The 72089-nt window shown below is 41.5% G+C and overlaps 3 protein-coding genes across 4 annotated transcripts; 2 read left to right on the top strand and 1 right to left on the bottom strand.

Annotated features, from left to right (window-relative positions):
* The first annotated feature begins 28978 nt into the window (after positions 1-28978).
* Positions 28979-32092, top strand: LOC139460218 (acetylcholinesterase-like). The gene is made up of 4 exons (XM_071241727.1): positions 28979-29481; positions 29732-30028; positions 31342-31514; positions 31968-32092. The coding sequence occupies exons 1-4, from the start codon at positions 28979-28981 to the stop codon at positions 32090-32092; spliced, it is 1098 nt and encodes a 365-aa protein (XP_071097828.1).
* Positions 32093-36863: 4771 nt separating this feature from the next.
* LOC139460554 (acetylcholinesterase-like) lies at positions 36864-46830 on the top strand. 2 transcript variants are annotated; one of them, XM_071242020.1, is made up of 4 exons: positions 36864-36985; positions 41772-43259; positions 44175-44362; positions 46531-46830. In XM_071242020.1, the coding sequence occupies exons 2-4, from the start codon at positions 41779-41781 to the stop codon at positions 46641-46643; spliced, it is 1782 nt and encodes a 593-aa protein (XP_071098121.1). In that variant the 5' UTR covers positions 36864-36985; positions 41772-41778; the 3' UTR covers positions 46644-46830. The 2 variants fall into 2 exon arrangements, with proteins under 2 accessions (XP_071098121.1, XP_071098122.1); XM_071242021.1 differs by lacking the exon at positions 36864-36985 and adding an exon at positions 37431-37516.
* A 1529-nt stretch (positions 46831-48359) lies between these two features.
* LOC139460552 (solute carrier family 23 member 1-like) lies at positions 48360-68187 on the bottom strand. The gene is made up of 11 exons (XM_071242019.1): positions 68009-68187; positions 59614-59771; positions 58755-58837; positions 57513-57673; positions 56877-57058; positions 55946-56084; positions 52770-52926; positions 51022-51275; positions 49933-50206; positions 49276-49371; positions 48360-48829 (listed from the first exon to the last, which is right to left on the bottom strand). The coding sequence occupies exons 1-11, from the start codon at positions 68150-68152 to the stop codon at positions 48558-48560; spliced, it is 1920 nt and encodes a 639-aa protein (XP_071098120.1). The 5' UTR covers positions 68153-68187; the 3' UTR covers positions 48360-48557.
* Positions 68188-72089: the final 3902 nt, after the last annotated feature.

Raw genomic sequence — 72089 nt, 5'->3', positions numbered from 1 at the left:
CTCTATAGTAATGATAATACTGAATCGTGTCAGCTCTATGGTAATGATAATACTACATCGTGTCAGCGCTATAGTAATGATAATACTACATCGTGTCAGCTCTATGGTAATGATAATACTACATCGTGTCAGCTCTATAGTAATGATAATACTACATCGTGTCAGCTCTATGGTAATGATAATACTACATCGTGTCAGCTCTATGGTAATGATAATACTACATCGTGTCAGCTCTATGGTAATGATAATACTACATCGTGTCAGCTCTATGGTAATGATAATACTACATCGTGTCAGTTCTATGGTAATGATAATACTGAATCGTGTCAGCTCTATAGTGATCATAATACTACATCGTGTCAGTTCTATAGTAATGATAATACTACATCGTGTCAGTTCTATGGTAATGATAATATTGAATCGTGTCAGCTCTATAGTAATCATAATACTACATCGTGTCAGCTCTATAGTAATGATAATACTGAATCGTGTCAGCTCTATAGTAATGATAATACTGAATCGTGTCAGCTCTATAGTAATGATATTTTTAAATCCTGTCAGCTCTATGGTAATGATAATACTACATCGTGTCAGCTCTATAGTAATGATAATACTACATCGTGTCAGCTCTATAATAATGATATTACTAAATCGTGTCAGCTCTATGGTAATCATAATACTACATCGTGTCAGCTCTATAGTAATGATAATACTACATCGTGTCAGCTCTATGGTAATCATAATACTACATCGTGTCAGCTCTATAGTAATGATATTACTACATCGTGTCAGCTCTATAGTAATCATAATACTACATCGTGTCAGCTCTATAGTAATCAGAATACTCCACGATGTCAGCTCTATAGTAATCATAATACTACATCGTTCCAGCTCAGTAGTAATCATAAGACTACATCTAAAGTTCTAAGTAATGATGAAACTCCATGATGTCAGATCTCTAGTAATCATATATCTCCGTGGTGTCAGCTCTCCAGTAATCATAATACTACAACGTGTCAGATCTATGGTAATCATAATTATATATTTTTGTCAGCTCTCAGTAATCATAATACTACATCATGTCAGCTCTCGAGTAATCATGATAGGCCATTGTGTCAGCTCTTTAGTAATCACAATACTACATCGTGTCAGCTCTATAGTAATCATAATTATATAGTTTTGTCAGCTCTCCAGTAATCATAATACTACAACGTGTCAGCTCTCCAGTAATCATAATACTACAACGTGTCAGCTCTCGAGTAATCATGATAGGCCATTGTGTCAGCTCTTTAGTAATCATAATACTACATCGTGTCAGCTCTATAGTAATCATAATACTATATCGTGCCAGTTCTTTAGTAACCATTATACTACATTGTGTCAGCTCTATAGTAATCATAATATTCGCGTTTGGTTTGTTGTTTTACACCGCACTGAGCAATATTCCATCTATATGACGGCGGTCTGTAAATAATCGAGTCTGGACCAGACAATCTAGTGATTTACATCGTGAACATCGATCCACGCAATTGGGATCGATGACACGCCGCTACCAAGGATCTTCACGGGTCCTGTAATCATAATACTATATTGGGTCACCTCTATAGTCAAGGGATTCTCAGTCAGTGTAGAGCGTACAAGTCATAAGCTAGGTAAATTTAAGCAACCCCTTTCACTGAAGTTGCATGTAGCTGAATGGTCGACCGCATTCGGCACTCTTGCTAGTTTCTAGGGCTTCGTGCCTGCTTCCATCGAAGCATCTGTAACAAATGTGGCGTCTACTAAGGCAAGCGACTTTGTTCGAAATATGCCTGTTAACCCAGCAGTGAATAGGATCATGGATCGCGTACGACAGGGTTAATTGCATGTAAAAGTGTCATAGTCACATGTCATATAAGCTACTGGGTAGTATTGTCCAGGCTTGAATACTTACAGGCCGCAGAAGTATAATTAGAATATTACTTCCGATGTTAAACAACAGAGCAAACCAAATTCGCCTTTGCTGCCGTTTCCATCAATACATCTGTAGATACAAAACGTCACAGCCAGTTTTGATTATCCGCCTAAACAGATCCAATTTGACGTGAAGGGCGAGAGTGAGTGAGTGAGTGAGTATGGTTTTACGTCGCGTTAAGCAATATTCCTGCAATATCACGACGGGGTACACAAGAAATGGGCTCCACACCTTGTACCCTTGTCGGGAATCGAACCCACGTCTTCGGCGAGACGAGCGAACGCTTTTACCGCTAGACTACCCGACCACCCCATAAAGGGCATGAGAGTTTTAAAATTTATGTGAAAGAACAGCGACATTCCGTGAAGACACCAGGTGTTCCTGTGTTCGGGTGACACCAGGTGATGACACCATCATGTCCTGCCCAACCGGTAGCACCCACCATTAACACAATTTAAACCAATTTAAGTAAATATAAAACGTTGTAACTAGTCCCTGTAACAGGACCCGGAAATATGAAGTTTCATTGTACACTTAGAAAGTTTCATAGCCATTAACTTTCAGACTACAGGACCTTTCCCACATTTTCCCACGGTGCTGACGTGGACCGTCCCTTGATTTGTTGTCTTATGTGCAATAGAAAAGAATTAACAACGGCTTAATGTACAAACAAGAATATGCTACATATTTCCTAATACACTTTATACTATACGTTTCTAACCAGCTGAAGCCCCACACTTGCTGTAGACATAAAGATACCGTTTCATTACCGTATTTTAACATGTCATCTATTTCAATACCTTTATCTCATGGATTATGATGAGATATTTATGTTGCCAAAAGCAGTAACACTTACTTGTGTATGCACAACATTTAAGATCAATGCATTCTCCCATTTCACATTGTTATTCTATGTGAAAAATTATTAAAGGATCGGTGTTTGGTCTGAATCATTCAATACAGAAATACATGCAAAATACTATCATGGGTAGATATATTCATATCTGGGAAAATCGATCACTATTTGTACAGGCGTCCAAATTCCTTTTCAAAGAAAGACACTATTGTGGAAATGAATTGTCCCATTTATTACACAAATATCCATGTTCCTCATGAGAGCCAGTGCCTAAGGTAAAATAGCCAATGAGATTGAATATTGCTCAGAGTCACATTTTAACATTTTTCAGTCTCTGCGTGCATAATTAATCATTTGTAGTTCAGGAAGAAAGGATAATGTAATCCACCAGTATTATGTAATGTTGAATTCCTGACCATCTGGTGTCCTTATAACGTATGACTTAAACAATTTATGTACTAGTATGGACTTTTAAGACTGCGTTATAAATGGTGGAGTATACTGACAAACAATGAAGAACGGATGATCATCTACTACCTTGACAAACAAACAAAAGTACTTCGACATTAATGACAAAATAACAATTTTAGCAGTAATCTTTCACCGCACGAAAAGAAAAATGACTTTGGGACAAAATTAGAGCACATGAGATCCTGGTTATGGCAGTTCAAGGAACGGCACAACCTCAAGGTCAAGAGGTCATTATGTGATGTGACCACCATTTGCACGAAGGCTTGTGTGAAGAGTCACAAACTTGGTTAAGGTGGGCCGCTTATATGGTCTTCGATACGTCCTGCAAGGCTAACGTCAAAGACGAGCATCATGAAGTGGTGGTAGTTGACGTCGGAGTATACATCGTCAGAGCTCACCCTGCATGTGTATTTTCGGGTTCGGAGCAGAGGATACTGCACGCTCAAAGAGGCTTCAGTACAGGCCACTGTACATTGTCCACATAATGTTGAGCAGTCGTGAATGACAATGGGTCACTTGTACATTGTGTATCAACTGAGCCACAAACACACTGCCTCCTCCAAATCTCTCTTGTCGTATTCTGTATGTGTGTTCTGTTCCATGAACAAGGGCTACACAGAAGCGGGACTCATCACAAAGGACAATTCTCCGAAGGAATTTATTAAGTCTGCAGCCATACTGATGTCAGAACTGAACTCTCCTCACACGTTGATGTATATGAAATGATGTAGCGCCGATAAGGCGAACAGAAACGCATTCCACGGGTCCCCAAATGCAGAATCGCTGACCTTGCAAAGATGATTTTTCAATGGCCTATAATGCCATTCGCTAGTGTTCTGGCTCCTTGCCTGAGGCGATCATATAGCTAATGACAGCGAAAAAAGGAAAATTTGTCAGTGAAGTGAAGTGAGGTGAGGTGAAATAGGGTTTAACGTGCCATTCAAGATTAATGCACTTATATAGCAATGCCTGAACACGTGTTTGTGTCTGTGTGTGTGTGTGTGTGTGTGTGTGTGTGTGTGTGGCTGCTTGTACTGGTCCAGACTAATGCCGAGTTTATAGTGCGAGCCCACTGAGATACATACCATGCCACAGTTTCACATGAATACCCCACTCAGACACAGTATACTGACTCAAGCCGACCTGTCCTTGTGTTAGCCCCGTAATGCTGAGCGCCAGCCAGGACAACAACAATTACCATCTTTCAACATCTGTTGTTATTTGTGACTGAATTAAGATTTAATGCCACATCGACAATATTTCAACCACATTGTGAAGGGAAAATTATACATTGTTATAGTTTGATTGCATAAAACCCTGTCATCGATGATTTTGGTAATAACTAGATTATCACATTTTCCAATGTAAAGCTAGTGGAGAACATTTTAAAGAAGAAATAATTATTCAACAATTCATTATGACATATAGGCTCTAGATCACCTGCAACCAAAGTAAGCACCATACTAGTCCCTTTGGAGACTTCAGGTTCTTCTGCTTCCTGCAAGGTACCTCTGCAGAAGTCCAACATCTCTCTGGGTACTGGCCAAGACGATTTGGTAGATTTGTTGTTCACTCGGCAATATTCCAGCTATATGACAGCGGTCTGTAAGTAACCGAGTCTGAACCAGACAATTCAGTGATTGATATCATAAGCATCAATCAACGCAATTGGGATTGATGACATGCATCAACCAAGTCAGCGGGCCTGACAACCAATGCTTGCCGTAATAGGCGACTATGCTTGTCGTAAGAGGCAACTAACGGGATCGGGTGGTAAGGTGAGGCTTGGCATATCATCGATATCACAGACCGCCGTCATATAGCTGGAATATTGCTGATGGGGCGTAAAACAACAAACCAACCAATTGTGTGGATCGATGCTCAAGATATTAATCACTGGACTATCTGCTCCAGACTCGTCTAGTTATAGATCGCCGTCATATAGCTGGGATATTGCTGAATGCGGCGTTAAACAGCAATCCAAACCATCCTAAATCAATACTGACACGACTTGACAAGATGGCTAAATATGGTGGGCGTTAAGAAGGCGGAGAGAAATAAGATGTGGTGAATAATTAATGAAATCAGTGTTACTTATATACTTACTTTACACAGCCGCCTTAGTGGAGTACAGGGGATCCTGTCAACATGTTATCAGTTAACGTATGTCAACTTTTACTAATATGTACATGTCACCTACTTGGAGAAACACTGGGCCAAATCCAGGAACACTTTGGCAGGCGTGTTAATCCCAATGACATTGAAAACGATAACTTCATTGATGTTTCTACGGTTTCGAGATTGCACTGTTTCTCTCTGTGTGCAAGGGATTTCAAGTGTCAACATGCGCTCTTCCTTGACAGGAAGATGGAGGCAGCCCTTGAACTCGGACGCGAGAAACAGGATGAAGGGTACCAACTCAAGTGTGGTATGTCAAGATCCGGGGTAGAATAGGTCTTCAGTTTCCCATGCTTGCCGTGAAAGGCGACTATGCTTGTCATAAGAGTGGTTAAAGCGTTCGCTCGTCACGACGAAGACCCGGATTCGATTCCCGACATGGGTACAATGTGTGAAGCTCATTTCTGGTGTCCCCCGCCGTGATATTGCTGGAATATTGCTAAAAGCGGCGTTATTCCATACTCACTCACTCAATCAATCACTGGATTGTCTGGTCCATACTCGTTTATTTACAAACCGCCCAAATATAGCTGGAATATTGTTGTGTGTGGCGTTACACGACAGACACACAAACAATAATTAACCTTGGTGTATAAGTACCTATTTATGTAGTTTATCTTATGTTTCTTCACCGACAATAACATCTATTTTAGAGCCAGGATTTCCATGACTGGCAACACCAATCTTTCGAAACTTTGAAGTAGATCAACCAGCTATGGTTCCAAGAAAAGAACTCAACTCCCATAAACTTGTCAACGTATTTGCTGGTCGACGACGTTCTGTAAATAATTGAGTCTGGACCAGACAATCCAGTGATTGACATCATGAGCATTAACCTACGCACTTGGGCTATGATGATATGCATCAACCAAGTCAGCAAACCTGACCACCCTATCAAGTTAGTCGCCTATTTCGGCAAGCTTAGTCATCTGTTAAGACAGAAGACCAATTCTAACCCGGATATTGCTAACCTGGTGCTTTCTCAGAAGTTCTTAGGTTACAACATTCAAGGCCTAAAAAAAATCAGAAAGTTTATTATTAGACATGTTAAGGACATTTCCAAATTTGTCACATCAGAGAAAAGAGTATCTCCAATGCATTTCCCTATTTGAATTCTACCACATGTCCTGTCGTTGTTTTCACAGATGAACAATGAGGCAGGAAGGCTCACCTGTTCGCTAATGCCTGGTATCATTACTTTTTGAGTTTGTTTGTCATTGTTTAATGCCATACTCAGCGAAATTCCAGCTAGTAATGCACCCGTGAAGATCCAGGTTTGAATAGGTCTCAATCCATTGTCGTCATGACGTTATCGAGAACTGTTGATATCAATGACATACACAGTTTGCTTCAAACGGAGATAGTTTCAAGTGACACGTTTGTCTTAGGTTTGACACATCATGAGTGTGGATGTTCTCAGTAAAACATGGATGTGTTTGGCCCCTTTCAGAGAAATATATGTACATATTGTACGTGAAAACATGTCCTAGATGTGCATGTTAAGAAAATGTTTTTGTCTGGATTATTTATGGCTAACATATCCCAATTCATGCTTTAGGGGACGGAGGAAAAACGTCACGCGCTATATTGTGCCAGAAACATGCAAGACTATTCGCTGACATAGGGAATGTCTCGTCATCTCACAAAGGTAATTGTTGTTCTCGTCAAAATGTATGCTCAACCTAGTAACATCATTTGAATGCGCAGATGCATTCTCATACATTTTTTGGATGATGTTATTTAAAACTGCCAAAAAAGATATATAATTAATGATTATGTCAAAGTTGCAACTAGCAACTGCGCCACCATCCTTGGATCCATCTGTAAATACAGATTTATAAGTGTCGTAAGTGTTTCTTAGTTGATGGTATTCTTGTTGGTAAATTAATTGGTTAGTATCTGATTTTTTTTAGTTTTGTTAATGTCAGGCCTACCTCTGGCTTTACCATTTGCCAAGGAGGAGATGAGAAAAGTTTAGTAGGAGCTATATCTTAGAGTTTAATATTTGAAGCTGATATTGCAGATTTTATTCCAATTCCGAGTGGTGGAGTGTTGAGTTCTTATTGTAAAGATCTTCGTAGAGAGGATTGAATATGCATTCAAAAGCTGGATTCGACTGATTGGAATATAATTTAGCGATGTATTGTAGAGATAATTTTAGACGGCGTTGTTTAAGAGAAGGCTCATCTGCTCTTATATATAGACTGTGAATGCGAGACGTTCTAAAGGCTCCAAGGCAAAGCCTCTGATGATGTATAGTATCTAGATTTTGTAAATTACTTTTGCAGGCTCCACCATAGACGATGGAGCCATAATCAAGTTTTGAACGGATCAGTGACCTGTATAAGTGTAAGAGAGTTGTTTGATCCCCTCCCCACTTTGAATTAGAAACAACTTTCAATAGATCGAGTGCCTTTGGGCATTTACCTTTAAGGTATTTAATATGTGGAAGGAAAGTTAAGTGGTTATCAAAAATAAGTCCCAAGAACTTGGCCTCCTTAACAACTTTGATAGGGGTGCCATTCACAAATAGTTCAGGGTCCTTATGTGGCTTATATTTTCTGCAGAAATGTATGCAACTTGTGAATTTTATTTAGACATAATTGTAATTGCCTTTCTATTGTGTGCATATTTTTACCATGACAAGATATATTCAAATCATCCACAAAAAGTGATCCATCAAATGAATCATTTAAAACGTTTGACAAACTGTTAATTTTTATACTGAATAAAGGGACAGACAAAATACTTCCTTGTGGGACACCCTGATCCTGATTATAATGATCAGACACGGTTGTACCCACTTTGACTTGAAATTGCCTGTCTGTTAAAAACTGTGATATAAAATGAGGCAGACGACGAATTTTAAAATACCATGTTTCCATGTTGTATCGTAAGCTTTTTCTAAGTCGAAAATGATCGATAGTACTTCTGTTTTTCCGGAAACCACATTGTATGTTGGTAAAAAGATCATTTGTTTCCAAGTACCACACTAATCGATTATTTACCTTGCATTCCATAGTTTTACAAACACAGCTAGTTAGAGTTATAGGTCGATAATTTGATGGATCAGAATGATCCCGCCCAGGTTTGGGTATGGGGATAACAATGGCATTATGCCATGAAGGTGGAAACGTCCCTGATGTCCAAATATCATCGAATATTGTCAACATAGTTTCCAGACATGATTCGGGCAAGTGTTTCAGCAGCTGATAATGAATATTATCAGCTCCTGCTGCTGTATCACGAACTTGCCCTAAGGCAGTATGTAGCTCATGTAGTGAAAATACTTCATTGTAATCTTCACCATTATCAGATGTAAAATTTACTTTTTTCTTTTCCTGTTGTTGTTGATATTTTTGAAATTCAGGAACGTAATTTGATGAAGACGAATGTTAAGATAAGGTTGTCCAAAGTCTATTGGCAATAGCAGATTTATCAGTTAGTAAAGTATCAACATCCTTCCGATGGTTAACTGTAGAATGTGATCTCTTGCCTTTGATCTTTATAATCATGTTCCATACCTTGGACATAGGAGTACGAGTGTTTATTTGGGAGAAATAGTTCCTCCATGATTGACGTTTATTTTTCTTAAATAGACGTCTTGCCTTAGCATTTGAAATGTTGACAGTGTTTAAATTATGGACAGTAGGATGTTGACGGAAGTATTTCTCCGCCTTCTTACGAAATTTTCCTAGCTTGTTTGCAAGTGTCATCAAACCATGGTTTACGAATACGTGGGTTGACGGAGGACTTAGGAATTGATTCATCAGCAATTGTATTCAGTTGATCTGAGAACAACTGAATCGGGTCAGTAACATTCTGAAGAGACGTAGGTTGTAATTTATCTTTCCATAAAGATTGAAATAAAAGCCAATCAGCCTTCAAATAATTCCATCGAGGTTAAGGTGGATCATCAGTGGGATTAATGGGTTTAAGTACGGTGGGGAAATGGTCACTTCCACATGGGTCATCGTGGTCTGACCAGGAGAATTCGTTCAACAAAACTGAATCCGTCAGAGACAGATCTAGAGATGAATATGTGCCAGTAGCAGGGTGTAAGTACATGTCGGAGTCATCATTAAAGATGCATAGATCATTATCGGAAACAAAATCCTCGATCACTTTTCCCTTTTGATTAATGATTGCATTTCCCCATAAAGGATTATGCCCATTTAGATCACCCATGATGACACAGGGCTTTTGGGAGTTGGTCGTATAGTTTTTGTAGATCATTTTGCTGAAGATTTGAAGAAGGTGGAATGTATAAGGAGCAAAGTGTGAAGGCAATATGCAGTGTAAGTCTAACTGCAACTGCTAGCAGAGTTGTGTCAAGCGGAGCAGGACTGTGAACAACGCCCCGCCACACCAAAATAGTAGCACCTCCAGTAGCTTTATCCCCCGGATGAGAGAAGGAATGATACGAACTACATGTATCTGAATCATTTGTCTGACTCTCTGATGTTGTAACCAGAGGCACAGGGTGTTCAGAGTGTGCCCATGTCAAGTCAGTTTGACATTCTATAGATCTTGTGGTAGAATATCGAGAGACAGCAGCAGCATAGGTTTGCGCTGATGGAGGTGATCATGACCGTCTGTCAACGACATTTTTAGCCTCCTGAAAAGAAATGATGTTTTGATATTTGACTGTTAAGATTTCCTTTTCATGATTCCAAATAGGACAGGATTTTGAAGACGCAACGTTTACCCATACAATTAGCACATTTGGGGTCAGCTGTACAATCTGAGGCGTAATGATTTCCACCACAACGGTGACAAACATACGGCCGATCGCATGATTTGGAGCCGTGTCCAAACTTCTGACACTGGTAACATCAGAGTGGATTGGGGACATACACCCCCACTCCGATGTTAAAATAGCCTGCCTTAATTGATTGTGGTATGGTCGACAGTGAAAATGTGAACAAATAAGTATTTGTTTTGATAATGTTTTCTCCGTCTTTTCTAGTAAAACGTTTCACTGAAGTGACATGTTGATCTTTGAGTTCGTCAAGAATATCATCTTCTGTCATTTCCGCCAGACAACGGCCTCTGTCGCGGATGATTCCCCGACTCGAGTTCAACGTTCTGTGCGCAGAGACAGCAACTTCAGTGTTTGCAAATGTAGTACATTTCAAAAGATTGACAGCTTGCTGTCTCCGTGCACACTCTACCAAAAGAGAACCGCCCACGAGCCGTGAAACATTCTTAACTTCACCACACATACCTCCAATGGCTTTAGATATGGCAAATGGATTTATTTTTAGTGATAATTCATTTCTTGATTCAACTACCAAAAAACGTGCCCAAGAATTATTTTTTGGTATAACATCGAATCCCCGACCTTCCGCACTCTAGGCGTACGCTGTACCACTAGACCACGGAGGCGGTCTCTCTTGGTATGACGCCATTGAACCTACTGAGGTATACTAGATAAATATCGTACTCAACAGAACATAACACTGGCGGGGGATGTGAGTATTTCATGTTTTTATTACTTTGTACTGCCATATTTCAGATTTATCTAACGAGATGGTAGATGAGTTTGTTCGATGCAAATATACAGTAATCAACCAAACTGGAAATGAGGAAGGCAGTGACACAGATCACTATATTACCCTTCTTCTGACTGGAGAACACTCTTCTCACAAGTTATACCTGTATAACGAAGGTGATGAAATGGAGAAGGGCCAAAATGACACGTTTCTGGTAAGTGGCACATGCAGCCCTGTGTTATCCATATTTATTTCGCCATTACTCATCATTCTATCGTGAATTTAAGAATTACTCGATTTTGATTGACCAGGAATACAGTACCACAACTTCTCGTGACGACGATATCTGCCGCAAGACACGTGTCTTGAAGATAAGCAACCAGTTTTTGTGAGAATCCGTCGGACGCGAACGCGACCTTCGGATTGTTAGCGCGACTGAGCTCCATCCACACTGTAAAACTAAGTAGAAATTTACCTAGTGATGCCTACGCTGTTACGGAACTGAACGAAAAGGGCCGAATAGGTGACGGACACATACGAACTTTACATTTAGACATGGTGTATCGTGACTTAAGTCTACAGACACTTATAATTACGAGTGATCCCGATGCCATTCGGCACACACTTGCCATTCCGTAATCTACAATATACCGAGTGGTGAGGAATGAGCCGATATGGCGAGAATTGAAAACTGGTCTTGGCGTCAGATGGTAGATGTCGAACTTGCGGGTACGCATGGGATTTAATAATTCGTCGGGTGATTTTTGTGACAGAAAAGTGTTATGGGGAAAATTATAAGACTAATGTGGATAATTGTAAGGAACGAGGGAGGCATACGCATGGCTAGTGACGACTCAAGGGTTTGTTTTAAATCAGTACTAGATAAACGTAGCGGTTGAAAGTGGCTTGTGTGAATGTTCCGGGCTAGTTTCATGTAGCCAAAATATTCAACACTAAACTATTTCATCCTTTTTTTCTCGACGTTTTTCCGTGAAGAATATTAGGAGCAGCCAGAATCAATAATAGCCACAAAACGGATACCTAAACCTAACGATCATTAGGGAGTGATTGGTCGTAAGGGGGATCCAAGGGCTAAGGATAGAGTTCGGGGTAACCTTCCCTAACACCGTCGACATTTGGGTGTGTTCAGCGACAATATAATATTACCTAATAAACTGCATTTCTGTGCATAATAATGAAAATTAACGCATCAAAAAAATAATATATGTACATTAGTTCCCATTTATCATCATTTTAGACACTTGAATAGTGAAAAACACAAAATAAAACATTTATTATGTACTTCTGTGTGAAAGACGTTGAGAAAAATGATATTTTCATCGCAGTGAACATTACACTCTGACGGAACTATTGTCATACAAGAATTACCTCCCCTTAAATTGTCTCCCTTTGTCGTAAGTGACTAGCCCGTACCCAAACTGTTGACGTTATTTTTTACGTTAGGTCCACATTGACAATGCAAAATAATGACAGATGGGCGTTTATAGAGATAATATCACTTCTTGCCATTTGTTATTCTCTCGAAAATGGTTCCTAAAAAACTGTAAATTTCACATTTAATCGTCAATCGAGACAGTTCGCTTCGCAAAGCGCCATTTATGTTACTTGACCAGCATGTATTTGTTCGCTTCCAGCAGCGGTTTCCAAGTTTTGAAGAATATTTTTTGTTAAAGCTGATTTTGTATATAATATTATCTAAATTTATGATAAAGAATTTTCGTGACCCTAAATACTTTTTGATACTTTATTATATTTTTAAATTTTGCGAACACGAAACTACTTTTTAAGTCGCAAATACAAAGGATGGTCGGTCGTCCCTGTGTGTAAGGTAGGGGGAATTTATGTTTCAGGGTTTTACATTTGTAATGAAATCATTTAATTTTCTGGTAGACAACTACAGAAAAGTATATAATGAATAGATATTCCAAGCGTCGAGTGAAATATCATGTTCCTCTCGTCTCGTGGCGGGGGAAATTATCTCCTCTATATATAAAAGATAAAAGTGCTTTCATAAACTAGCGCTTGCTCTAAAAGGCGCCGCCGCAGACTATATTTAGTAAACATATATTCAAAACTCTCAACATCGCTGGGCGTTTTCAATGCGTGTAGAGCTGATAGATCACTGGAAGGAGCTTACGCAAACCCGATGACTCCTTACGTCATAGGGTATTGTCACGTGTTTGAAAAGTTTGTGGTACTGTATTTTAAAGGGAGGCCGTCCATCAGAGGTATAAATCACAATTCGTGGTGGCTTTCCAAGTTTATGTGATCCACATCTTCTATGCCTGCCATATACGCGAGTAAAGCTTATTGATGTGAAAAAATAATGTTGAAACACATCAAAAACCATTAATTGTTTATCAGCTTTTATTCCCCTTCCCCAAGAAAATCCGGGTTAGAGTAAGTTAGAACCCATGCTTGTCGTAAGTGGCGACTGACGTGTGGTCAAGCTCGCTTGACGTGGTTGATGCATATGTCATCGAATCAAAGTTGTGTGGATCGATGCTCCAGACGTCAATCACTGGATTGTCTGATCTAGACTCAAATATTTACCGATTGCCGCCATATAGCTGGAACATTGTTGACTGTGTTGGAATGCGGACTGAAAGGGCAGCTACCATTGCACAACGTTTGTTGTACATAAGTCAGTTCATGTGTTGCTATAATGTTAACGCACTTTACATTTCCAGTTTAACTCACCTTGTAGCATTGGCAACATAAAAAGAAGGCAACTGGTAAATTCAGGGTTTACTAAAGATAGTTGGCTTTGTAATGGGGTGAGTAATCATACACTTTGCTGTCAGTGGATAAAACTTGATGGACATTTATCATTCTAATAAGATCAAAGGCGCTGAGTGTACTTTTTCACGTCATAATGGGTTGACGTTATGACGCAGTTCAAATTACGTGTAATAACGTGTACATTTTAAGATATCATTCTGTCATTAATGCCATTCAAGGTGAAGCATCAACATCAATTATACACCAGTGAAATAGTTCATTTAGGCTTGTCGAACAAATTAATAATATCAGCATATCAGAAATATGGCACGATGATGAATAATATTACCATATTAGAAATATGGCACGATGATGTCAACCATCTGTCATGTTATGAAACAATATTTAAACCACTGTGTCTGTTCCACAGTGGCTACAAAGTTGTCCAAGGAAGGAGTTAGCGTTGGAATTATGGATGTGTCGGAAACAGGCATGCACAATCTTTGACGAGTTTCATAACCACATGCACTTCCGTTGATCAGCAACCCATGCTTGTAAGAGGTGACTAACGGGTTTCGGGTGGTCAGGCTCGCTGACTTTGTTGATGCATGTCATCGTATCCCAATTGCGTAGGTCGATGCTCATGATGTCAATCCCTGCATTGTCTCGTGCAGACTCGAATATTAACAGACCGCAATCCCATAGCTGGAATATTGCTGAGTGCGGCGTTAAACAACACACCAGCCAACCAACTGTTGCTCAGCGTAGGGCATTAAGCAACATACTGGAGTCGAACAAAATGACCGTTCTCCTCTACCAGGTTCGTCCTACGGCGACGCCATATCACGCCCCAGGCCATCGATGCACACCGGTTACGCGATGGACATGTAAAGATCCGGGGTAGAATAAGTCTTTAGCCACCAGTTCTGCCGTAAAAGGCGACCATGCTTGTCGTAAGAAGCGACCAACGGGATCGGGTGGTCAGGCTCGCTGACTTTCATATTTTTGGCTGCATATTTGGCTCGGTAGTCTGAGTCACAATTATTCCCTGTTTAGAATCCAGTATTTTCGTCACGCTTCGTAACTTGCTGTAAATGACTTCCTTCCAATTATATAATATCAATCAGTGAGTTATCGGGTCCAAAAACATGTACAGTCATATAGCTGGAATATTATTTGGTGCGTTGTTCAACAACAAACAAAAACAGTACCACATCAAAAGGAGTATCAATTCGTTTAAACGAAATTCATTTTTTTCCAAATCAGAGTGGCACATATTGACAGACATGTTTGATCAAAGACCCTAAACTTCATTATGTTTGTGGCCAGTTCATGCAGATATTAACCGTCAAACCAGACTCGATTATCCACCGAAAGATTCCATGATTTTCTTGATTGCAGATTGAGGTTCGACGAGAACTGGAGTTCACTCGGCACTCAGAGGTTGAAGTATTTTACAGCAATATTAACAAATGGTTTCATGTTTCGTTGTTGAATCAAGTTTGTAAGAAAGTACCGTTTAAACTGATGGAGACATATATGAAAGACTTTTGATATAGTATGTCCATCATGACACGGGCCCACCCCTTCCAAATGATCAATGTACACAAGACTTTATTCGTGTATAATACACACTCGTTTGTTATATGCCCAATTATTTGTGGGCAATTAAATTCTGGGAAAATATATCTGTCGTATATAAACATTTCAGGCTATCAGCATAAACAACGAAATTTATCTTTCAACTCTGATGATCGCCAACAATTGTCAGTGCTAGAAGAAAATAACCTTACACTCGGCAATATTAACAAATGGTTTCATGTTTCGTTTTGGAATAAAACTACTGGGAAAGTACCGTTTAAACTAATGGAGACATATAAGACAGACTTTTGATATAGTATGTCCATCATGACAACACTATGATCGCTAACAATAATTATTGTCAGTGCTAAAAGAAAAAAAGCTGATACTGATAACAATTAATTTCTGTTTAAGACAAAAACCTTTGGTAAACAGTCAATCATCCGACAGTGATAAATCAGAACCAAACATAATCTGTCCCCAGCTGGATGCATGAAGATCAGATCAAACAAAATGATCTGTACCATATTCGTCCTATGGCGACGCCATATCATTCCCCAGGCCACCGATTCACACTGGTTACGCTCTGGGCCTGTGAAGACCTGGGGTAGAACAGGTCTTCAGCAACCCATGCTTGCCGAAAAAGGGGACTATGCTTGTCGTAAGAGGCGACAGAACGGGATCGGGTGGTCAGACTCGTTGACTTGTTTGATGCATGTCATCGATCCCAACTGCGTGAATCGATGCTCATGATATTAATCACTGGATTGTCTGGTCCGTACTCAATTACTTACAGGCCGCCGTTATATGGCTGTACTACTGCGGCGTTAAACAATGTTTTAAGAAGCAGTTTGACAGTGTAATGCCAAAACCCTCGTGTGTTGCTGAACTAGTTGCAAGGAAATAAACCCGTCAACCATCCGTTTTCTTTTTGTTGTAATACTTTTTATTATGGCTGTGGATTAATTTTCAGGTAAGCATTTACATTTAGCGTTCTACCACTAAACCACGGAGGTACCAGACGAATCAGTGATTAATAGTATGAGCAACAATGCTAACTGCAGAAATATGATGACACTCAGCCAATCAGATCGCATATGCAACACTCCAACCTACTTAAGTCTCGAATTCATTCTACAAGCATAGAAGACCTTTTCTACCTTAGATCTTCAGTAGAGTTGACCTTTAATATCAATGACAGGTATTTCAGAAACAAATATATAGAACGACGTTTTCATTTAAATTGGGTTTCATGACTGTCGCCAGTATAGTCGGTTTTTACGGCAAGTATGGGTTGCTGAAGACCTGTTCTTCCTCGGATCTTGCGCAGATTGATGTTCATATCACGGGATTGTCTGGCCCAGACTGAAATACACCTTTGACCTTGAGAGTAAAGGTGACCTTTAATATTATTACAAGTTTTTCAGAAACAGATATACAGAGCGACATTTGCAGGTTGATGGTCACATGAACTGGTGAAACTAGAGCATAATATTCATTATCAGCTCTTTAAACATTTACCTGAATCGGGCGAAGAAACAATGCTCAATATCATTGACAATATTTGGACTTCTGCTATTTTTTCCATGATCATGGTGAAATGCTACTGTCATTCCTATACCTAAGCCTGGCATGGTCGAGATTATACCAATCCCTCTAATTACAGGCCAATATCCCTACTAGCTGCGTCTGTAAGACTATGGAACGTAAGATAAATAATCGTTTAGTTTGGTACTTGGAAACCAACAATCTCTTTACAAACATTCAATGTAGTTTCCGCAAAAATCGTAGTACCATTGATCATTTAGTACGTTTAGAATCTTTTATTAAAAATTCCATAATAAATAAACAACATGCTGTATTAATATTTTTCGATCTCGAAAAGGCATATGATACCACATGGGAGTATGGTATTTTAAAAGATCTACATGATTTTGGTTTAAGGGGCCGTTTGACTCTATTTATATCTCAGTTTTTAAAGATAGACAATTTCAAAGTCGTGTGGGTTCAACCCTGTCTGACCATTACAATAAGGATCAGGGTGTTCCACAAGGCAGTATCTTGTCTGTAACATTGTTTATCATAAAGATTAACAGTTTTAAACGATTCAATTGATTGATCATTATTTGTGGATGATTTTAATATTTCTTGTCTCGGTAAAAACATGCATACCATTGAAAGGCAACTACAATTGTGTTTAAATAAAATCCATAAATGGTCTCTTGAAAATGGCTTTTTCATTTTCAAAAGCCAAGACCAACTGCATTCATTTTTGTAGGAAATATAAGCCGCATAAGGATCCTGATTAAGTTTTGGATGGAGCTCCCATCAAAGTTGTCAAACAGTCCAAGTTTCTTGGTATTACTTTTTGATCATCACTTGACCTTTCTGCCACATATAAATTATTTAAAGACTAAATGCCTGAAGGCTCTTGATATGATAAAAGTAGTTTCAAACGCAAAATGGGGAGGGGATAAGAAAACCCTCCTCCAACTGTACAGAGCCCTCGCCCGCTCTAAACTTGATTATGGCTCCATTGTCTTTGGTGGAGCATGTAAAAGGCAATTTGAAAAAAAAACTCGATTGGAGCACTTTAGAACTTTTCCAATTCATAGTCTGTACGAGCAGCCTGATGAACCTTGACTTAAACAACGTCGCGTTAAATTATCTTTGCAATTTATTTCAAAATTACGTTTCTTGAAATCAAATCCAGCCTATGACTGTGTTGTAGTCCTCTATACCAAAACATCATCACTTATCTCATCACTTATCTCATCACTTATCTCATCACTTATCTCATCACTTCGCCGTAGAATAAAATCTTCAATTGAGGTTGTAAAGATAAATCTTGAAAATATAGCCCCTACCCAACTTTTGACTTCCCCACCACGGCAATTAGTAAAACCAGAGGTAGATCTAACCTTAACTAAATTTTAAAAATCTGAAACAAATCAACTAATTTTTCAACAAGAATGTAATCAATTGCAAAACAAATATGATACTTACAAATCTATATTTACAGACGAATCTAATGATGGTGACGCAGTTGCTAGTACCACCATCATTGGATCCAGGACTATATCATCTAGAATGCCAGATAGCTGTTCCATTTCTACAGCCGAATCAAACGCCATGTTAACAGCACTAAAATACATTCGTAAACAATCAAAGCATCAACAATGTATTATATTTTCTGACTCTCACTCTTGCCTTCAGGCAATTACAAATCAATCTACCAAACATCCACTTTTAATCGAAATCAAAGTGTATAATGAACTTGCTGCTGGTCAATACGACATCGTTTTTTCATGGTTACCAAGCCATGTTGGCACCGTACGTAACACAATGGCCGATGCTGCAGCTAAAGCAGCACTCAACAAATCTGTGACACCACTTCTTGTTCCATACACTGATTACAGGCCTGTGATTGGATCATATATCCGTGATCTGATGCAAAAGAAGTGGGACACCCAAGTAGGTATCAATAAATTACATAACATTAAACCAAATATCGGTTACACCTACTTGGGTTTTTCAGTCCAGATTTGAAGAGGTCATTTTACGACGATGTCGTATTGGCCATTCTCGTTATACCAATGAATATGTATTGAAAGGTGAGGATCCTCCGTTCTGCATCCTTGTGATGAAAGAATCACGCCCAAGCATGTCCTGCTTGACTGTGTTGATTTTTCCATCAGAAGGGATAAATATTTCAAGGTGTGAAGGATCTTTTTAATAATATTAGTTCGTATTTAATTATTGGATTTTTAAAGGAAATAGAGTTGTATCATAAATTTTGTTAAATTGTTTTGTAGAAAATATATGATTTTTTAAACATTAATAGAATAAATTGATATCTGTGAATGTTTGTGGCTGTATCCTCGAAGGGGGTTAAAGTAGTGTAAAAGTATTGTGCCACTGAGAGGGTATCATAAGTCTATAATTTTCAAAATGTTATTCCTATTATAGTTTTAATCGTAGAATATGTGTTCTTTCAATTTGGCTAAATTTGTCAATAATCGCTAACAGCTGAAGGGATGATGTAAATCCGGCTGGGTTCCATGCAGGAAGCTAAAGTACTATGACGACAACCGTGACCTCAGAGTTGCTTTGAATGAGTTTTTCAGGGTGGCTTCAGAATTCTTCTTCCTGACTGGAATTGAAAAGCTACACTATCGATCTGAGAAGTTTGTTGAAAAGTTGAAAAATTAAATTAAAAACATTTGTTTGATTTGTTGCTTAGGTTTAGAACGTTTTGAACAGCGGTCGTATTCCAGCAATATCTCAACAGGCACCAGGAATGAGTTTCACACATTGTACCTATTCAACACGTTGCTATGAAAGTGCAATAATTTCGAACGCAACTTTAAACCTCACCTCGGCTCACCAAACGAATTATTTTAAGGACTCTTCAACCAATTTGCAGACTCAAACGATACACCCAGAAAAGGCACTTCAGCCAAACTAAAACACATTCACTTCAAGACGCATTATCCAACCTGTAATATAAGTCACCACTCTCCCCTCAGCCATTCAATCACTCACACAGTCAACCACACACGCCTCAACCAGACAACCACTCACACAATCACTCAAACAACAACTCATACCTCAACATCTCCCACAATCACTCACACACTCAACCACTAAAACAATCACTCACACAACCACTCACACGATCAGTCAAACAATCACTCACACATCTAACCACTCACACGATCAACCACTCACACAGTCAACACTCACACCTCAACCACTCACACAATCGCTCACACAACCACTAACATAATCACTCCCCCGACCACTCACACAATCACTCACACGACCACTCACACAATCACTTACACAGTCAACCACTCAAACAGACAACCACTCACACAATCACCCCCACAACCACTCACACAGTAAACCGCTCACTCAACCACTCACACAGCCAGTCACACAGTCAACAATCACACCTCAACCATTCACACAATTGCTCACACAGTCAACCATTCATACAATCACTCACACAGTCACTCACACAATCACTCACACAGTCAACCACACACAGCTAACCACTCACACAATCACTCACTCAGTCAATAATCACACCTCAACCAATGACATAATCAACCACTCACACAGTAAACACTCACACCTCAACCATTCACACAATTGCTCACACAGTCAACCATTCATACAATCACTCACACAGTCACTCATACAGTCAACCACTCACACAGCTAACCACTCACACAATCACTCACACAACCGCTCACACAACCACTCACTGCAACCATTTACACAGTCATCCACTGACATAGCCACTCACACGACCACTCACACAAGCATTCACACATTAAACCACTCACGCAACCACTCACATAACCATTCCCACAGTCAACCACTCACATAATAACTCGCACAGTTAACCAATCACACAATCACAAACACAATTATTAACACAGTCAACACTCAAACCTCAACATCTAAAACAATCGCTCACACGACCACAAACATAATCACTCACATGACCACTCACACAATCACTCACACAGTCAACCACTCTCACAGACAACCACTCACACAATCACTTCCACAACCACTCACACAGACAACCACTCACACAATCACTCCCACAACCACTCACACAGTCAACCACTAAAACAATCACTCACACAACCACTCACACAATCAACCACTCACACGATCAGTCAAACAATCACTCACCCAGTAAACCACTCACACAATTAACCACTCACACAGTCAACACTCACACCTCAACCACTCACACAATCGCTCACACAACCACTAACATAATCACTCCCACGACCAGTCACACAATCACTCACACGACCACTCACACAATCACTTACACAGTCAACCGCTCACTCAACCACTCAAACAGCCACTCACACACTCAACAATCACACCTCAACCATTCACAAGATCGCTCACACAGTCAACCATTCATACAATCACTCGCACAGTCACCCACACCCACTCACACAGTCAACCACTCACACAGCCACTCACACACTCAACAATCACACCTCAACCAATCACATAATCAACCACTCACACAATAAACATTCACACCTCAACCATTCACACGATCGCTCACACAGTCAACCATTCATACAATCACTCACACAGTCACCCACACCCATTCACACAGTCAACCACTCACACAGCTAACCACTCACACAATCACTCACACAACCGCTCACACAACCACTCACCGCAACCACTCACACAGTCATCCACTGACATAGCCACTCACACGACCACTCACACAACAACTTACACAACCACTCACACAGTAAACCACTCACACAACCATTCACACAGTCAACCACTCACATAATAACTTGCACAGCTAACCACTCACACAATCTCTCACACAACCGCTCACACAACCACTCACCCAAACCACTCACACCTGCTCTGATTGTACTGACGTATGACAGTTATTGACAGTTGTTATTCTTCATACGTATAGCCTGACACCCGATCCTCTGTCGTGACGTCTCTTGCAGGGAGCAGTGACACACGGGACACATAGCCTGACCCCCGATCCTCTGTCGTGACGTCTCTTGCAGGGAGCAGTGGCACACAGGACACATAACCTGACCCCCCGATCCTCTGTCGTGACGTCTCTTGCAGGGAGCAGTGGCACACAGGACACATAACCTGACCCCCCGATCCTCTGTCGTGACGTCTCTTGCAGGGAGCAGTGGCACACAGGACATATAGCCTGACCCCCGATCCTCTTCGTGAGGTCTCTTGCAGGGAGCAGTGGCACACAGGACACATAACCTGACCCCCCGATCCTCTGTCGTGACGTCTCTTGCAGGGAGCAGTGGCACACAGGACACATAGCCTGACCCCCGATCCTCTTCGTGAGGTCTCTTGCAGGGAGCAGTGGCACACAGGACACATAGCCTGACCCCCGATCCTCTGTCGTGACGTCTCTTGCAGGGAGCAGTGGCACACAGGACACATAGCCTGACCCCCGATCCTCTGTCGTGACGTCTCTTGCAGGGAGCAGTGGCACACAGGACACATAGCCTGACCCCCGATCCTCTGTCGTGACGTCTCTTGCAGGGAGCAGTGGCACACAGGACACATAGCCTGACCCCCGATCCTCTTCGTGACGTCTCTTGCAGGGAGCAGTGGCACACAGGACACATAGCCTGACACCCGATCCTCTTCGTGACGTCTCTTGCAGGGAGCAGTGGCACACAGGACACATAGCCTGACCCCCGATCCTCTGTCGTGACGTCTCCTAAGTGGAGAAGTGACACACGGGACACATAGCCTGACCCCCCGATCCTCACTGTGACAAATCTTCTGGCATGCTTCACGGTATGCATGGTTCCAATATGTTCCCAAGCCGTTCTTTATTATCATACCACTGTTACCAGAAACTAATATGTCTTACTGTCACAAGAGTATGCCCTACTTTATTTTTAAGAGTATGTGCATCCCTGTCAGTCATCAAACCTGAACTTCACAATCCGTACCATATATATCATTCACTATCTGTCACCATATATGTAATACACTATCCGTCACCTTATAAGTGATTCATGATCCGTCACCATGTATGTAATACACTATCCGTCATCATATACGTGATGCACTATCCGTCACATATATGTAATACACTATCCGTACCATATATGTAATACACTATCCGTCACCATATATGTAATACACTATCCGTCACCTTATAAGTGATTCACTATCTGTCACCATATATGTAATACACTATCCATCACCATATATGTAATATACTATCTGTCACCATATATGTGATACACTATGCATCACCATATGTGTGATACACTCTCCATCACCATATATGTGATACACTATCCGTCATCGTATATGTAATACACTATCCGTCACCATATATGTGATATAATATCCGTCACTATATATGTAATACACTACCCATCATCATATTTGTGATACACTATCCGTAACCATATAAGTAATACACTATCCGTCATCATTTTTGTTTCATACACAATCCGTAAGCATATATATGCTGCACTATCCGTCACATATATGTAATACATTATACGTACCATATATGTAATACACTATCCATCACCATATATGTAATACACTATCCATCACCATATATGTAATATACTATCTGTCACCATATATGTGATACACTATCCGTCATCGTATATGTAATACACTATCCGTCACCATATATGTGATACACTCTCCATCACCATATATGTGATACACTATCCGTAACCATATATGTAATACACTATCCGTCATCAAAATTGTTTGATACACAATCCGTAAGCATGTATCTGCTGCACTATCCATCATATATATGTAAAACACTAGTCGTCAAATTATATGTGATACACTATCCGTTACCATATATGTGATACACTATCCGACACCATATATGTTATACTCTATCCGTCATCATATTTGTGATACACTCCCCGTCACCATATATATAATACACTATCCGTAACCATATATGAAATACACTATCCGTCACCAAATAGGCAATACACTATCCGTCACCATATATGAAATACACGATCCGTCACCATAAATGTAATACAATATCAGTCATCACATCCGCATTTCACAATCCGTCACCATATATACAATACACTATCCGTCACAATATATGTAATACACTATCCGTCACCATATATGTAATACACTTTCCATCACCATATATGTGATACGCTATCCGTCACCATATTTATGATACACTATCCGTCACCATATATGTAATACAATATAAGTGATCACACTCACCATTCACCCATCCATCCTCTCACTCACTCAGCCATTCACACATTCACCCAACCACCCACTCACTCACTCGCTCAGCAATCCACACATCCACCCACTCACTCACTCACTCAGCCATCCACACATCCACCCAACCACTCGCTCACTCAGCCATCCACACATCCACCCAGCCACCCACTCACTCACTCACTCAGCCATCCACACATCCACCCAACCACCCACTCACTCACTCACTCAGCCATTCACACATCCACCCTACCACCCACTCACTCGCTCACTCAGCCATCCACACATCCACCCAACCACCCACTCACTCACTCACTCAGCCATCCACACATCCACCCAGCCACCCACTCACTCGCTCACTCAGCCATCCACACACTCACCCAGCCACCCACTCACTCACTCACTCAGCCATCCACACATCCACCCAACCACCCAACCACTCACCATCAATCACTCATACACTCATCCACCCACCCATCCACCCTCTCACTCGCTCACTCAGTCAGTCACCCACCAACTCACTCACTCAAAACGCCACCCACTCACTCACTCACCATCAATCACTCACACACTCATCCACCCACCCACCCACTCACACACTCATCCACCCACCCATCCACCCACTCACTCAAACATCCACCCACACATCCACCCACTCACTCAAAACATAACCACCCACCCACTCATTCACTAGAAAAAACACTCACCTACCTACTCACTCACCCTGATATACTTGTGTTTGTATATAGGTCAAACGTTTAAACATTTATTTCACAAGACTAGTCTCTATCGTGTTGACTCTGCTGTTCTTAAACCAGTTCCCCGTGACACGCGCCTATTCACGCTGTTCAAATACCACGGGCAACACCCCACAACACATAAGGCTGACTTGTGCAAGGTCAGTCCACGTTCTAGTCTCACTTGTGTACTGGCGGCAATGTAGATCACCTCTCCAAGTGTTTACTTAATTTAACGACAGACTCCATTCCGTAGGTCAGCGGGTAATCCTAACATAGATGGCGGAATATATGAAGCCAACTTGAGCTGGTAACGTCATACGCTGATCCATTCGTTGATCCATTGAGCGCATTGAGCATACGCTGTGCATAAAAATGACATTGCAAAACGAAGGAGTGAGTGAGTGAGTAGGGTTTTACGCCGCTTTTAGCAATATTTCAGCAATATCACGGCGGGGGACACCAGAAATGGGCTTTACACATTGTACCCATGTCGGGAATCGAACCAGGGTCTTCGGCGTGACGAGCGAACGCTTTAACCACTAGGCCACCCGACCGCCCCTCAAAACGAAGGATCAGATAAAGGGGAATTGTGAATTCTGGATTCAAGCACTGGATTAAGGTCTTCTGACGCAGCTCTGCGCGGCGAATAGAGACACTGGACTATTTGTGTCGCTGACGAAGGCTCGGTAATAGCGCTCTGATATAACCAACATTCACAATCGTCACTCACTGTCCGAAAAATGAATAATATATAGTTTATACACAATATATAGTTATATTGATGTGAGCATTATCTTTTACAGGCACCACTCACTCACTCACTCACTCACTCACTCACTGTAGTATTTAATATTCATGACAACAACGGAGAAGTAGCATTCAATTAGTTATATTATGACTGATCATTATGGACAGACATAGCATCCTAGTATGAATAGAGCAATAAATGCATATGAAACCTTGTCCCGTGTGAACTTGACTTCATTCCGCCGTCAATCTCTCAAAAGACACACACCGAGATGATGCTTCATCACTTCTACTTTATTCAATGTTTAACTCCAGCGTGTAGGAGATATATATTTCGACATACCTGTAGCCCAGGGTACATTATACTCCAGACGGTATGTTTACCTTAACGTGTGCAAATATCGAAGAGGCAACACTCCAGATACGTAGTTGGTCGGTCTTCGTTCAAATAGATTATACATCACGTCTCCGGGTGGCGTTCGTTTTCTCCAGTGTGCGTGTCTGTGGGCGAGAATATACAGTTAACCATTGGTCGCATATGGCCGTATAAAACAGATAATATAAGGTAAGCCGTTCTCAGGTATAAGGCAGACACCGAACACTATTTCCCACCCCAGCAATTGGTACCCAGCAACCTCCGCTTCGGGCATATTGGCGCACATGCTTATTTTCTCAACATATGCCACACTTTCCCAGATTTCAGAAAATCGTCGTTTTCGTGGCGTGTTCCTGCATTGATGAAAAGGGATCGATCTTTCTTTAATTATTCTATGTTTTTTTGTTTTTTTTGGGTTTTTTTAATCATATATTATTATTATTTTTATTTATTTTTATTTTATTTTATTTTATTTTATTTTATTTTATTTATAATTATTATAATTATTATTATTATTATTATTATTATTATTATTATTATTATTATTATTTATTCAATTTTTTTTATTTATTTATTCTTATTTTTTTTAATTTAGTTATTTTTTTTGGGGGGTGTGGTGTGGTGGTGTCCTTTATTTTGAATAAAATAATATCTGGTTTTGTAGGTGTAGGCCCCACCCACCATATCAGATGGTCGGTCTCTACATGGTTGAGATGGACAAGCTCGATGACCTGCGTGTTATCCTACTCTGGAGGCGTGTAACGTTGTTCATTATCTCCATTATTTACAGGGCGCCTTCGTATAACTGATTGTGTCGTTAAACAACATTCTATCATGAAATTGGAAATTACTTGATTCTGATTGGTCAATCAGAGGCTATTAAATCACAATAAAACCCCTCTAATAGAAACAACCGGTTTGACGGCCGCATATATTCTAATATAAGCTAATATTCATAGAATAGTACTTTTTGCAGTCATTATCTTTTGGCATATTTACAAAATTTAAGGCTACAAAATGCAAATTCGTGGTTACTACAATAATCAAAGGATGTGTGGCAAAACATTTCGTGCAGAAAACACGACATAAATCTACGAACGGAATGTATTTACATTTTGCGGATATAAGACAGCTTAGAATTTGGCGCGTTGTGACGTCATATCTTTTGTGTCACAATGAGCGATATGCCGTCATAATGGTGACCTGCGGTGTAAAACGAAAACTTTCCAAAGCTTGCTTAGTTTTCTTTAGGGTCGCCCAACTTATGTTAGCTTACCAAGTTGCCATGCTTATATGGTTTCAATGTCTGTTATATACTGAACAACAAAAGTTCCTGTGACATTGAATAAGATTTAATGCAATGTTATGTTTTTTACCTAATCTGAAAAAAATTCGGTTTGCAACAGATAAAAGACTCCTGTAAGTGTTCAAATGGTTTAATTTGCCATACTGACTTCAGAAAATGCGGGATTTCAGAAAAAAACATGAACATGCCAAAATGTCAATTTACACATAAATAGCGTGTGTGTCCACCTCTGGGTGCGATGCACGAAACGCATCTTCGTCTCATGGAATGGACCAGGCGTCGCACAAAGTCCCGTGGGATATCTGTCCATATCTGCTGGAGCCTGTTTCGAAGTTCCTGGAGTATCTGTGGAACACGTCCTCTGTCTTGCTGTAATCCCACTCTATTCCATAACGCTGCCGCCCCCGAACCGATCTTCTTCCATGACACAATGATTGACGTAACGTTCACCTCGAAGTCGGTACACTCGAATCCGACCATCTCTGTGGCTGAGATGAAAACCAGACTCGTCAGTGAATAGAACTTGACCCCACTGCATGGCCGTCCAGCGTAGACGCTGTCTGCACCACTTTAGACGTGCTTGACGGTGGTTTCCTGTCAAAATGGGACGTCTGGTGTGTCTTCTGGCGACAATCCCTGAGGCGCCGACGTACGGTTTGTGAAGATATTCGTCAAAGGCCAGGGATGCTTCTTGCAGTCACTGTTGCTTGCTAGAATCCATTTCGTAGGTGTGTTGTTCGAATCCAGCTGTATTGTCGATTATTGGTTACGCGTGGCCTGCCACTCCGACGATGGTCTCTGACTCTTCGTCTGTTGCCAACGTTGTCATGAACACCAAATGTTGTTTCTATGGACGTTAAATTGTCTTTCAACATCACTCTCGATCCTGCTTCAAGCATACCAATGGCTCGCAGACACTTATTTTCGGACAGGCGTGGCATAATGTTGATTAATTGCGTAATCTTGTTGTTTTTCTGAGTGGTTGTTGTCAGCACGATGATAAACAATGCATATGGAATACCGTTAACGCACATGTTTTATACCCATTCTTGTTCCGATTTTGCACTGAAACAGCCAAAAGTACCTAAAGTACAAGACAACATTTGCGTCAGATGTGTTGCAGATGCCATTGCAGCTTACCACATTTTCGAGACGAGAGAAGAGCTGTTAGCATTGACATCCGGGAATATTTTTTGTGGGTCCAAAATAATTTATTCAGCTCCTGAGTGTCTTGAAGCACAGACAAACATATGTCTCAAATACAATATTTCTGATTTCAGGATGGCGCCTTCAAAGTCAAGGTGTCTAAATCGTCATGTCAATGTCAGCGCTGTCAGTGACGCAAGAGGTTGCAACTACCAGCGGGCGCTTCAAAGGAAAACGTCTATCAGTCCTTGGAAAGACGTATATCATTGAATGCCTTTTGCTAAACCGCCTTTAGGAGATGTCCGCTTCAAGCATCCTGTTGCTTTTGAGCCATGGGATACAGGTGTCAGAAATGCCGAATATCCCAGGCCATCTTGTATCCAGTCACCAACACAATACAATCCGGAATCTTTCAAATAGACACCTAATGACTACAGCGAGGACTGTCTACACTTGTCAGTCTGGGCATAATCAAACAATTCTGCTGACCTTTCCGTAATGATCTTGGTGCACGGTGGTGTTTTTTTGTTGGTTTTTTTTGTTGTTGTTTTTTTTTTTTTTTTGGGGGGGGGGGGGGGGGGGGTTCTGCGCGAATGCCTATTTACGACGGGGCCATTCTCGCCGGGGAAAACAATGTGGTCGTGGTGACCCTCAACTACAGACTAGGACCCCTAGGCTTCGGGTACCTGGGAGCGGGAACGATGCCAGGCAACATGGGCTTGATGGACCAAAGAATGGCATTCAAATGGGTCAAGGAAAACATTGCCAATTTTGGTGGAGATCCCAACCGAATTACCATATTTGGGGAGAGTCCTGGTGCAATCTCAGCTGGTCTTCATTTACTGTCTCCCTTGTCACGCGGTACTTTTGATAGAGCAATCATGGACAGTGGACCAATTACAGAATCGTTTACATACCTAGACGCTGACACAAGTAAAGATATTACAACAAAGCTTGCTGAGAAACTCAAGTGTCCTACTTATTCCGAGGCTGATATGTTTCAGTGTTTCAAGAATGCGGATGCTCAGTCAATAGTGGACCTTCAGTCTACCCTCGGCGTCAGGAACGCCATCCCGTTTGCTCCAGTAGTTGATAAGTACTTTCTTCCAGATAACCCTAAGACACTGATGGCCAAAGGCGCATTTAAGAACATCCAGTTATTGCATGGTTTCAACAAGGACGAGGCAACTTTGCTTATTATGAGTTTGGTGACAGGGTTTCGAAATCTCACCTCTCCACCGCATACTCTGACTCTAAGCGCCACAGAATTTGAAATGTTGGTAACACGAACAATCATGACAGAGTCGACTGATAAGATTAAAGAGGCGCTAAGCATCTATTACCAGAGTCTGCAGCCTCCTGGAAACATCAACCACTTTGATGTCATCAACAATCTTCAAACCGACGCCACTTATATACGTCGAGTTTGGAAAAGAGTACTCGAAGATTAACCCCACGTATCTCTATGGCTTCAATCATCGCATCTCGTCAAACCCTTACCCTGCATGGATTGGAGCAACTCACTCCTACGAGACAGAGCTGGTGTTTGGCCTACCGTTGAATGCATCGCTTGGGTTCACCCCAGAAGAGGAGACTCTCAGCAGGAGGATGATGACCTACTGGACCAACTTTGCCAAGTCTGGGTGAGTCTGCACTACTGCTTATCAGCGATTCCTCCATGATGTAGACACCAATATACTCAGAGATGATGTTGCAGTTACCTTGGGACATGGGTTCGGGGATGAAAAAAACATACTTCAATTTATTTTTATTGTATTTGAAGGTGGTGATGGGGTTGCCTTGTGTTGCCTTCCTCGCTCGTAATGTCGTGTCTGTATCTCGAAGAGAAACGTATTTCTATTTTTTCTTAATCAAATGCTCTCAACATTGCAACAACCAAGCGGCTATCCTTGAAGTAACCTCCGAGTGAATATACTCAAAGAAAGCAGACCTGTTTATATACGTGTATACCACCATAAACGCAAACAATATTAAGTCAATTCTTAAGTAGTCAACACGCCAAAACATTCTAGTCTGCATGCATACCAATATCAACGTCACATTTTGGTCATCGTTATGTAATGTAAAAAAACATAGTTCAGCGCCAGCACCGACATCCTCGCGCATAATGTCGTGTCTGTATCTCCTCACGGGTACAAACTTTTTTTTCATCAGAGCTGAAAAATTTCAATAGTGTTACTCGAATGGATATTTGTATGGTTAGTAGAGTTCATCTGTTGCATATCCTTATACTGAGAAACGTATTTCTATTTTTTCTTAATCAAATGCTCTCAACATTGCAACAACCAAGCGGCTATCCTTGAAGTAACCTCCGAGTGAATAAGAAAGCAGACCTGTTTATATACGTGTATACCACCATAAACGCAAACAATATTAAGTCAATTCTTAAGTAGTCAACACGCCAAAACATTCTAGTCTGCAGACATACCAATATCAACGTCACATTTTGGTCATCGTTATGTAATGTAAAACAACATAGTTCAGCGCTAGCACCTTTATCAGCTGTACAGATATAAGCAAACTCCCTTATCTCCCTTCGTGTCTTATGACACCATATATCCCGCTTGACGTACATGTATGCCTTTCACAACAATATATTGCCAAATGGTTCGTTCATATCGACTTCATCACCAAAACCAGAAGCTTTTGTTACGTTTGTTGTTGTTAACCGCCGCACTCAACAATATAACAGCTCAATGACGACAATCCTGTGAATGTCATCTTGAGCTTCGATTCACGCAATTTGGATACGATGACATGTATCAACCAAGTCAACGATCCTGACAACCCGATCCCGTTATATAGTCGCCCCTGGGTTGCTGAAAAACAGTTTTTAGCGAGGTCTTCACGGGTTCCAAAATCTGTAATCTTCACCATTCCTCCAAGTGTTTACAGATACCATTTAATATTATTATCCTTACCGTCCTTATTTCAGCAATCCTAACTCCCCTGTGTCGGTGCCCGTCACCTGGCCGGCCTATGACAACACCAACATGAACTACCTGAAACTAGATGTTGGCAGTAAACTAGCAACGGGACAAGGACGTCATCAAGAGTGTACATTCGTCAACAATTTACTTCCCCTTATCCTAGGCTATACTGTCCAACGTAAGTTGTTCAATATCTTTTAAATTCTGTTTTCATTTTATCTTTCCTACCTGTGTGCCAAGTGCTCAAAAGCGTATTTGAAAGATTATGATTAACCTGTGTCAATTTTTATCACATCCATGTGAACATTATGATCCGAGGTAGAATAGGTCTTCAGCAACCCACGCTTGCCGTAAAAGGCGACTATGTTTGTCGTAAGAGGCCACTAGCGGGATCGGGTGGTCAGGCTCGCTGACTTGGTTGATACATGTCATCGTATCCTGATTTCTGTGGATCGATGCTCATGATGTCAATCACTGGATTGTCTGATACAGACTCGATTATTTACAGACCGCCATCATATGGCTGGAATATTGCTGAGTGCGGCGTTAAACAACAAACAAACATTCCTGCGTAGCATTTTAAACCTTTGGATAAGGGTATGTTAGTGAACATGTTGATGTTTTTCTTCAGACACAACCAAAGCACCCGTGTTCTACTGTTCGAGTGGCGGTGCAAGGGGTCTGTCGCAGAGCCTTCTCTTGCTAGCAGTTGTCTGCCTTTCTCTTGTCATCAGACAAGTTTATCTTCAATCCTGAAGACACGACGCACGTAACTCACGTCAAATCAAGTTTTTTGTGCATGACTTGTCAATATACTGGCCATTATTAACTTTAAGAAATAAACTGTTTAGAAATAGTTAACGTTAGTGCATAATTTAACATGGTGTATTTTACTGCAGACATTTAAGGATGAATGCGTATTGCCACGTTGGTGCAATGTAACCCGTTATTTTAGAACTGACTTTCACTTTCACTGACTTTGTGTGAGTGTCTTTTTTATTACATTATTTTACCTCAAAAGATGTTGGCCTAGATCTCTACACAGATGTATTAATAACGCTTGGCTTCGTGTTTACACTGACAACCAAGCATCAACCAAGCAACAACCAGCGGGATAGAATAGTTCAAGAGCGTTGAAATGAGTAGTCAAATAATACCACCATTGAATGAGAAAGGTCTGTGTCAGTCACAATGACAGCGCGTCGTAATACATTTACATGAATTACAAGACGACACAATGTGTCTGTTAGCCTAGACACGAGTCGAGTAGATATTACGATAGTTTGGAGGTGAATTTCTTCGTTTTGTTCACCAGGATGGGTCGTAGCGGGGATATTCGTAAACGTTGATGCTGTCAAAGTCAATAGCGCTGAGTTCAAGATTAAAATATTCGCGCTAGGGACTTCCCAGGGGTTGAAGGAGTCCGCCAGTGTTGTCCTCATTTCAAGAACACGGTCTCGTGAAAACAACTTCATACGAACGTCGGGGCGGTCAGGTAGCCTTGTGGTTAAAGCGTTAGCTCGTCATGCCGAAGACCCGGGTTCGATTACCGACATGGGTACAATGTGTGAAGCCCATTTCTGGTGTCCCCCGCCGTGATATTGCTGGACTATTGCTTAAAGCGGCGTAAAACCATACTAAGTCACTCACTCACTCACTCACTCACTCATACGAACGTCAATTTCGAGGTCATGCGGAAAAGCGGTTTATCGTGAAAACTTCAAATAAAAAAAGTATAACATTTTATAACGGTTGTTTGCTTGGTAAAGACACTGTTATCTGTACCGAAACGTTAAAGCCCATACTTCGAGTGAGTGAGTGAGTGAGTGAGCCTCCGTCTCTAAAAAAACATTTTTACATACATAAACCTAAAGTATTTTGTCGATGTTGATTCGTCTTATAAATGAAAAATATCACATTTTCTAAAGTTTTAATTTGATTTATAATTCCACACGGAATCTTTCACAATATGCAATGTCGCAATGCTTAACCTGTTCGGTACATAGTATGGCGGTGACTACAGCATTTCTTAGCAGGAGATTGAAATTGAGAATATACAAACAGCTGAGACACGGTGCATAATAACACGCGTGAATTGGATTGCATTGAGTTGAATTGCGCAAAGCCTAGGTATTGAAACATGCATAAAGGCCCCGGTATGTTGTGTTAAATAGAAAGGAATAACATGTCGACAGTATGGAGTGCACTTTGCACACGATATGGTACAGGGGAACAGTTTGATCTTCAGCCACCCATGCTTGCCGTTAGAGACGACTAACGGGATTGAGTGCTGAGGGTCACTGACTTGGTTGATGCATGTCATCGTATCCCAATTGCGTGACTCATGATGTCAACGAAGGGACTTATGTAGCTAAATATATAATACATAGTGAGTAAAATGTGTCTGGTAGGTGGTAGGTGGTTATGCAATGTATATTTATGCTTGTGTGTGGTGACATTCATGTACATTTGGTCAAGCAGTTCCTGAGATAGGAGAACAGCAACAACGTTTGTGTACAGATGGTGGTGCCAAAGGACATATAAACACAGATTTTTTCACAGGCTTATTCCATCGTTGATCACAACATCAATCACAGGATTATCTGGTCGCATGATAAGAATCCTAGGTGATGCAGTTCAGTCCTCGAAAGTATCTCTTCAAAACAGCTCCATATTCTATCCAGTGTTTGACATACAGTAAAGTACGGTTATAACGAACACGCTTATAACGAACTGACGGATATAACGAACTTACTTTTTGGTCCCGACTACTTGCTGTCGTCATGCTGTATATGTACTTATAACGAATTACGGTTATAACGAAATTAAATTAGTAGTCCCTTTGAGTTCGTTATAACCGTAGTTTACTGTAGTATCAAAAGATTGCTTTCCAGTCGGAATAGTTGGCCTTAAAATTTAATAGCCAGTTTAAAATTTCAGGGAAACTGCACGGACTATTTTGGAAGAAAAGTTCCTTCCCAACGTGGTTTTTTTCCTACTCCAGCATTCGCCCCCGTGTCTCTTCATCGCTCATTTTTTGCTTAATCCCTTGAAAAAGGAATGCATGCTGCGCCATTGAGATGTGTCTGAACTGAACTTTTATTTTCTCTCAGACAGCTATCAGCGGCATCAGAGGTACAAAATTTATTCAACAACATTACACATGTACATATGATTATAGAATAGATACAAAAATATCAGACTCAGGTCACAGTCAAATTGCCAAATAAACGCGAAAACATTTATTTTTCCAGCAATATTTAACATGTGCATTTGTTAACTCTTTCAACACCAGTCAGCAAGTCAAAAACATTTAAGCCAACGCATTCATAAAGTCCTGATTAAGCACCAAGGAAGCGACAATTGTGTCGCATTTTCGACAACTTTCATTAATTAAATATCAAGTAACTTGTTTCTTTTTATATATCCATCGTATAAGTAATCGGAAAACGATGATAAATAGAATTTTCAATGTACATGTTGTCTATCGTCACATATCCGGAAAGCGGCTTTCCATTCAGTAACATGAGAAAATACTGGGCGACACCTCCGTTTTCGAAGCTTCGTATGAGGTGAGGTGAAATGTGGTTTAACATCGCGTCCAAGATTATTGCACTTATATAGCAACGTGCATGTACGTGTGTGTGTTTGTGTTGCTGCTTGTACTAGTCCGGACTGATGCCGATTTATAGTGCTAGGTCACTGAGATACCATGCCGCAGTTTAACATGAATACCCCACTCAGACACAGTATATTGACTCCGAGCCTACCAGTCCTTGTTTTAGCCCCTTACTGCCGAGCACCAGACAGGGTAACAACAAGTACCATCTTTTAACGTCTTTTGGTATGACGCGGCTGGGGATGGAACCCCGGACCTTCCGCTCTCCGGGCGGACGCTCTACCGCTAGACCACGGAGGCGGTATCTTTGTATGAAAAACAGATGCGAACATTCGTAGATGTAACAAGCGATTTTATTGAAATATCCGATAGAGATTGGTATCTAATGGCGACTTTTGCCGTAATCAAGTATAAAGACCGTGATTCGTCAAATCCAAACACGCGATCTGGGCAGTCAATAAGATGACAGCAATGGATACCGTCCCTCTGTATAATGTATTTCAGCAAGAAATTAGAAAAGCTTGATAGCGGTGTAGGTCGCTGCTTCGAAACGTCATTAAATGCAATAAATCAGAAGTTGTTTTCCAAAAGGTTGTATACGTTTTCGTATTTATTCTAGGTTACGATCTGAAACAAAGGTTGTTTCGTGTCCGGGCCTAAAAATCAATGTTACTAATACCAGATTTTAATTGTATTACATTACACGAGATTCCGGGGTAGAATAGGTCTTCAACCAATGCTTGCCGTAAAAGGTGACTAACGGGATCGGGTGGTCAGGCTCGCTGACTTGGTTGATGCATGTCATCGTATTCCAATTGCGTAGATCGATGCTCATGATATTAATCACTGGATTGTCTGGTCCAGACTCGATTATTTACAGACCGCCGTCATATAGCTGGAATATTGCTGAGTGCGGCGTTAAACAACAAACGAACCAAACAAACAACCAACCAACATTACACGATCGCACGAAAAGATGGGAGGGCACAAATATATATGTGGATTTTATTTTTTACTTCATGTAACATATTTAACGATTTGCTTGACACGTCTTTATATTGCTCATTGACATGTTTCGGGACTCTTGGCGTGTTGGTCGGCGTCCAGTGGTGTTGAAAGAGTATCACAGCTTGTGGTTATTTTAACAACCAATCACAACACGTTTGTTTGTCAGTGTTACCGTCACTCAAACAAGAGTGAGTGAGTTGGGTTTAACGCCGCTTTTAACAGTATTCCAGTTATATCATGGCGTGTCAGCTTAATATGGGAGGAAAGCCCGAAGTGATGCAGGTCTCAGACGTTTAACATTTTGGTGAGACCCACGAGCACGGGTATGGTGCTGATAAATTTTAGAAACATAATCGGGGCGAACCGGGATTCGAACCCAATCATAGGTTTCTGGCGTGCCCAAGGGACGCAACTCTGAACAGCGAATCGCAGCGCCTTAGACGACTGGGCCATCCGTGCCCCCTCAAACAAGATGAAGGGGGGTACCTTTTACCTCTCAACCTAAATTCCTCACAAATATTCAGTTGACTTTTTTCTTTTGATTGTTGTATTGATCTATAGAAAAGGGGGAACCTTATATTATATTTTGATTAACAAAGAGGACTGCATAAAAAATCACCGTTAAAACTTCAGTAGCCTGTCGGGACATTTCAGAAGCGTTAGCCCGACAGAAATTTTACGAGCCACGGGCTAGCGGTCTATATGTGGCACACTTTTCTGATCTACGACCAAAACTAGTTTGTGTAATGTAAACTGTCTGTGACAACTTCCACACATGTAGGCCACTGCTGCTCCACAGTAGAAGACGAATAGATGGGAGGCCTAGCTTGGCAAACCTTGAGTATATGTCAACATCAAGTGACGGTACGTAAAGTTCTGCCCGCGAGTCACGTGTCGAGTTCAATGAAACTCAATTCAGCTCGATCCACATGCACAGATCTATGTCAATCTTAACACTGAACGGACGTGTCGCCATACCAGTATTTGATAGCAGATTTCGCACTGATTAGTAAACCATCAAGGTAAGTTTATTACTTTTTATGTTCAACAGTTCTTATTATAATTACACACCCTTTGTATTCACGTTGTACAAACAAGGAATATGTCAAAATGTGGACTGAATTTATTTACAGAACAGAGTTTTTTTTACTTTTTAGTCATTTTATTTTAAAAATAGAATATGTGTTCTTATTTGTATTTTGATTTTATCATTTACAGATCAGATTTTACTCTAAGATGTAGTACTAAAACTTGTTAACTCGTGACCATGGAGGTTTAATATATATTTATGAGTTTGCTATATTATACAAGAGTTAGGCAATCAATCCCTTTCATATTAGGCAAGGTACAGTATTCCGATTTTACCCTGACCTACTTAATATGAATAGGTGCCGAGTTTCCTTTGATGTGAGCAGCACAAATACTCAAACCTAACAAAGAGTTTAGTTAAACCTAGGACGACCATGCGCTCAAGACAGATTTAATTTGAAGACACACATATGTGCCTTTGTTGCCCAAGTGGTAGCGAAGGAGGTGTGTCTGTTGGATAGCAGGTGAGTGTGGTGTGTGCCATCATAATTGATTAGGATTGATCGAATACCAGAATTGACCCGATTTCATTAGATCCTTTGTTTGACATTGTCAACTCCATGACTGCATGTGTGTCCAGTTATAAGATCTACATCCTATAAGAACTACAGCATAAAACTTTAAACGTTATGGTATAGTGGTCAGGACGATAGGTGTTAATTACATTTATGTTAATTGACTGGCCAGCTTTTTACTGCCATAGGAACTACATGATACTTGATGTCTCATTATGCACTTTATTTACCTTCCTACATACATGATAATGTAACACTCATGCATATAATTTTACGAAGTCAAAGTCAGCCATTTGAGCGTCTTCGGGATTTATAACATGGTGCCCCGATTGTGATTTCAGTGAGGGGCACGCGTGGCCCAGTCGTCTTAGGCGCTGCGATTTGCTGTGCATAGTTGTGTCCCTTGTGCACGCCAGAAACCTGTGATTGTGGGTTCGAAAACCGGTTCGCCCCAATTAAGTTTATAGGTTTGTCAGCACCATACCCGTGCTCGTGGGTTTTACCGAAGTGGTAAACGTCTGAGACCTGCATCACTTCGGGCTTTCCTCCCACAATAAGCTGACACGCCGGGATATAACTGGAATACTGTTAAAAGCGGCGTTAAACCCAACTCACTCACTCACTCACTCACTCCTACATACATGATAACATAACACTCATACATATAATTTTACGAAGTCAAAGTCAGCCATCTTTGCATTCAAGTTGTCATACACTCTCAACATACAACAAAGTCATAACGAAGTCAGCCTCGTTTAACATAGCAGCTCACGCAAAGGAGTTTTCTCTTGTCTTTACAGTTGAACTTTAGTCTTTCAAGACTGTGCTCGTTCCCTCTCTAGATTCACTTCATCGGGGTGGGGCAGCACTGATATCAATCTGGCCCAGTTGGGCTCGTTCACATCTCTCAATGGCACTGATGATGTCAGTAAATCTGAAGAGATTAGGTTGATGATATGGCAAGGATTTGTTGGGTCGAGAATGGAATCCTTCTGAGTTGTTTGTTCTTGGTCCAGTCTTCAGGTAGTGGTTCCACAGACTGATAGGAAACAAAGCACCATAATCAACCCATGTTGCCATAACAGTCATTGATCTCCTCACTGCGCGTCATCCATTTTTAGACCTCAGGCTCTTCTCTGTATAATACTGCCAGATCAAGTGTGTGTGTCTGTCTCCAGATAGGCCCGTGAAGATCCGGGGTAGAATAGGTCTTCAGCAACACATGCTTGCCGTGTAAGGCGACTATGCTTGTCGTAAGAGGCGACTAACGGGATCGGGTGGTCATGCTCGCTGACTTGATTGATGCATGTCATCGATCCCAATTGCGTGGATCGATGCTCATGTTGTCAATCACTGGATTGTCTGGTCCAGACTTGATTATTCACAGACCGCCATCATATTGCTGGAATAGTGCTGAGTGCGGCGTTAAACAACAAACAAACTGTCTCCAGATGGCTTGTGCAAAGTGGAACAAGCACCCTTTCACTTCTGCATCAGGGAATTCAAGGTTGGCTGCTGGAATGGCTGGAGCTTCAAAATCAGTCTGGATTATGGCAGGACGGAGAGGACAATACAGGAAGTCTTGATCACAGTCCTTATGTTTGCTGAAGAAGCGGCGGTCGGTTACTCCTTGAAGGTCTGGGAGTAGGCCGAACACCAGAGGGTACATGGTTTTACCCTCCCTGACATGCAATAGTTGACTCCAAATAGGCTATAAGGGATAAGCTGATGTCACATCCGTATAAATCGTCTGAGCAGACAGAAAGGCTGTCAGTTTCAGTTTTCATCGCCGTCAGCGAAGAGCAGGTATCTGTGTCCATCTTTGGTCTGGGTAAAGGGTTCTTCTGTCTGAACGTCAGCTCGTGTCTGGAAGTGGTGGGAAACTTGCTCGTCTGTGTCTGTACATGCCGCTTGAGGCAATAGGAAATGATGGTAGGTGCTGCACTCTATCGTGTGGTAGTCGCAGTATCTCGTCATTGCAGATGCCTTCTACAGGTCTAGTTTCTTCTCTGGTCCTTCCTCTTAAGGTACAGTAAGCTGATAAATCTGACAAATCAGTGTCCGCATCACTGAATAGCCTAAAGACTTATGTGTTGAGAAAATGGATGATGTATCTAATAGGTTTGTTGATAAATTAAAAGACGCCTTCTGCAAACACGACAGTAAACAGTTCTGGTCCATGCTTTTGTGTACACCAGACCAGTTAACAAACTCAATCACACCCATGGACTTGATATGTCCCTTTGAGTCTCTATTTGGAGGCATGGGTGATGTTGATGACTATATTGATTTCTATTCAACTATCGACGACTTTGTAAATTCATTATCCGATGAACTTATTAATAATTCGGTTAATGAATAATATAGATAAAAGAAAAATCCCAAAAATGTTTTTAGACCATTCCGGTGTTATGAAATTTTTTGGTTTAACACAAATTATCTTGAAATAGTATCTTGCTATAAATATCTGGGTGTTCAATTTTCCTCATCAGCCTCAAGTTATCCAAATATTATGTTTCAAAAACTATAAGTATACAGCTTCATATCTTTGATATTAAAATCATGTCAATTTTATTATATGGATCGACCGCCTCCGTGGTCTAGAGGTAGAGCGTCCGCCCGGAGAGCGGAAGGTCCGGAGTTTGATCCCCGGCCGCGTCATACCAAACCATACGTTAAAAGATGGTACTTTAAGGGGCTAAAACAAGGACTGGTCGGCTCGGAGTCAGTATACTGTGTCTGAGTGGGGTATTCATGTTAAACTGCGGCATGGTATCTCAGTTAGCTAGCACTATAAATCGGCATCAGTCCGGTCTAGTACAAGCAGCCACACACACACACATACACGTGCATGCACGTCGCAATATAAGTGCAATAATCTTGGACGCGACGTTAAACCCCGTTTCACCTCACCTCACCCATTATATGGATCGGAGGTATGGGGCTTCCACCCATACCCAGATGTTAAATAATTTATGACAGGTTCATTACGGAATAAACAAAATCAACATCAACAACTAAGGGGTGACAGTGACCCTTTGCACAGCTTAATGACACATTTCCAATAAACAGCTTTCCCCCTAACTACTTTCTTCCAGTAACGGTAACCATGAAGACGAACTTGTGATTCCCCTTCTTAGTCAAGACAAATTCAAGTGTTCTCAGCCCAGCCACAGAATTAACTATTTTGAACTAAAGTCTGAAGTCTTATATACAGTTTGTAATTGAAATAACCAAAACTGATAAACGAATAACGCGTCAGCGTTGATATCAGGGCCTCACATATGAGAGATATAATAATGGCTTCTTCGGCTCGTTGGGGTCATATAAATTAATGCTCCGTCATCTTCGTACACAATGTGATACATGAGAAAATTTAAATTAATCATTATGCTTATGATTAGCCTGAAACACACATGTACCTAATCGCATCGATTCGACCATGTAAGGGATTCAGCTCAAAGCAGCATCGAAAAATCCCTGGGGATTCTGGGTTATAATTTGCTCTCAGCAACCCATGCTTGTCGGAAGAGGGAACTGAATGGTGGTCAGGTTCGATGAACTGTTTGATGGCGTGACATCGTACCCCGTCGACGTGGATCGTTGCTCACAATATGAATCTTTAGATTGTCTGGTCCAGACTCGATTATCTATAGGCCGCCGTCATGTAGTTGGAATATTGCTGAGTGCGGCGTTAACAAACATAGAGTAATATAATTACACCCGATGTCATCATATTAACTTACCAGCGATTCGTGAGTATACGTTCTGGAATTTAACACTCCCGAGATATAAGGTGAGGTGAAGTGCGTGCGTGTGTGTGCATTACAGAGTTGTACAATTATACTGATATCGCAGATGGTGCGAGGTAAAATTGGGTTCAACGTCACGTTCAAGATTATTTTACTCATATGGCGACGTGCAGGCTTGTACTAGTCGTGACTAGTGCCGGTTTTATCGTGCTAGCCCACTGGGTTTAGCCGATCACTCCTTGTTCTATCCCCTTAATACTGAGCTCCAGGCAGGGAAACAACAACTACCTGTATTTGACGTCTTCAGGTATGAAACAGCGTGGGATCAATCCGCCGACCTTCCACATTTGGGGCAGACGCTCTATCCACAAGACAAGGCGAGATATGAACGACATTGATGACATAAATGTTCGTTACAGTTCAGTGAATATGATACTTTACATCTTTTTCAGATAAACCATGACGTCATTACTCATCTGCGGCCTGGTTGCTGTTATCGTCAGTACCGGAAACAGCGCCTCGGGACAGGAAGTTGACACTACGCATGGCAAAATCATCGGTCTGCGAACTTCTGTCCTCAGTAAACCTATCGACACTTATTATGGCATCCCTTTCGCCAAACCACCTATAGGAGACCTCAGGTTTAAACACCCACAACCCATTGACCCTTGGCGACCGGAGGTCAAGGACGCCCGTGCACAGAAACCGTCATGCCAACAAGCGATACAGTTTTCATTGGGGATGGCCTGGAGAGCGATTCCTCCCAGCGTTAGCGAGGATTGTCTGTACATCAATGTATGGGCACCAGCTAATGTAACAGCAAATGCGAAACTCGCAACCATGGTATGGATCTATGGCGGCTCATTTACATCCGGATCTATCAACATGCCTTTGTATAGCGGGAAGTATCTTGCTGCTGAAAAAAACGTAATCGTGATGTCCATGAACTATCGTTTAGGAGCTCATGGATTTTTATATCTTGGCCCTGACACGTTTCCTGGAAACCAAGGTCTCATGGACCAGACACTTGCCCTACAGTGGATCCATAACAATGTTGAAAGATTCGGCGGAGATGCAAACATGATCACCTTATTTGGAGAAAGCGCTGGAGCAGGATCAGTTGGTCATCTTTTGTTATCCCCCAAATCGCGTGACCTCTTCACCCGTGCCATTTTACAAAGTGGATCCCCCTTACCAGCATGGGCAGTGCAGGAACCTTCGATGGCTATTGGCAGCACTAGAAGACTCGCGGAGATGTCGAACTGTTCTGCCAGATACGATGCTGATATTTACCAATGTATCAAAGACCTACCTCCAGGAACTATTGTAGATAACCAGGCGCGGGTTTTTGCTGTGGGTGGAGTACCATTCGGTCCAGTCGTTGATGGCTTCTTCTTGCCAGATACTCCAATAGCTCTCTTAGAAAAAGGGGAGATGAAGAAAACTGAAATCCTAATGGGAGTTAACAAGAACGAAGGCACCCTGTTCCTTCCATCTACTATGCCAACGGTATTTACTCTGTCGAATCAGATAAATGTTACTAGAACACAATTCCTATTAGCGGTGAGAATTTTCGCTGCAACAAATGGTCAATCATCAACTATGGTCAAGGCCATTATGGCCCAGTATGACGAAGTCCAAGTCCCTTCTCTCCGGAAAGACTACCTGGAAACTGTGGACAACATTCTTGGGGACAGTTACTTCAAGTGTCCATCTGCCAAACTGGCGGACTTCTATGCTGTAGAAAACGATGTGTACTTCTATTCCTTTGACCACCGGCTTTCCGCTTTCACTCTACCACTATGGATGGGAGTTCCACATTCGGCTGAGATGGAAATGATGTTTGGACAACCGCTTGGGGATGCCTTCGCAGGGCCGGAGGAGGAAAAATTAACAAGCCGGAGCATGATGACGTATTGGGCGAATTTTGCTAAAACTGGGCAAGTACTTTATAATGTAAATAGGAATTCAACGATTGAAAGGGACAATGTGGATTTTGAAATGATTTGATTTGTCTGTAAATTTTTTAATTTAATTTTTAAAAACTGTATTAATGCATGATGCGATTTGTAAAACGTTTCTGAATTCAGGTGTGAAGAATGTGTTACACAATAGCGTGTTGGATGAGAGCGAGTGAGTGAGTATGGGTTTGCGCCGCTTTTAGCAATATTCCAGCAATATCACGGCGGGGGACACCAGAAATGGGCTTCTCACATTGAACTCATGTTGGGAATCGAACCCGGGTCTTCGACCATAACCAGTAGGTTACCCCACCGCCCGTTTTGAGCTAGAATTAAGTCGATCAAATTATACAAAACCGCTGTGTCTCTTCAAGTACCTGTCAGCTGAATCTGAATTATTATTATTATTATTATTATTGTTGTTGTTGTTGTTGTTGTTGTTGTTGTTATAATAAAAATGCAGCAGAGAGGGTTTGGGTGATCCTGGCACAGTCAGGCTGGTTGGGCTCATCATCAGCTCATGGCCCTTTCCCTCTCTACACGCAGCCCAGACAGCGACTGTGACTTCTCCCAGGAAGCGCTGCCTAGTCAAACCTACCCAGAGCCTTTACTATTACGAGCAATAGTACTACTACTACTGAATTGGACGCGACAAAGAGAACTTCAGTGCTATCTTACCAGTTCAATGATTACTCTTGCGAGTGTGTAACAAAAGCAATTATATTATAATATTTCATTTTATTTCAGAAAAAAAAAATATCTTTGTCAATGTTTTGGCAATGGATATATTGTTGTATTTGTATTTGAACGAAATTCTCTTGTAGAAGGTTAAATTTGGACTAACAAGTATTGAGAAACAACACTATTAACGTCTGGTGTGATCATATTTGGCAGCAACCCAAACCTACCGGAAACACCCAACTTTCAATGGCCTAGATACAGCACGACTGATGAAACCTTCCTTGTCTTCACGGCTGCCGGACAGTCAACCAATCAGGGCTTGAGGAAGCAGCAGTGCGTGTTCTGGGACACTCTCATGCCACTGATCATCGAGAACGACGATACGCGTACAGGCTCTGAAAGTAAGTCAGCCATTGTTTGCTTGCTTGCTTGCTTGCGTGCGTGCGTGCGTGCGTGCGTGCGTTAGTGAATCAGTGAGTGAGTGAGTGAGTGAGTGAGTGAGTCAGTGAGTCAATGAGTGAGTGAGTGAGTGAGTGAGTCAATGAGTGAGTGAGTGAGTGAGTGAGTGAGTGAGTGAGTGAGTCAGTGAGTGAGTCAGTGAGTGAGTCAGTGAGTGAGTGAGTCAATGAGTGAGTCAGTGAGTGAGTGAGTCAGTGAGTGAGTCAGTGAGTGAGTGAGTCAATGAGTGAGTCAGTGAGTGAGTGAGTCAGTGAGTGAGTCAGTGAGTGAGTGAGTCAATGAGTGAGTCAGTGAGTGAGTGAGTCAATGAGTGAGTCAGTGAGTGAGTGAGTCAATGAGTGAGTCAGTGAGTGAGTGAGTCAGTGAGTGAGTGAGTCAATGAGTGAGTCAGTGAGTGAGTGAGTCAATGAGTGAGTCAGTGAGTCAATGAGTGAGTCAGTGAGTGAGTGAGTCAATGAGTGAGTCAGTGAGTGAGTGAGTCAATGAGTGAGTGAGTGAGTCAGTGAGTGAGTGAGTCAGTGAGTGAGTCAGTGAGTGAGTGAGTGAGCCAGTGAGTGAGTGAGTCAATGAGTGAGTGAGTGAGTGAGTGAGTGAGTCAGTGAGTGAGTGAGTGAGTCAGTGAGTCAGTGAGTCAATGAGTGAGTCAGTGAGTGAGTGAGTCAGTGAGTGAGTCAGTGAGTCAATGAGTGAGTCAGTGAGTGAGTCAGTCAGTGAGTGAGTCAGTGAGTCAGTGAGTCAGTCAGTGAGTCAGTGAGTGAGTCAGTGAGTGAGTCAGTGAGTCAGTCAGTGAGTGAGTGAGTCAGTGAGTCAATGAGTGAGTCAGTGAGTGAATCAGTCAGTGAGTGAGTCAGTGAGTCAGTGAGTCAGTCAGTGAGTCAGTCAGTGAGTCAGTGAGTGAGTGAGTGAGTGAGTGAGTGAGTCAGTGAGTCAGTCAGTGAGTCAGTGAGTGAGTGAGTCAGTGAGTCAGTCAGTGAGTCAGTGAGTCAGTGAGTCAATGAGTGAGTCAGTGAGTGAGCTACTTGTGGCAAACCTCTGTAACAGTTCTGCGAGATTTCATACGTTTATTGTCAATTTCATGCTTCAAAATTATACTCATTTACAAATATTTTTTGAGAGTGTGACGTACATGGAAACTATTGGCGTCTGTGTATTCATCCTGGTGTTCAACGTATGTGCGGTTATATGTGCTGACATCGACTCAAGTAGGGAAACAAACGATGCGATCATGTGTGAAGATATTCAAACTCCTGACTGACAAGAATATACTCCTTACTGACACGAGTACACTCCTTACTGACACGAATATACTACTTACTGTCCAGAACATACTCCTTACGGACTGTAATGTACTCCTTAATGACCGGAATATACTCCTTACTGACACGAGTATACTCCTTACTGTCCAGAATACACTCCTTACTGTCCAGAACATACCCCTTACGGACTGGAATATATTCCTTACTGACCGGAATATACCCCTTACTGACCAGAATACACTCATTTGTGACACGAGTATACTGACAAGAATATACTCCTTACTGACAAGAATTCACCCCTTACTGACAAGAATATGCCCCTTACTGTCAAGAATATACTCCTCATGGACAAACTACCCTCCTTCCTGACATGAATATCAATACACTTCTAACCCTGGCCTCGACGTACCAAAAGACGTTACAAGATGGTACTTGTTTTTTCCCTGCCTGGTACTCGGTATTAAGGGGATTAGATAAGGCCTGGTCGGCACAGAGCCACGATGTGTTGGAAAAAGCACGTCAGATGTTTTTTTTATGAACTTTAAAACCCGAATCCAACGGTTTCCCCGGGGATGAGGGTTTTAAACCTCTTTAAATACCCGAGGGTAAGTGTTTTATATAACTCATAAACCGATAAAAGAAACTTAAAGCAACATTTATCAACATTTTTATGTTTCAAACATAATTTCCTAAACCTCAGGAAACGGGGGTGAAATCATCACTACATCTGGGTGTAACAGCGTCCGTACCAATACCTCAATGTCAACCGCCATGCTTTCTACGATAGGTCAAAAGGTGTTGTGTGTGAGATTACGTCACAGCCAGAGATATAACATGTGATTCTTCTGTTTCAGCGACGACAGAGAAAGTTGTGTACGTGTGTCAAAACGATGGAAGCAGAATGTCACTTTCATTGGGATTGTTTTGGGGCGTGGCACTTGCAACTCTATTTAGTATTGAAACATAAACAACCACGTCAAGTCGACTCCTTATCCTACCTTAAACAATCAACATCCAATAATTTCATGCCAAATTGTATTGTTTTCTGAAGAAATGACACAGCAACTGCGTCACATAATGAAAAGGCCGACTTACTTGTCTTCTTTCATTTCTGTTTCTAACAATGGTAAGATGGAAATTATTTGAGAATAATAAAAAATATATACTGATCACTTCAATCTTCGTTTTGACTCCTTGTCTTTGTTTGATCAGGGACACCGTGTCGCAATGACAGAAACCATTGATCATAGCTTCGAATCTCAGATCCGTCCTGATTATATTTTTAGGTTTGTCAGCACCATACCCATGCTCGCTGGTTTCACCTACGTGGTAAGCGTCTAAAAACGTCCTCATTCAGGGTTTTCCTAAAGCCTACATATACGACTGGTATACTGTTGTTTAAGGCGGCGATAAATCAGTTGCACACTAGCTAACTGAGGCCCACCCACGCACCCAGCCTCTCTCCCTCCAACCCACTCAATAACTCACTCACTCTTCCTGTGACCGACATACGAATAGTCAACGTACTGATTCCAAGGGGGCCGCGATAAAACACTCACTAACCCACCGACTCGCTCACTGAGGTCAACACACAACCCAGCCTCTTGCCTCGTCAGTCAACACTAACTCTCTTCCCGTGACCGACATACGAATATTCAATGTACTGATTCCAAGGCGCATACCGAACAATGCATTTAACCCTGAGTATTCCCGATAGCCTGTGTGTTTCAAGTACCCGATGCGTGTTTCGTTCAGTGTAGAACAAGTGTCCAATACGCAATGATTGAGTCCTGGGTCCACATGCACGAACCGATATCAGCGCTATGGTGATCTTAACTCCCATTCATTAACGTAGGTGTACGATAGTCGTAGAGCTAAGATCAGTTTGTGCATGTGGGTCCTGGGCCTGGCCACCGCCTCCGTGGACTAATGGTCGAGCGTCCGCCCGGAGAGCGGAAGGTCCGGGGTTCCATCCCCAGCCGCGTCATACCAAAAGACGTTAAAAGGTGGTACTTGTTGTTACCCTGTCTGGCGCTTGGCAGGGGGCTGAAACAAGGACTGGTCGGCTCGGAGTCAGTAAACTGTGTCTGAGTGGGGTATTCATGTTAAACTGCGGCATGGTATCTCAGTGTGCTAGCACTATATATCGGCATCAGTCCGGACTAGTACAAGCAGCCACACACACACACATACACGTGCATGCACGTCGCTATATAAGTGCAATAATCTTGGACACGACGTTAAACCCCATTCACCTCACCTCACCTGGGCCTGGGTCCGAAAAGGGTTTCTTAGCGTTACGAATCTCATTAATTTATCAAAGAGTTTTGTCATACCTTTTATGGTAGAAACATCATACCGACACAGTCCCTACCACTTCCTATTTCATTCATTTGTGAGTGGCGGGTGCGACTGTAGAGCAGGACATGATTACCCTGTTCACGAACACCTGGTGTCATCACTGATTTCCAGTGATCCATTCATACAATTGTCACCACTGTTTTGCCCTTTACCCCCAGTGGAGTCTGTTTTGGCAGATAAGCGAGACTGATTATTCCCATGCGTTGACAATTCCTATTAATAAATTTATGAGAGACGTTTATGTATAACAAAAAAAGTAAAAATGTTCTTAGGATATGACATATTTCGGTAACGTTGGAAAACAGAAGGCACATCTGTTGGCAAGATTTTATTGCATTGGAAAATCGATAACTAAATGTGTCCGGGTCAGATAAAAGCACATGCGTGGACATTAACAGAAAGTCATTATACACGTATTCCCCAAACATGCGTGGAATATATAAAATAATAACACAAACGTCATTGGTCACAGAAGAATACCATTCAAGGTATTAATACCTTAGGTATTCCCTAAGAGGGACTACACACAAGAGTTTCCCAGAAGTGATCTGACATTATCTGCTGTCCCAATTGGCTGGGATAATGACGGAGGGGTACGGTCTAACCCTGTCTCTGGGGGCATGAAGGGGAGCCGTGAACAGCAGGGCAGGTACTGATACAGTCGACCTTGCCAGAACCATCCATAGGTATTGTCTGATGTCGTCTCCACGGGCTTCTGTGTGACGCTGGTGTTGGTTGCGTCAGTCCCCAGACGATTCTGCCAAGCGTCAATACCACGGTCTTTCCTTGATCCTGTAAAAGGTGTAATTGGAAAAGGGGTTTTATATTCACATATCTATTCTCAAAAGGAATCACACAGAGAACAAGGAGCAAATACATTCACGAGGCAACCTTCGCGTATGCTTGTAACGTCTCACTAAGTTCATCTTGTGGGAGTAGTCGAGAAAACGCGGAAAAATTTCCATCAAGTCACTTAGCCAAACAAGTATTTTGGGGCGACAACTCATTTTTTTTCAGAACATCTTACATGTCCCATTTTTTTTGTAAATAACCTCAGTACAAATTACTTTTCAAAAAGAAAAATTAGGAAACGTGTTATTTTCACAAATATTGAGGAAAAATATTCTGGGTGAAAACATGTATATTTCTTACATATTTCATATATATGTCACAGAATATGTCCCCTTTCAGAGGCGTTGTGTGGTAATCAGCAGTCCTCGATTGGTGAGAATCTTTACCTTTCGCGGTGTTATCTAGGAAGAAGGCGATGAGGCCACCAAGAAGCATTGGACTTCCGAGAATAATTTGCAGAATTTTATCAAGGTCCTTGACCCCTGAAAGAGAATCATATCACATCGGGGCACGCTAATGTCTGTCAGATACCATCTATCTTGCAGCTATCTATGAGCAAAAGATACGTTTAACAACAATAAATTGAAAGATAAATTGTATATGACAGGAACAAATGCAGTAATCTGTTTCTTACACACCCTTACTTCGCACCATCTAGCAATTCCTCTATTCTCGTGATCGCAGTGGCGCATTGATACATAACACAACGGTCATGAGTGACGTCGTCCGGTTTATTGCTTACTACTCACACCTAGTGTGACTCTCCACTAAAAGAGGTCTACCTTATCTGTTGATTGTCTAGGCAGCGATGATTTAGCAAACACTAGATAAGATCAAAGAATATATGTCAAATCAGACTGAAGCACCAGAAACGTATCTGTGAATTAAACAAGGAAAGTATTCCTCAGGTCAACGCCATGGAGTAGCCAATTACGGACCTGAAATTTGATCTCACACATATGTTTGCTACCAGTTATCTCAAAGGGGTTTTTCACCCACAGGTGTGTACGAACAATCGGTGACTATTAGTGCTAGAGACATACCTGTTTCGAGGTCCTCAGGGTGTCTCTCTAACCACTCTGGCAAAAATATGCCAATGAACAGAGCCATCCCAACGATGAGGAGGTTCCTGGAAGAGTTCATGTTGACGTACTGTAACGAAGAGAGTCCGAGAGTGACCATCATACCGCATACTGCTACCATAGAACCGACAAGAGCTGGATCCGGTATTGTGGCCAGGGCAGCGCCGACCTTCCCCACGACCGACAGCACCAGCATAATGGCACCGGCACTGTACATGATGTAGCGGTGAGCTGTCTGCAACAGTGGCATGGTACAAATCAATAAAATTATTTGGATCATTTTAGCCATTTAAATTCGGTCTTATCAAATACATGTCCACAATGGAGGGTCACAATGATGTGCATATTGAAGTCAGTTCTTATACATACATACGTCAACAATGACACGTTCACAGACTACCTTTTAAATAATTAACACACGGAGGCTGTAGACAACAATACGAAATCAGTAACTTTGTTCAGTAACAATACAACAAAACCCGCCCAATTATCAACCAATAAAAAAACAGTAGCCAGTTAGTTGGCGTGACCTAATGATCAGCCAATCAAATGCCACAAAATAACTTTCAACTTGTCATTCGTCACCACTCGCCCCTTTCCGTAACCTGCAAGAAGACTCGTCCCCCTATCGATGAAAGTTATGTGCGAAAATACGACAAACCAATCAGAATGCGCGTATGATTTCAAGTTCTTCGTCAAAGAATCCCTCAGAAATAATTTTTGATTTTACATATGTCTTGCATCTAAAAATATACCCAAGACACAGTTAAATGTGTTCAATCAAACTGTATAATTCCGCATGTCCCGATGTGCTTTAAATTGCATCTGAAACATATATAAAATATGGGGAAATATATGTGAACCATTACGCAACGAGTTGACAATTGTTTTAGGTATGCCCGTTTGCGTTAAGACGGAACCCGGTCGCAAAAATGGCCATTAGAGGGGCACGAGTCGCTATTCGGCTTGTCCAGGAATAACACGGGTTGGTCACGAATGGCAATTTGTTTATATCCCGAGAAAATACCTCTTTTGAGTAAGTGAACATACTTTAGTCAGAGTCATAGCAGCAATGTTGGGTGTGTACGAAGTTGTAGAGAGGCCAAATCCCACCGCTCCAGAAAGTAGTCCCCCAAGCCCTTCTATAAATATCCCCCTGTTGATGGCGTGTTTCGGTGGAGTGGTGACTTCACACGCTTTGGCCGCAGCAAAGTAGTCCCCGACAGACTCAATAATGGAGGAAAGGAACGCTGCTATGAATCCTATAAACAGTCCTATGTTGAACGACGGCTTTCCAAACTGACCTGAAACAGTAGAAGGCGTAAGTAGTGTATACTAAACATATGTACATAAACATGTTGAAACTCAGCTGGCAAAACCAAAGTTGAAAGTAAGATCAATTTAAACATAAGCAGGTGATCAATTCTTACCCTACTTTAAGTCTACTCTAAATAAACAAAAATGACCTACTGTATTCTTAGGAGACTTTAAAATAGCATGCAAGAAAGGGACGAAATATTTTCTCCCTCTAAATTCGAGGCATATGTAATCATATTTCAGAAAAACTACACGACCTTGAACATTATTTATCAGAAGCAACCCCTCCCTCCCCCATCTCGAATGTCAAATGGCTTCTCCCTTACATCATTGAAAATCGGATTGGCAGCCCAAAAAGGATTGTTATCGGATGCAGCAGACAATGGACAATGATATTCGTTTTTAAGGTTGACCTCGTGCAGTTAGACTTGCCTCAATATTTGAAACGGTGAAAGAGAATTCTGCTAATAATCTTAGGTGATTTGTTATTAACAACGTACATCGGAGGAACAATATTGTATGGTTCAAGCTATAAGTACCTCCACGTGAATAAAAGCGATAACACCGTTTCACCGTCCAATGTACGATTTCGACCAAATCGTACGCAAAGTGTTCAGGAATCATCACAAAATAGTCAGCGTACCCCCCCCCCCCCCCCCCCCCCCCCCACTGGCCACATCCGTAACAACCAGACGCAAAGGCATGTCAATTCGGTCAGTTAAAGCATTGTCTACTTGGTAAACCTTGGACGCAGACCAGAAAAAAATGCTTTTTGTTTGTTAGCACTGGCGTTAAATACAACGACACTGTCTATGATTCGTACACGATCATAGCTCACTAATAAATCAACCTTCTCATTTGAAATATAAACACCAGTTAGCCTCGTGTTTGTGATCGTGTGGCTGGTTGTACATTTGTGAATGAAGCTAAAGTAGCGCCATCTTAACTTCTCAGCGAATCACATGACGTAATTTATGTTCATCCAATCACAATGATATTACATCACCAACAACCCTGGTATATCTGGGTACCAATAAATGTAGCCAACAAGCGGCCATTTCCCAAAGGGATGACTGTAGGCTTTGCGTAACAAAAATAGGACATTTTTACGTTATTATTTAATTGTTTCGCAACATTCTTTCAAAATCAAGCCTTGCTGCAGAGAGAGACTTCCGTTGGAAGATATTTGAGGCACGTGTTACTTTTGTTATTCCAGCCATTTAGTAAGACTCAGATACTATCTTTAACAACCGTGTAGGGATTCCAGGTTAGAATAGATCCCCAGCTTCCAATGCAGGTCGTAAGAGGTGACCACATGGATCTGTTGGTGAGACTCGGTGACTTGATTATGTGTCATCGTGCTCACAATATCGATCATTGATTTGTCAGGTTCAGACTCGATTATTTACAGGTTGCTGTCGTAAAGCTGGAATAATGGGGCGTTAAACCACAAACATACAATCTTTAACAGTGTTGTTTACCTGGGTGGGGGACGTAAAACCAAGGCGTGCGATGTAACATCGTGGATTTGGCATCTGTCCTGGCCTTGAACCTTGGATTGGCGGGGTCTGTAGGGAACACGTTTGCATGTGTTAGGATTCCAGATACGGCCCACACTACGAGGATGCTGAGGAGGACCTGGTGTTACAACATAAGTTACAACAACAGTTACAACAGTCACAACAACAGTTACAACAACAGGCACAACATCAGTACAACAATCACAACAACAGTTTTAACAACAGTTACAACAACTGCCACAGCAGTTACAACAGTCACAACAACAGTTACAACAACGGTTACAACAACAGTTACCACAATTACAAGAACAGTTTCAACAACAGTTACAACAGTCACAACAACAATTACAACACCAGTCAAAACAACCGTCACAACAACAGTTACAACAAGGCCAAATCAACAGTCACAACAGTTACATCCTTATCTAGCTTTGGGCAGTCAGGTAGCCTAGTGGTTAAAGCGTTCGCTCGTCACGCAGAGGACCCGGGGTCGATTCTCGACATGGGTACAATGTGTGAAGCCCATTTCTGGTGTCCCCCGCCGTGATGTTGCTGGAATATTGCTAAAAGCGGCGTAAAACCATACTCACTCATCCACTCACCCACCTTATCGAGCTTGTATTTTTTCCCTTGTAAGAGGCTCAGGCTTGTAAGAGTAAAAATTGGTTTCGGGTTATAAAAGAAAACTTCCAGTATCGCTAGACTGGTGAGGGCACTGTGTATAAATTTAGCTAGTTTGGCTGCATACACTCTTCAAAAAAGAAATGCACAGGTAGTACGTAATTCATTGAACCTGACTACACAAAAAAAATCCGGTATATAAATTGGATATATGTTATTGGAAAATGTTGGTGGTCTGATATTCGACAAACGGTGCGTCAAAACGCAGCAAACTGTCGATTTGCTAAGTCTTCAGTGGCATTGTTTTCACACTTGTTAAGACATGTCATGGAGGAAAACAGTAAAGCAAAATGCACGTGCAAGTTATGGCATTCGTAACTCGTGGTAGTGGCTATTAAAAGGCAAGCATAAGCCAATAATTTGTCATTCAATTGTCAACATTTTCGAAAATGCCGAGACTCAGCGCTGCCGATCAGAACATCGCCATTGGACGTATCCATAGAGGGGAACCGGAGTCTTCTGTTGTACGCCACGTCAACGTCCACCACAGCACCATTTGCCGCCTTTGGGACCGATACACACAGTTCAATTCCACTGCAGACCGTCCGAGAACCGGCCGGTCAAGAGTTACCACCCCTGCGCAGGATCGCTACATTCGTCATCGCTATGCCACAGCCACGGAGACTGCAGGACGCATCCCGGTTTTGAGGAGGAGAATATGACCAGACTGTCAGGAACAATCTTCGCGAGGCTAGAATCCGACCCAGAAGACCAGTTATCGTCCCTGCTTTGCAACAGATCCATCGACAGCGACGCTTGCGTTGGTGCCATATCTTACAGCCTTGGAATTTGAGAAACTGGAGACGAGTGTGGTTTAGCATGAATCACGATTTTTTCTTCACCGGCGAGATGGAAGACAACGTGTTTATCGTCGTCGAAATGAGCGTTTTACCCCTCATTGTGTACGTGACTTCGACAATTTCGGTGGCGGTAGTGTCATGGTGTGGGGTCCATATCCTACACCACGAGATCTGACTTAGTTGTGGTTCAGGCAAATTTGACAGCAAATTGCTACATGAGTCAACAGGATAACCCTCCACCGCACACAGCTCGTGTCATGGTAGACTACCTTCATAATCCCAACATGAACGTCTTGCCCTGGCCGTCGAGATCTCCAGATCTCAACCAAATCGAAGACCTCTGGAATGAACTCAATCGACGTGAACGTCAACGTCAGAACACGCTGCAAACACTCCCACAACTGGCCAAAGCATTACAAGCAGAATGGCGCAGAATTCCGCAGGACAAAATTCGTACACTCATCCAGTCAGTGCCGAGGGGATGCAGAGCCGTGACTGCTGTCCGGGGCGGTCACACGAGACACTCAGTTCAGAGCAACCTTGTGGTCTTATGTGATATGACAATGAACAGTTTTTGATACCTTTGTACAAAGACAACATGTGACTCTCGAGCTCCAAAATGTCATATTTATATCTGTGATATTAAATTAAATACATCAACCTTATTAGGTACAATATTTTTACTAAAACTCTACCTGTGCGTTTCCTTTCTTTGAAGAGTGTATGTGGGGAAAAGAGCGTGTTGAAACCTTATCGATCTTGTATTTTGCAAGCATTTTCCATTTGTTTTAATGCCCATGCGGGTTCCGGTTCAGTATAAGTACCCAGTACCTCATGCTTTTTAGGGTTTTCAGATTGTGTGTTAATTATGTTGCAGTGTATTTTATTGTTTACAATGATTGTAACTGTGTTTCTGTGGAGATTCGGTAGACCCTCATTGCATTATGTTTGGACAGTGATCAGTCGTCAGGAAGTTACTACAATTAGATGCTAGTGTGATATGTAAACTTCCGGTTCGGGATACCTCGGACGGTGATAGTATGTTATAGAAACATCTGGAATGTTCCAGTACCGCTAGACTGATGTGGGCAATGTGTAGAAATTTCCAGTAGTTAGTTAGGTTGTTTATGAGGGGAAAAGAGCGTGTTTACGCATCTCTCACACATTTTCATTTGAAAATACATCAAGACCAAAAGCGGGAAGATCACCACGGAATCCCTGCCTAGCCCATTTCGGAAGCCTGACTACTGTCGCCGCTTGGTGAATATATATTAGTGTATTTTTCTTTTGCTGTCACCATTGTATTTTTTTGGTATTTGATACTGACCATTGCCCTCGTATTACATACTGTCATGGAAGATTGTACTTTCACTCTATTTTGTACTGCCATTGTAATTGCTGTGAGGTTTTTGTGTTGTTTGTTTGTTTCACACTTTTCACAATTCACGTACAGATTTCTGGGTTAACATAATGTTCAATTTTAGAATCGATATGTAACTTCAGTGACATGGCTTTCAGTCCATTATTGACAGGCTGCTTAGATATAGCTGTACTACTGCTGAGTCAGCGTTAACGACATTCACTCACTAATAACAACATTTGAAATTGACTTATGAATAAATGTTTACTGATAATGGCATGACTGTTTCCACGTACCGGAAGTAGCTGAAAGATGAGCACGCCATGACTCTTGCTCTTTCTCCTCCTGTGTTGGGCGCTACATGCGCTCCGTGTGGGGAAGGGCACGGCGATATGGCCAAGGTACAACGCAAACAGCACGACCGACACAACACCTCTGGTGAAAAAACATTTAAACAATTTGTTTTGTTCTTTGAGCATACTAATGAGCTGCATATGTTTAGATATGTGGTGTGCCAGTTGTTCTGAGCATAACGTTCTACGGCGATGAATCTTAGATAATATGTGTAAATCACTTGAGATTATATCCGAGTTTGTTTCTGTAACTTACATATATAAACATTGTTCCTTTGTAATGTATGATAAACTGCCGGGAACAATAGAGCATACACTCATGTTTTATAGTGGCTAGAAATGTAACAAGGAATTGTTATTCGATGGTGATGTTTTTGGACTTTAAGTTTGCTGTGATTCTGCGACTGTTTTCACGTCAAATGTTGGCTAATTTGGTGTGCGTGCATGCGTACGTGCGTGCGAGGGTGCGTGCGTGTGTGTGAGTGTGTGTGTGTGTTTTCTCAGATTCGCCTTTATCATGATACGGGTATACAGATTACAATCACTTCAGTCTTTCCTCACACATCAACTGGACACTCGGCGATACAACTGAATTAATGTTCCAACTCATTCACTAAGTATCAAGTGTCAACTGATTTGCAGGCATGTTCGATTCCTCCCAGGGTTCAATGTATAAAGCAGGTTGTCCACCGCCATGATATTGCTGGAATATTCACTAAAAGCGGCGATAAGCCAAACTCTGTCAAACACAAGTTTTTTGGAATAGCTTTCGCGAACACCTGGTGTCATCTATATTTGATAGTGATTCATGAAGAAATGCTCATGATATAGTCGGAATCGTACAATCCACCATATCATAGAAATATGTACTCACAGTAAGGATAGTTCCCATGACGACCGTGAGTAGGCAATGAGCACCTTGTACAAACCGAGTCCTACAAGAGCAATGGTAGGGGCCACTGTAACTGGTCCTACAAACTTCATTAGAAGACCTACAAGTCCTGTCCCGCCAATGAGGATCTCAACAGATGAGGCAGCCATTAAACTTCCAGATATCTGAAAGTACAACTTAAATCATTATCGTCATCATTATCATCTTTTTTCACATCATCATCATAATCATCATCGTCGTCGTCGTCGTTGTAGTCATCATCATCGTCGTCGTCCTCTTCGTCGTCGGCATCATCATCATCTCCCTTATCACAATCATATCGCATTCACCATCATCATTATTATTTTCTACTCATCCTCATATTCTTGCTCACACACTGCATTCTCAACGCCCTTTTGATAAAGCTTCACGATATTGTCAGCAGACGTGTGGTAGCAGAACGTGTGTTTTCTTGATACCCGATTATTTTCCTAGGTGTGTCAGAACATTTGCTCGTGGATTTCACCAAAGTGGTGAACATCTAAGACCTGCATCACTTTGGGCCTTTCTCCCACATTATTCTCCAAACCTTTAAACACCTTCTGCATAACAATGACAATCATTGTACGAAACACATACTTCTCTCAGTTTATCTTCGGGACTTAAACAGGTCGGCAAGTCGCCCGTTGAAACAGTATCTGTAGTTGAGGTGGTGTTGTAACCCTCGTCGGTGATGTTGTAGTATGTGCTGTTGTAGTATGTGCTGTTGTAGCCTGTGCTGTTGTAGCCTGTACTGCTATCTGGAAAGGAAGAGTTTTCGAAAACAAACATACATGTAGCCGAGCATCATTATATATTTCTCAAAAGAAATAATGCAATAGCGTAATGACGTAATAAATAGAGGGTATGGCGCGAGAATGTTCGGGGATGGTAAATATCCTGTATTTGGAATAACTATTGTCTTCGGACAGTGACAACAGGTAGTGTGGAATGACACATGTTTCTTATACAGTGGCGTAATCACATATAGGCAAAACAACAATTGCTTACACGAATTGTTTCTATTTGCCTTTCGCGACCATCCATCGGTCTGTTCGCTAGAGTAACTGTGAAAAAGTCACGAGAGTAGAAACAGTCACGAGAGTAGAAATAGTCACGACTGTCAAGATGGCTACGATTGTAGAAACAGTCACGAGAGTAGAAATAGTCACGTCAGTTAAGAAAGTCACGTCAGTCAAGATAGTCACGACAGTCAAGATAGTCATGACAGTTAAAATAGTCACGACAGTCAAGAAAGTCACGACAGTCAAGATAGTCACGAGAATCAAGATGGTCATGAGAATAGAACTAGTCACGACAGTCAAGATAGTTACGACAACCTGGATTGTCACGAGGGTAGGAATAGTCACGAGAGTAGAAATAGTCACGACAGTCAAGAGAGTCACGTCAGTAAGGATAATCACGTTAGTCTAGAGATTCACGATAGTCATGAAAGTCACGATAATCAATATGTCACAACAGTCAAGATGGTCCAGAGAGTAGAAATAGTCACGACAGTCAAGATAGTTACGACAACCAGGATGGTAAGGAGGTAGAAATAGGCAAGAGAGTAGAAATAGTCACGACAGTCAAGATTCACTCACTCAACCACCCATAAACTAACTCGCTCGCTCACCAATTGTGTTTCTAGGTTTGCAAACACAATACCCTTGGTCGTGGGTTTCGCCAAAGTGGTAAACTTCATCGACCTTCATTACATCTGACTTTCCTCCCACATGAAGGTGACACACCGACATGTAACTCGAATACCGTTCAAAGCGACGTTCAATTCACTCACTCACACACTAATCAACTCACCGACACAGCCGCTCGCTCACTCACCTTTACAAGTCCATTCCCGACTTCTCTGGACTGTCAGAAGGACAAGTAGGAAGGCTGTCGCCGGACCCTGGATCATCGGCAGCCTGGGGAAAGAGTTATTGCAGTGAGGGACTCCCAACTGACACATGTCCATCCTCCCGAGGCAAGGGAGTTAACTGACTATAAGCTATTACGAGTTGTGTCCCTTCCATGCCTCTCCTATTGACAATAAGATTCCACCTCTTGTATCACTTCCATTTGCTTCGAACAAAATGACGACGCACAGTCAGACAATCTGATCAATAATCAAGATCCATAGTGTGATAAAATGGGTCCTACATCGCGAAGTTAATCAAATCACGTGAAATTTGGAAAGTAGCTGTTGACGCAGAATTGGCGGTGCACGTGCTTCGCAAATCCTGCAATCGACCGAAATATGCACGACCGTTTTCGAACCGGACTTAGATTTCGTTACCGATTTTGATTGGACTATGCATAGACTCGTTAGTCCGGCCAAAATATAACTCCATAACACCAGCCTCGTTCGGCAAGGGTGGAAACTGGACTTTCATAGTCAGTTAACTCACCTGCCTCGAGAAGATGACGCATGGAGTCATTCGTTCGTTATGAATGAGTCGTGTTTTGTGCCGTAGTCAGCTATGTTTCATCTATGTCAAATAATCTGAGCCTGAGGCCCGTTGCACACAGCGATGCCAGTGCTATGAGTGTAACTCCTCACGTTTCACATATCTGCTCCAACCCCCCCCCCCCCCCCCACACACACACACACACACACCCCCCCCCCCCCCCACACACACACACACACCCTCCCCACCCCAAACAAGACAAAGGATGACAGTAAATACATGCTACTACTTACCTGGCACCTAGTGCTGTCTGAAGCAGGGTACAGGCGCCTGATGTAAATATTTCGGTGGAAAAGAGTTTGGTTCTAATAAGACTGTCATGTTCCGCGCCCACTATATCAGCGGCAAGGAAACTCCCCAGCAGAAATGTAGGAACGCACATCAAAATATGCTGTGAATATAAAATAGTGAATGCATTTGCATCTATAATCAAACGAAACAACATACTTCCCTGTGTTCTATTCATGGCGGATTCACAGTAAACTTATAGCTTTGCAGGACGAACTTGGCATACGCATCCATTGGACAACTACGCTTGTTTGTTTGTTGATTTATCACGCTGCAGTCAACAGCATCCTGTTACATCACGGCAGCCTGTTCATAATCGAGTCGGGGAATGACAAACTAGTGGTTGATAGCGTGAGCAACGTCCAGAGTGTGAGGGGACACTGACACGCAATCTGTCAAGGTTGGCAAACAGTGCCAGTGAGTGAATGGTTTTCTATGACGCCACAGAAAGCAATAGTCCATCTGTATCCAAACTGCGGGGCAAAAGAAAGTATACACTGGAACATTCTCACTTTACTCTGCTCATAACTGTGGACTGTGAAATTGTTCTGTTATTAAAGCGCTCTAGCATGGCTATTAAACAAACAACAATCCTTGTCTCCCGGGTACAACGACACCCGTAGCCACATCTAGCCTTACAAGAAAACCTTGACTGGAGATATCAACTTGATTGGTTTTCAAATGGAGATGTAGTATTTAAAAACGCCGAGCGGTTCATTCCCCCTTTTCGTATCCTGTTTGCGAGACGCCAAAGTTGACCTGATTTAAAATGACAATGCAAGTCAGATAATGTGTAGTGTCGGAGACCTGACATTCGTTAGACACACATTAGTAAGACAGCTTAACCCTCATGGTGCCACGGGACCATATATGGTCCCTCACTTTTCACACCCGCATAGTGCCACGGGACCATATATGGTCCCGAAAAAATGCCCTTTTTAAACTGTGAATTTTTATATCAAACACTGAGTGCGCAAAGGACTATCATCATAGCTTTAACATCGTGTAACTGATACTATATACAAAGCTACGCATTGCGAAAAATGGCGAGATTAGTAAAGTGGCTACCGCTCTTATCAGCCTTTTTCTGCCATGTTTGAAGACCAAGCGAATGATGGCGAATTTTGATTATGCACCCATGTCACATACACGTAAATATTTTTAGACAAAATCCTTGTTCATAAGAAATTATATGACTTGAGTGGTAAGAAAGACATATTTTTCCGAACTGTATACTTATTCACGTAAATACAATTCTGTTCACTCCTTTACGAAGAAGTTTATTTACACGTTTTGTATATTTTTATCGACTACTGGTAATGTCGGAATGGTCGGTACACATGAGAAAACGACAGTGTATATTTCCATTACATTTATGACGTTCATTGAATGAAATTATAACCATCATCACCCTTATCATCTCAGCATTAATATCGTGTAACTCATATTTTATGCAGTGCTACAGATTGCGAAATATGGCGAGATCAGTAAAGTGGTTACCGCGCCTCTCGACCTTTTTCTGCCATGTTGCACTCCATGCGAATGACAGCGATTTTTTTATAATGCACTCATGTCACATACACGCAACTATCATAATATCAGACATCCAATTTGAAAAAAAAAATTGATCCGACGGGTCGGAAATGTTTACTTTTCTCCACTGCAAAGCTATTGGCGTAAGACTACAAACATTTAGTCCGCAACGGAAGTGTTTTGTTCAAGTATTGCATATTTTTATCGACCGTGTGTCATGGAGATTTAGCACGGCGCTAGAGGCGAAACGGCAGCGCAGATTGTCTTTCTGTTTATGATGCTGATTTATAGAAAATATTCAATTCTAAGATATGGAAAGATTGCTGTGATCGTTTATATAAAGGTCGTGTAGTGTACATTTATGGGCAGGAAGTTCATGATCAAAACGTAAACTTTGAATGACCAAGCCCAAAGTGATCGACAGGGCACGTTCGCATCTTAGCTGTGCCGCGATTTCTTGTCTACCAGTTGTCTTTCATGCTCGCCCGTTTCGACAAATAACTGCTGCTTTTTTCATATGAAATGACTAAGGGTCATGTGTGATTGGTCAAACCACCTGACCGCTCGAATGAATTGCCCTAACCGTTTGGCATTTTGTCGAAAAAGGAGATTTCAAAATTGTGGCCATGACGTCTAACGTGTGTCGACGCCATGTTGTAAACAAATTGTGTAAAGGTCGGTTTCACATGTGGTAGTTTCGCCCCCGTTTCTGTCGATGGTACACGCGATACAAACATAATACAACTACTGAAAACATCACGATTACTTCTAAAATGATAAGAGCAATACCTTTTTGCCTTTGGGTTAACCGCTCATGGATACGATATGCTGTAAAGTTCGATTTCGATTTGTTTTACCTTTCATTGAAACCGCGACAATGGCGCTATGCTTGGTTTGCTATTTTCCCTGGGTCTGATGTACATGGTACATGCTGTGATTGTACAAGATAATTGATAACCAACTGTGTATGCATATCTATCATCAAATATTCATTACTAATCTCCTCAGAAAATTGTATATGTTATCATAACACGACAGCTCGTATTTCCAATATTCTGCCATGGATATTAGATCTATTAGATTTACAAATTATTGATATAGACTCTAGTCTCGATTAACATATGATAATCTATTGCGAATCTTCAACTCTGATTTGATATGTTATCTGAAATGTCAGCAATGAGTAAACGCTTTCTATTTTTTCGTTCAATAAGGTAACAATCTGCAATTTTATTTGTGTAGGCTAGTAGACGGTCGGTGATTTCCCGCCGCTCTGAATTTGTCGTCTGGACAGGTGCATGGTTTGACCTCGCTTGTTGTGACGTGGGTGACGTCATGTCAAACAGCTGATCTAATGTTGTGGTAGTCTAATAGGTAGACGTGTTTTCAGTTTCCTGATAATAATATTCTCTTTGACTGAACTAGAAAGATATACTACATCACGATTGGGAAGATTTCCACGGCGACCGACGAGTGAATGAGACGGTTTGACTAACACTGTCAGAATAATTGGCTCACTTTTCTAATTTGGGTATGTTGACAATATATGCTTTTCAGATCTGCTTGAGGACTTAATATTCCAAGAAAATAATGTGCATATAGTTGAGTAGTGGAACGGAATGTTTTACAGTGAGGAAGCTGTCAAAATGGATCCAATAATAAAAAAACTTAATTTTTAATATTTTAGCCTCATATATTAGAATTTCTTATGGTTCAATTTATAACAGTAATTTAAGTCATTAGATCTACACACAATATTTAGAGAATAATCTTTTTCAATCTTTCATAATTTTGGTGTATTAAATAGATTTCATTGTGTTCTTTTTCACTGTGTATTATCTAAAATTATCAACCACTTCGATTAGTGACATACGTATTTAGTATTAATTACTTTCTTTTGTATTCTTAGTAAGAAATAGAATTTGTTTTAAAAACAACGTCTTGTCTGAGAGCAAAATGAATGCATTCGTGTGGGTTTTTTTTCACAATTTTACATTGTATATGATCCCTCCAAGCTGTAGTTTAGCTAGGCCAAAAGAAAAACAGGAAAGACATAATAACTGAAATCCATTGATGTAAACTATTTTTATAGTAATTTTTCGAAGTTCAATACCAAGAACATATTTTTCCTTTAATGACAAATAATTCCATTACTTTCATTGACCTACAATCATTTTCTATTTCAAACTTTTCCTTTTGTAGAATCGGATGAAATGGAAACTGTACTGGAAATAAACTATCACACATGTCCTTGAATGTATATATGCGCATACCAAAGCGTCAAAACACTAAAGTCGTATTTAGAACACAATATGAAAGAAAAAGTTGTATTTCATGGACTGGCCATACATGTATCTTTTGAGCAAAGGTCTAAGGTGGGCAACCAAGTGCGAAATACAAGCTGAGACAAGGATTATATGTTTTCTATTGGTCATAGTGAAGCAAGTTTGTTCAGAGTTTTGAGGACACGAACTGTATATACCTTGAACACTACTTTAATCGAAGTAATTCATATTTTTCGTAATTTTTCACTTAATCTAGACAGTACTTATAATTGCACCGTAAAAACATTTGCCTCCTACACCTGATCTAAAACAAAAGGCTGAAATTTAAGGCGTAAAAGTTCACTTGATTTCTTTCAAAAACTAAAGGTAAACAAATTTCACTACAAACAAAACATTACAAACTGTTTGATGTGAGGTGAAATAGGCATTAACGTCTCGTTCCAGATTATTTCATTTATATAGCGACCTGTTTGCACGTGTATGTGTGTGTTTGCGGAGGGGGGGCTGCTTATTCTAGTCCGGACTTATGCCATTTTTATAGTGCTTGTCCATTGAGATAACTGCCGTAAAATGCGACTATGCTTGTCATAAGGGGCGACTAACGGGATCGGGTGGTCAGGCTCGCTGACATGGTTGATGAATGTCATCGATCCCAAATGCGTGGATCGATGTTCATGATATTAATCACTGGATTGTCTGGTCCAGACTCGATTATTTACAGACCGCCGTCATATAGCTGGAGTATTTCTGAGTGCGGCATTAAACAACCAACCAACCAACCAATTAACCATTGAGATAACATGCCGTAGGTTAACATTATTATACCCCGACCAGATCTTGTTTTATCTCCTTAATGCCGAGCGCCAGGCAGGGTAACATCAAGTACCACATTTCATTGTTGTATAGAATGACGCGGCCGGAGATCGATCCACCGATCTTCCGCTCTTCGGGTAGACGCTCTATATCCACAAACACACTGAGACGGTCCACAATTCACAATGCATGTATTTCCCATCGACGGAATTACAAACAGAGCATGGTATCTGGGGTAGTGACCGATGCAGTCTCGTTTCAAACTCGTGACAAACATGAGGCCTAGGGCCTCCACATCATAGAAGGGTAACAGTATAAAGTGTCATCCACATCCCAGAAGGGTTACAGTATAAGGTGTCATCCACATCCCAGAGGGGTTACAGTATAAAGTGTCATCCACATCATAGAAGGGTTACAGTATAAAGTGTCATCCACATCCCAGAAGGGTTACAGTATAAAGTGTCATCCACATCCCAGAAGGGTTACAGTATAAGGTGTCCTACACATCCCATAGGGTTACAGTATAACGTGTCATCCACATCCCAGAAGGGTTACAGTATAAGGTGTTCTACACCTCCCATAGGGTTACAGTATAAGGTGTCATCAACAACCCAGAAGGGTTACAGTATAAGGTGTCATCCACATCCCAGAAGGGTTACAGTATAAGGTGTCCTACACATCCCAGAAGGGTTATAATATATGGTGTCATCCACATCCCAGAAGGGTTACAGTATAAGGTGTTCTACACCTCCCATAGGGTTACAGTATAAGGTGTCATCAACAACCCAGAAGGGTTACAGTATAAGGTGTCATCCACATCCCAGAAGGGTTACAGTATAAGGTGTCCTACACATCCCAGAAGGGTTATAATATATGGTGTCATCCACATCCCAGAAGGGTTACAGTATAAGGTGTTCTACACCTCCCATAGGGTTACAGTATAAGGTGTCATCAACAACCCAGAAGGGTTACAGTATAAGGTGTCATCCACATCCCAGAAGGGTTACATTATAAGGTGTCCTACACATCCCAGAGGTGTACCCTCTGTTAGTTTATGTTCCCCGAAGGCTAGAGGGTACACCCGAGGGGGTATGGGTTGGTGAACCCTCTGTTAGTTTATGTTCCCCGAAGGCTAGAGGGTACACCCGAGGGGGTATGGGTTAGTGTACCCTCTGTTAGTTTATGTTCCCCGAAGGCTAGAGGGTACACCCGAGGGGGTATGGGTTGGTGAACCCTCTGTTAGTTTATGTTCCCCGAAGGCTAGAGGGTACACCCGAGGGGGTATGGGTTAGTGTACCCTCTGTAAGTTTATGTTCCCCGAAGGCTAGAGGTTACACCCGAGGGGGTATGGGTTGGTGAACCCTCTGTTAGTTTATGTTCCCCGAAGGCTAGAGGATACACCCGAGGGGGTATGGGTTGGTGTATCCTCTGTTAGTTTATGTTCCCCGAAAACTAAAGGGTACACCCGAGGGGGTATGGGTTGGTGTACCCTCTGTTAGTTTATGTTCCCCGAAGGCTAGAGGGTACACCCGAGGGGGTATGGGATGGTGTACCCTCTGTTAGTTTATGTTCCCCGAAGGCTAGAGGGTACACCCGAGGGTGTGTGGGTTGGTGTACCCTCTGTTAGTTTATGTTCCCCGAGGGGGTATGGGTTGGTGAACCCTCTGTTAGTTTATGTTCCCCGAAGGCTAGAGGGTACACCCGAGGGGGTATGGGTTGGTGTACCCTCTGTTAGTTTATGTTCCCCGAGGGGGTATGGGTTGGTGTACCCTCTGTTAGTTTATGTTCCCCGAAGGCTAGAAGGTACATCAATCCAGGACCGGTGAACAACGAAGAACACCTAGTTATATTTCGAAAATATATCATTTCTGCATGTTTTGGCCCGAATCTTTAAGAATACCAGTTAGGTATTTATAGCTGTCAACAGAAAACAAACTTAGAGTTATTCCCACTGGATCTATTTCATTTTGATAATATCGTCAATATCCGGAGAAAGGTGACTTCCATCATTAATTCGAGATACATAATACCACCAGTTCGGCAATTCGAGTGGGAAACATAAGAAATGTATCGTCAAGTCACACATGTAACTTCGATCAGTCATTTTGAATGATAATTCTCGTGACATGTAACGAGAAAGTACGGTACGGTACCGGCTGCTCAGCTTTGATCAACTGGCAACGCCACTTTTGTTCGCTTGATCTGGAAAAATGCTTATGTCAAGATACCAAACGTAAGTGGCAGTTCATACGCAGCAAACAACTTCCTTTTAACGCTAGGTCACTAATGTAACTTAATCAGCTCGAATTTAATGTCAATGGTAATAAATTCAAACGATATTAATCGACGGCACACATGTCGTCTGCTTGTGTAAATGTCACGTGACCAGACACGAGATATCCTCGTCAAATCAAAACTATGGAAACAAATAAGAGCCATTTCTTTTAGAAAACTGAATGCTTTTTGAGAACTTACGTCTCTGTAGTTTAGATGTTATGAAAGATAAAGCCTCATTTCTACAGATTTGACCAAAGGTGAAGCACGCAGAAGAGGCCAATATAGACAATATTTGCCTGCAGCCCTAAATAAAGCATATGCTGCTGTTTCGATGGGATGACAATTTGGAAAGCTGCCATTATCTTTGCTCTTCCGTTTACTTGACTTCATGACCCGATTAGTTGGGAACGTTCTACTTCTGCTGGTAGGGATACCCTATTGTCCATTGAAGAAGGGCAGGGACTTGTTTCATACAGTAGAGCGTGGGGTGTGTGGAGTGTGTGGTTTGGAGTGTGTGGTGTGGGGAGTGTATAGAATGTGTGTAGTGTGTGTGGTGTGAAGTGTGTGGAGTGTGTGTAGTGTGTGGAGTGTGTGTGGTGTGTGGTGTGTGGAATGTGTGTGGTGTGGGATGTGTAGTGTGGGGAGAGTGTAGATTGTGTGGTGTGTGGATTGCGTGGTGTGGTGTGGTGTGTGGAGTGTGTGTGGTGTGTGGATTGCGTGGTGCGTGGAATGTGTTGTGTGTGGAGTGTGTGGAGTGTGTGTGTTGTGTGGATTGCGTGGTGCGTGGAGTGTGTTGTGTGTGTAGTGTGTGGTGTGTGGAGTGTGTGTGGTGTGTGGAGTGTGTGTGGTGTGTGAATGTGTGGTGCGTAGAGTGTGGGGAGTGTGTGGTGTGTGGAATGTATGTGGTGTGGAGTGTGTTGTGTGTTGAGTGTGTAGTTTGTGGAGCGTGGAGTGTGTGTGGTGTGTGTGGTGTGTGGAGTTTGTGTGATGTGTGTGGTGTGCGGTGTGCGATGTGTAGTGTGGGGTGTGAGTGTAGGGTTTGTGGTGTGGAGATGAGAGTTGTGGTGAGATGTTAGGTGTGGGGATCATTTTTTTGATAATTTAAACATTTTACTGTTTTTGGTGAGTTGGGTTTACCAAACCCAGCCTGAACCATGTTTATATGAAACAGAATTGTTTGTACGGGTTACATAAAAAAGAGTAACTTTGAAATAGAAAGCACTTCTAAATGAAATTGAAAGCAATTCTTAAATGTGGAACCGGAATTGAATGTAGTATTGAAGCAAATACGAAAATATTTTTATCGTGATCAGTTCGAATTTTTGAATCGGATGGTGCGGCAACACACGATTTGGTTATGTTGCTTAAAGGGTGCAAGTGTATCAAATGTCCTAAAGCCATTTTAAGAATGCCCACATACTGTTTGTCTTACCTGTAAAGCTGCACCCAGGGTGAATAGAACAGGAGGTGGTTTCGTGAGGGTGTAGCGCAACGCTCTCTCCGATTTTTTATCATTCTCGTGAACGTCTGGCGCTGCATCCTCGGACCCCTCGTCTTTGTCTTCTACATCCGACATGATGGCCTGCTGCCTGCACTCTGTCGTTCCTGAGCACGTGCAGACAATACACAAGTTGAACGTTCGTACAAAGTTCGCATTAACTAAAAGCATCAGATGTAGATATTCGTTTGCAAGCGTGGGTCCTAACGTCAAGCTTTTAGCATTATTCCTGCAATATCACGGCTCCACAATTTGCACCCATGTGGACAACCCAATGGGTGACCACTGCATGACGAGAAAACACTATTAGCACTAAAGTTACCCTACACTTCACTGCATGATAACGTTTGTTCCAACATCTAGGTGTTTGACAATCCTATTTCGTAATCGCCATATACGGAACATGATGTCCTTGAAGTGGTCACGTGGTGTCAGTGAAGGTCTGGCGACAGCCTTGGTTTGAACATTTTATTAGCCCACAGTATGACATTGGTCCTTTACACCTGCACTTGACACGAGATCGTTGACTTATAGATCCATGTATACTGTAACTTTGTAAGGATTTCTAAATACTGGACGCGATTATCAGGGTTATATGGAATTTCGTAAGGGACATGAAAGCCTGCATTAAATGCGTATTCCAAGCCATACCTTGAAAACTGTTCAATGTTTTTACACGAAACTTGGCATATGCATTGCTCATCAGCTTAACTGGTGACTTTTGCTATTTCAAATATTTTGATTGCTCACGTATCCATTAAAAAGGTTCGCACTGAGTCTCCGTGATGGTAGCTGAAAATTTAATCAACAAAAATATGTACATGCAAATATCCAGTTTGTCAGCACTACATTTCCATGTATACTGTTACTGTGACCTACTGCTTATCAGTTGATTATAATTCTCTTGCTTAAAGTGATACGCCATGCTGTCAGACTTCATTATGTTGGCATATGTGCATTAATCAGAATATGTACAAGTATTTATGTTTGCTATCGTTGTTTTTCGGATTTGTAAACACATTTATAGTAACAACTTGAACGAATGTATCAAAAATAAGAAGGGGGAGACCCACTCATGAGTAAAAACCCATTCTAGTTTATAAATTATTTGATCAAACACGTTGTTATGTTAATAGGAGTGAAGTATGGCAGGAGCAAGGCAACAGCCTTGTTGGTGGATATGGCTAAAACAACACGCAAGAACCTAATAGAAAGGGTGAGCAATAGTCCAATATCACGGCGGGGGACACCAGAAATCGGCTTCACACATTGTACCCATGTCGGGACCTGGAACCTGGGTCTTCGGTGTGACGAGCGAACGCTTTAACCACTAGGATACCCGACCGCTCCTAATAGAAAGAATGCAAATGAGGCCAAACACAGTCTCAACTGATGGCAACAATGATGCTTCAAGCAAACACTATTCCTTGGTTGTGAGGACTTTGGATCCAGTGTCAGGAATAGTTAATTCAGAACTAGTGTCACTCCCATTGTGTTTCGAGGCCTCTACTGGACAAACTATTTTTCTTCTTTTGGACAAGGAGCTCGATTCACGCTGTATTCTATGGCAGAACTGGTTGTCACTTGGGTGTGACAATGCTAGCGTAATTAAAGGCTATGAAAAGGGTCTGTTTCATGTGTTAAAAATAAAAGCCCTGACGTTTTCTTAGCTGGATATACTCTTCATCTGGTGCACATCGATGCTGAAAAAACGTGCGGTATTATGGCCACTTTTGCCACTATAGTGCTGTGCACATGATTTTGAACTATTCACCTGCACAAAAACGGGTGTTATCTGAAGACAATACGTGGCCATTACTGTTTAAATACACAATAAGGGCCAACAATGATAACTGGTCAAAGTGTTAAAATTTTAGGATTGTGAAGTTTTTAATTTGGTTCAGTATATATTGAATACTCAATGGAAACTATCAATAGCCAATGTGAATGATAAATAATCTGAGGCCTCAGTAGGTAATAACATTTCGTATGACCTGATGCTAATGTTTCATATAAAAAAATGACGTAAACACATGATTCATTTGGAACTTGATAAGGATATACATCACATCCGTAGCAATTTGTAACTTTCATCAAGTCCATAACATAATGCCTGATTAATTCTAGGAGGAGAAGTCAGTTGTTTTATACAAACAGACTTGATAAAAATACGTTCTGATATCAAAGTGAAATGATGGCTTGGTCAGATTACCTGTTAAAGTCTTTTTTCACCTTGGTCTTTATCATGCACAGAATCCCTGGACAAGTCTGTCAGGAATCACACCTGATCCTGAGTCGAGATATACTGCTAGTGAGACGAGAGATTGCACCTGATCTCGTGTCTATAATACTACCAATGAGAGGTCACACTGTGCGATTTGCCTTTGGTATAAATTACCTGTAGGAGATATCAAATTTACCCCACCTATCGGATATAACCAATTATACGTCAGCAGGGTGTTACTTCCAATTATACATCATATATCAAATGGCCATTAGGCAGAGAATATCACAGTAAGAGCAGAATACTTACAAGGTCAAACATAGGTTTATGTTCCTCTAAACTGTCCAAATTAAGACTCTCCTAACCATTATTCTGAAAGTACATTTGTGGTTTAATTATATATTAAGCCATAATTTGACATTCTGTTACTAATCATGCCAAACCAGTGGTTGATATAATGAACAAAAATCATTTTCAGTAGATTTTAGTGTCATCATATGGACTTTAACAAGCTGAGCTAACTGGACCCAACAGCTTTATTGGACTTGGGCTTCAAACTAGAGCTAAAGTTACAGACTGGACTGAGTGCCATCCACCAATCCCACAGCATGACCACAACCCCAAAACATCGACAAGCAAAATAGAGCACTGGTGTACTTATGACACTTTTGTTTGAGATTTTGTTTAAATGCACCACCTAATTCGTGCTGTTCTTGATGTTCAGCACTGGACAAAGGACGGGAGTTCAGAAGTTCCAGTTATTACCATAATAGTCTGCTGAGAATGAAAATCTGACTGGAAAAATGCTTATGTCAAGATACCAAACGTAAGTGGTAGTTCATACGCAGCAAAAAACTTCCTGTTAACGCTAGATCACTAATGTAACTTAATCAGCTCGAATTTAATGTCAATGGTAATAAATTCAAACGATATTAATCGACGGCACACATGTCGTCTGCTTGTGTAAATGTCACGTGACCAGACACGAGATATCCTCGTCAAATCAAAACTATGGAAACAAATAAGAGCCATTTCCTTTAGAAAACTGAATGCTTTTTGAGAACTTACGTCTCTGTAGTTTAGATGTTATGAAAGATAAAGCCTCATTTCTACAGGGCTTGACCAATGGTGAAGCACGCAGAAGAGGCCAATATAGACAATATTTGCCTGCAGCCCTAAACAAAGCATATGCTGCTGTTTCGATGGGATGACAATAAGGAAATCTGCATTACCTTTGCTCTTCCGTTTACTTCACTTCATGACCCGATTAGTTGGGAACGTTCTACTTCTGCTGGTAGGGATACCCCATTGTCCATTGAAGAAGGGCAGGGACTTGTTTCATACATTGACGCCACGGCAAATTTAAGGTACGGCTATACTAGGGCTGAGGTTACCACAATTGCCTCAGATCTAGCAGTTTATCTTGGAAAGAATTAAAAAATGAAAACAACTATCACTTCAGTGGTTCTACGGATTTATGAAACGATGGTCTGATCTGTCAGTGAAGAAGCCACGATACCTTGTGATATAGAGAGCGAATGCTACGTTAAAGGTGACCGCCACTCACATGGACATATAATGGATAAGTACACCCTGAATGCATACCCTCATCGAATTTATAATGTTGATGAAAGAGACTTGTGGAGAATCACAAATCATCATCAAGTAGTCACATCGAGTCAGAGTAGAGCATGGGGTGTGTGGAGTGTGGGGTGTTGAGTGTGTAGTGTGAGGAGTGTATGGAATGTGTGCAGTGTGTAGTGTGTGGAGTGTTTGTGGTGTGTGGTATGT

Source organism: Haliotis cracherodii, unplaced genomic scaffold (genome assembly GCF_022045235.1).
Source record: "Haliotis cracherodii isolate W230 unplaced genomic scaffold, xgHalCrac1.p SCAF_14, whole genome shotgun sequence".
NCBI classification, from domain to species: Eukaryota; Metazoa; Mollusca; class Gastropoda; order Lepetellida; family Haliotidae; genus Haliotis; species Haliotis cracherodii.
The sequence above is the reverse complement of the archived record's forward strand: the minus strand, read 5'-3'. Positions and strand labels throughout refer to the sequence as shown.

Bases quoted from the DNA above. Each gene is read 5' to 3' on its own strand.
- LOC139460554 (XM_071242020.1), top strand. From the start codon at position 41,779: ATGACGTCATTACTCATCTGCGGCCTGGTTGCTGTTATCGTCAGTACC. The intron at 43,260-44,174 runs GCAAGTACTTTA...CATATTTGGCAG, and splicing joins GCGAATTTTGCTAAAACTGG to CAACCCAAACCTACCGGAAA. The intron at 44,363-46,530 runs GTAAGTCAGCCA...CTTCTGTTTCAG, and splicing joins TACGCGTACAGGCTCTGAAA to CGACGACAGAGAAAGTTGTG.
- LOC139460218 (XM_071241727.1), top strand. From the start codon at position 28,979: ATGCCTATTTACGACGGGGCCATTCTCGCCGGGGAAAACAATGTGGTC. The intron at 30,029-31,341 runs GTGAGTCTGCAC...TCCTTATTTCAG, and splicing joins ACCAACTTTGCCAAGTCTGG to CAATCCTAACTCCCCTGTGT. The intron at 31,515-31,967 runs GTAAGTTGTTCA...GTTTTTCTTCAG, and splicing joins CCTAGGCTATACTGTCCAAC to ACACAACCAAAGCACCCGTG.
- LOC139460552 (XM_071242019.1), bottom strand. From the start codon at position 68,152: ATGTCGGATGTAGAAGACAAAGACGAGGGGTCCGAGGATGCAGCGCCA. The intron at 51,276-52,769 runs GTAAACAACACT...CTACTGTTTCAG, and splicing joins GTTTTACGTCCCCCACCCAG to GTCAGTTTGGAAAGCCGTCG. The intron at 50,207-51,021 runs GTATGTTCACTT...CCACTGTTGCAG, and splicing joins CTGCTATGACTCTGACTAAA to ACAGCTCACCGCTACATCAT.